Below are 72089 nucleotides of genomic sequence, written 5' to 3' on the forward strand. Positions count from 1 at the left end.
AATATTAGAAAAAAATTTTAGAAAGTCTGTAGATAAATGATAAAATTCATATTTCAGATAGTTATCACAGTTAGTGACAACAATTAATTAAACAGAACTTTAAAACAAAAGCTTATTTTCTAGTGGACTGCTTTAGAGATAGTCCTTTGTTCTTTAGTGAAGTTGTACAGGTTCTGATATTTTTCTCCTTTTCTGAGTGTTCAGAGCAAACATTTCATATTTAATTTGCTGTAAAATAATAAGACAATGTAGCTGTAGGTTTTGAATCTACCTGTAACGATTACAGTGACTGAACTGTACATTTTGTGACATTTGCCTGTACTTTTCCAGCAAATTTATATATAATTTCATTTGGTGTAGGCTAATCAGATCTAATATATACAGAAATAAATCTCTGGGTGTAAAGGGCCTCTGAAATATCCAGTGAATAAGTATCATCTATTTATGTTTCATTTGGAGGTTTCATGGCTGAAATCAACATTTAAGTTGAAAATGGGTACAAAGTTCTTAATGACCAAATAGGGAGTTTTTAGATGTTTATTCAAATTCACATACTACTGGAAACCATTTGCTAGAGTACAAATTGAGCCTCAACAAGATCATATTTTTCTCAGGCTTTTATGTAAGCGATATATAACTAAAGTCCATTGTATTAGTTATTAATGATCTAATTGCTGTGAATTAGGGTTTAGCTTTTTGAATGTGCATGCCTACTTTTTAATTATGAAAATTACCTGGTAAATGTCCTTCATTTATCTATTTATGAGATCATGTTTGGAGGAAGGTGCTTCTACATAAAAATTACGATCATACTACATGGCATATTTTGTGTGCTCCAGTATATGAAAATTTGAAATGTGGCTGGGCTATATTCAGTTTTTAGATAAATAGGTAATATTTCTTGCTATGCTTAAAGGTAATGTTGTTTACGTTATCAAGAAAGAAGTGCTACAAAGAAACAAAAACAAGTGCTTCGTGGCATTGGGACACAAGTAGACACACTTGAAAGAAGAAAAGGCCACAAGAGTGAAACTGATTTCAATAGCCTGCGCCAAGCTACTTGTAGAAAGCACTACTGAAAGGAACTGATACAAGGATCCAGTGGAAAGAAGCAGAATTAAGAACATACACGCGTTCCCTGAGTTAGTGGGATGCACACACGTGTATTTCGCCATATATACCAGGAAAAACATCTGGGTTTTTTTCCTAGCAAAAAAGACTGACTGTTTCTTCAAAAGAAAGGGACTGGGCTGCAGATTACTCAGTGAATGTTGAACACACCTTCAAAAGTTGTCTTACAATAAGTTTTAAAAGCCTGAACTTCAGAAGAGGGTAGCTGTTGTTTCTGCGTTGGACCCTCAGTGCACTTGTAGAGGGGAGAATCATGAAATAATATGCTGTTAATGTTGAGTTAGGAAAAAAAAAAAAAACCAAAACAGAATCTTTGCCCAGAACTGGCCTAAATCGCCTCTCCCTTTTCATCCTTTCCCACATCTCGGCCTGCAGTACTTTCTTTCCAATGAGTTTCTCCACTGAGGTGACTAAAAACATCTGGTTCTAAAGTATTCCCTGCCTTTGAGCACTTAGAGCTGGCACTGCAGAACCTCACCAGTGCTCAAACGGTGTTCTGTACGTAGCAAAACACTGCAAAAGCAAGCTCTATGACTGCATTCTACCACTGACCTTTCCTCTTGTGTGCACTGCTGTGAGAGTTCATGAAAAGTAAGTATCATAATACTCTAACCAGTACTCAGAGCTCTAATAGAGGTCCTTCTTTAATAAAGCTAGTATCTTTTTGGCAAATAATGGGATGAAATAGCCATCACTTAGTGCTACTTAAACTGGTTTTTACTTTTTGAACATAGAATCATAGAATGGTTTGGGTTGGGAGGGACCTTAAAGATCGTCTAGTTCCAGCCCGCCTGCCATGGTCAGGGACACCTTCCGCTAGACCAGGTTGCTCAACAGAAACTCTTTGAGTTACTTGAATTTGTTCTCAGCTTCTTTTAATCAAGCCTCTTTCTATTTGAAGACCACCTATGGAATTTCTTAACATAAACCCCAAAATTTTGAAAGAATATGTATTGTAGGGGAAGAATGGCTTATAACGCAGGAAGGAAGTAATGCAGGGATGGCTATACTGTCTCTTACAGTGCTCAACAATGGATGCGGAATGAAAGCAAGGAAGTAACACGGCTAGCATGATCTTTGCCCAAATACACCATCAGTCAGCAATACAGGGTCTTTTAGGGCCAGAGGACAAGAAGGTCTGGACCTTTTAATGGTTCCTTGTTTTCTGAGGATTTGATTGCTTTTTTAATCCATTTAAAGTTTTGGCTTCTACAGCATCCTGTAGCAATGGGTTCCACAATCTTAATACGTGTATTTTGTGAAGTACTTCCTTCTGTTAATTTTAAGCTTACTGCCTAATAAGTTCATCAGATGGTCTCAATCAGTGGATTGAGAGCAGCCCTGAGGAGAAGGACTTGGGGGTGTTGGTGGATGTAAAAGTATGAGCTGTCAGCGTGTGCCAACTGAATCCTGGGCTGCATCAAAAGCAGCGTGGCCAGCAGGTCGAGGGAGGTGACTCTCCCCCTCTACTCCACTCTGGTGAGACCCCACCTGCAGTACTGCGTTCAGCTCTGGGGCTCCCAACACAAGAAGGCATGGACCTGCTTGAGCGCGTCCAGAGAGGGGCCACAAAGATGCCCAGAGGGCTGGAGCACCTCTCCTGTGAAGACGGGCTGAGAGAGTTGGGGTTGTTCAGCCTGCAGAAGAGAAGGCTGCGGGGGAGACCTTATTGCGGCCTTCCAGTACTTAAAGGGGGCCTACAGGAAAGCTGGAGAGGGACTTTTTACAAGGGCATGTAGTGATATGACAAGGGGTGATGGGTTTAAACTGAAAGAGGGCAGATTTAGGTTAGATATAAGGAAGAAATGCTTCACTGTGAGGGTGGCGAGGCACTGGAACAGGTTGCCCAGAGGAGCTGTGGATGCCCCGTCCATGGAAGTGTTCAGGGCCAGGTTGGATGGGGCTTTGAGCAACCTGGTCTAGTGGAAGGTGTCCCTGCCCATGGCAGGGGGTTGGAACCGGATCTTTAAGGTCTCTTCCAACCCAAACCATTCTATGATTCTAGTATTGTAAGTTCCCTGTTTCTTGTTTCCCATTTGCCTTTTCCTATTGTTTTATAGACCCTGCTCATCCCCTCATCATACTCAGTCTTGTCTTTTTAATTTCCTCAGACAGAAGCCATGCCACACATTGCTATTCTCAAAATGTTAGTAGCAGACTATAGTAGCACAACAATTCTACTGTAATCTTTAGAGATCAGGTGCCTAGAACCCCATACAATGTCTTAAATATTCATGTACTAGGGATTTATATAGTGGCATTTTACTTTTCAGTTCCTTTCTTAATATCATTGCAATACTCTACGTGCCTTGTTTCGGCCACCACAAAACACTGACTTGACATTTACAGAAAATTTTGCATTTTATGTCCCTGGTTTTATAGTTCCATGTAAATCAGCTTTTCTTAATTACATCCATATTCATTTCCTATGAAGGCACAAGTACGCTGCTAATGTACTTTCTCTATACTACTTTCTTAGGAATCTCTGTCTGCAAGCGCTCAATCATTTGGCAAGAACGGGAGTTTTAATTCCTTCCTGGCTTATATCAGTATATATCATCGATACGTTTGGTTGGGCATGTTTAATGAAGAGGGGGAAGAAGGTAACTCACATTTTGCACCAGTAATAATCACCTTCCCCTGAACAGTAAACTGATTATCTCCACTGGCAGACAGACAAGGCTCTGGGAAGATCTCTTGTTCCGTTATTGTGGGCTAGAGATTCAATGTGATGCATGAAAACTCTTACACAGCAGGCTCAGTGGTTCAAATGCATTAGAACAGCCAAAGTGTGTGCTAAACTTCAAGCATGCAGTCCCAACAGACTTGAAGAAGAATGGGTGGTGCAGTTTTGCATGGCATATCATTGGGATGATCCTTGACCTAAGTTTGGTGCTTGCACTCTGGTTTGAGAGTACTTCTGAACGCACGTCCCCGGTGCATTAAAGGGACCTTAAAGAGCTCTGCTGAGTGACTTAAGCAGCCCTGTATTAGTGTGAAGTTTTTAATCAGACAATGTGGAGCCCCTGCTGTGAGATGAAACACATAACTGGGGGCTACTAAAATTGATGCCACCTCTTGCCCAAGGACTTAGCACCTGATCAACTGTACTACATGGCAGCTGGCCTGTGAGCAGCTGTGGTCTCCTCATGCCCCGAACACCCTCGATAGCCCTGCCCGAGGGATCTGCAATACAGGTTCATACCCTGAGGGATGGATTTTGTCACTCTTATTCATACGAAGGTCTAGGTGTGTAATTCACAAGGTCAAGCAGTTCAACCCCTCTGACCTAGATCATTATGATTCTGAGGCTGGGCCAACCACTTCAGACAACCAAGGCCTGGTTAACGTAGCCACCTGAATGTGAAACCAGTATGAAAATGAGATCCCTAGCTTATCTGGTTTGGGTCTTTTGGGTGAGGATTTGTCTGAGCTGAGGATGGAGGGAGTCGGCTTCAGTTTTGGTTTTGTTTTTTTTTTAAATCTGAGGCTTTAACCTGAGCCTGCAATGAAGATGTACCTAGTTGCCAATATAAACACTATAATAAAACGTATTTTCCAGTGGACTGTGTAGAAAACCAAGTGCAAGGTTGCACAACCTTCTGCATATCAACTGTGAAAAATGATGACTAATCAATAATATTTATTTAAGGGTCTACTGAGATTCCAAGTATAAGTATGGATTGAAATCTTGGCACAAATGACAGATTGCCTCCCGAGTTCAATACATTGATGACTTCAGCAACAGCTTTCCAATGGTTAGCATTCCAGGGTTGTGGGCAAATTTTAACATTAGGATCAGTATGAACAGGGTATACATAGATGAGAGGATTGCTTATCAAACTTTATCATTGTTTTACAATGTATTACCTCCAAGGTGCCATGCTGTAGAAGATATGAATAAAGAAGGTAATCACAAAACTTCTGTAAAGCACAGAAACTTTTTAAGCATCATTTCCTCATCGGTTCCTGCCACATTTTACCTTCTTTCTTCAGACATGGTGGCCATTTATAACTTCTTACAGAGTGTGATTGTTACTGTTGAGGGGGAAATATATTGGGACTGGAGAGAAGGAAACCAAATTCCAACTTTTAATTTCAAATTAGATCTGAAAACTCAGCCCTTGAGAGAGGTCTTTCAACAAAGCAGCAGTGGGCAAAGATAATAGCATGGAAGGTTATCCCTGCAAGGTTAGTTGCACTGACTGTTCAACAGCAATTGGTACAACGGTGCATCATAATAAAAAAAGAACAAAACCAACCTTGTGTTTGGCTCACAAACTTCTTTCCTGTTTTGACTTTTTGCAAACATGTCACACCCCTAGGAGGTGAACCCAGACAAAACCACAGCTGAGAACTTGATGTTTCCTGGGAAGCTGAGGATGGTTATCTAGGTCCTAAAATGCTGTGCTTGCAGGAAGGGGAAGATCTGAGCACTAAATGATACTTCTACTTTTGTTCCAGAACAGGAAAGATCTTGACTGAGCTCCTACAGTCAGTGCTTGAGAATGCTTTGGGGTCTTCTGTCCCACTACTTCTGTGCAACTACTGGGGGGATACCCAGGAAGAAAATAACCAGATTTACTTACTCCATGGTGAATTTCATGTCATGACTGCAAGGTGTTTGGAGAGCTCTCATTTCTAGTCCAGTTTGCCATTCTGCTTGCTCTTGCCAAGAAGGTGTATGGCAGTACTTTTGATGGGTGGATCCTGTCAAAATAGTTATATTACTTATTGTACAATGCAGGGGAAGTAAAAAAGACAAGCTGCTTGAAAGTGATAGATTATTGAAATACTGAAGTTAGGTCATTTTTCAATTTTAATCAATGTCTTTCATTAAGTAAATTCTATCTGAATGCAGTGTTTCTGAAAGCATTGACAACATATAAGACGTCAATCCTATATCCACAGAAAGAACGTCGTTTGTCATGGCAGTACAGCATCACGTCCAAAAGATGTGATACTTGACTGACCAGCTCCCAAGTGAAATTTAAGTGTTGCTTATGGCAGATAAATTTCTTATGGATCTGACTAAGGGATCAACATTTCAAGTCATCCCAACCAACTAAGCAAACCTATCCTAAGCGGCTCTAATCACAGACCTGCTCAATATGAATATCTTCTTAAAAAACAGGGAGAAAAGAAGGAGAGTACTCTGTGTCGAGGGATAGTTCTTCCCTACTTTTTCGTCTTGATACAGACTAAATTTGGTTGCTTCCTGGTGACTTTTCCCAAAGTCATCTTCATGGAAGAAGGTTAGAGAATGCTGACAGATGATGAAGTGTCTAAACAGCATAGGAGCTAGATGGCTTAATGGGTCTTAAAGATCATTGTGAGACCAGTGATCTTAATGCTGCTGAGGATTAATTTACTGGTATTTATTATATAATTAATTATGTTAGGTGCTTAAAGCCATTGATAGTTGCCTTAATTATTTTGCATTTGAATAAAAGCCAAACATAGTACTGCTGCTAAACTAGCACAATTATGAGTGTGGGCACAATTTTGACCTGAATCAGTAGCGCAACGCATGTTCAATTATACCTATTCAGCTTGGGAATGCTAATTGTCTCCCCTCTGGTGTTAAATCTTTAGTCTCTTACAATGCTATGATTTTACTGATTTTTCTAGTGGCCATAGTCAATTGTGAGAAACAATACCCACTTCTGTAGCATAAAAAGTATATTAAGAGCATTATCAACTTTTGTTTCATTTTGTTCACCTCACTCTGTACACACAGGAGAAAAATGAGCTCAAGACTCCTTCTCTCCTTCTTGCCCGCTGCTTGAGTTTTACCTTTAAAAATCAATCTTTTCATACAAACTTTGTATTATTCTCATCTTTCTTTTCTAACTCACTGTTGACAGCTGTCATACTGTGCAAACCATCGCGAAAACTCTCACTGAACTAAATGAGAACAAGATCTTGTCCATCATTTGAGGACTGCTTTCTATGTACACCGTCTCATCCTTCCGCACAATTTTTTCAGCCCCGTCATTGCAGACTTTACCCCAAAGCAGGCAATGGCTCTCATTTGCTCAAATTCCTGCTGCTACATTATCCTTCCCTCCTGTTGTTCTCTCCCTTGCCTTAACAAAGGCTGCCTGCATCACCCATCTTATGCACCGAGTGGATATTTCTGCCTTCCGATGCTCTTCTTTCTATCCATCCATATCTAATCTAATTCCCTCTCACACCAAATTCGTTTCTGAACTGTGAAGCACAAATTGTTTTCCATACTCTTTTTGGCCCTAATTCTGGACTGGGTACCACCATCGTGGCTGGAAATGCTGTTTCCAGCTGGAAATTCCTTGATATTGTTGATATTGAGGAAGTGGTTAGAGGACTCCCTGACTGCAGCTGCTCTGGCTGCCAGCCTAGCCTGGAGGCTTGTTCTGATAAGTATCAAGAAACTACAGCGAGATACAAAATTACTCTGATACTTACACTCTCACCCAGCGTTCGGGACATGGAAGACGTCCAACAGCCTACTCCTCCTGCCTGGATTTCAACTATTTCTGCTTGTGCTACTGTATCCTTTGCACGTATCTTCATGTTGTGTTCATTCCCTTAAGTATCTTTCAAATATAATTTCTATTTCCAATTGCATTATCATGTTCCATTAAACTCAGTTCCTCTAACCTTCAGACACTTCTCACTATGTTTTCTCAAATTCAACCCTTAGATTACAAGGTCTGTGGGTCTGTTTTTTCCAGTGCTGTTGTATTTTTATACATTTTTTTTTCCGTTGCTGTTGCATTTTCTTAGAAATTTCTTTACTATGTGTCATAAATCCATGCCAGAGCCCTAAAGTATGGTGGTGACAGATACAGTCAGTGAAATGGGACAATCCTCGCCAACCTTGCCCATCTTCCAGGTGTAACCAAATGACCCCCGAACATCCTGCAGCCTCAAATCTAAATCAGTGCTTGCTAACTTCTGCTTCTCTTTTCTGTTACTAGAATTCATTTTCTCAGTGAAGTATTCTTCTATACAACCAAAAGCATGATATGGACGTACAACTCTCAGTAGGGGAGGCAGCTGCAGTAGTTATCATTCTTCACTCCAAACCTTTTAGAGTTGTTTATTGTCATGGTTTGTTTTGTTGTTTCAGAAAGAAGGAAAGTTTGCGTAACAATACTGTATTAAACGTGCTGCAAACATTTCTCCCTTTCTTCTAAAATTTAAATTAATTTTAAGAAGAAAACAGAAGTCTGACCAGTAAGGGACAAGTCGGGTAAGTAAAACTGTGTTATAATGCACTACTAGTAAGTGATGGCTAAAAAGTGGTCAGTGGTAAAGCATAAATAAAAAAGTCTTGAAAAAGGAAGGTCCTAAAGTTTGTTTGGGGTTGTGTGTTTTAGTCGATAGCAATCGAACTGGCTTACGTGGCCATGAAGTTAGTCGATAGCTTCTGAATATGGTACTGACTTAACGTTTCAGAAACGTTTTCCGACATACTTTCTTAATTGCGCCACCGAAGAAAAAAACAATATCTACTCTTGGAAGGCAAACTGAAGTTATTCTACAAAAACCAAACCAGCTTTCCTTAGTTGAGACATATTTCACATACATATATCGCAGGGGAACTTTTAAATACCTCAGTTCTAGAAGCCCTTTTAAAGATAAAGCACAAGCTTTGTTTTCACAGATAAGTTTTGTGTATTCCCATTCTGTTGCAAAAGAAAGACTCTTTCTGTGTCTTACTGATTCTTATGACCACTAACGTGAAGGTACCAGGAAAGTACCCGGTGAAATAAAGGTGTGATTTCAGACGGCGACAAATAGCGTACTTCTAAATTCTGCCAAACTAGGAAGTCTTAAAGCAAGCTAACAAATACGATAAAATGTCATTAAATTCTTCACAAAAGCTATTTATGTCAATTGTGATAAACACAGTGGTGTACACGCTTTCAGGATATCAGTCACTGGAAAATGTAGGAGATCCTTGAGTTTTATGAAGCCTCAGTAATTTATGACAACTGTTCTACGCTTTTGTACTTCAGGCAATGATTCGAAACAACGGACTTTTCTTTCTAGTATTGTAAGGCTTAACGACAATGGGTGTCACTCTGAACCAGAAAGGTTCTGAATGCTGAGGATGGAAGGAATTGCACTTTACTACATCCGTCAAGCGTCTGCGTATTTTTGAAGCAACAAAAGCCATCATTCCCTTTCACTTGCAGAATTTTTTTTTACTGTGCTGTAGAATGGGGCCTCCTCGCTCGCTGAAGAGATCTTGAGCGCGTCCATCTCGATCCGGAAGGAAGAACGGCGTGTGGAGTCTTGTCAGGATCCAGATGCTACCGCTCCGAACCGACGCTTCTGAAGTCGATGATGCGTCGTACGCGTGTGAACGCGCGCGCACAAAGCTCACCGGGAGCGGGGCAGGCGTCCCCCTTTGGGTGCTCGCCTGCGGGTAAATTAAGCCAAAATACGACAAAGGCGGATTTCCGCGAGCGGGAGGTGTAAATCAGACGGGCGCTCTCTCACCGCACCCAGCCCCCCGCCCAGCCCTGCGAGGCCGCACGCAGGGCTCTGCACCGCGCGGCCGCCGCGACGCGCTCCAGCGGCCCTCGCCAGTTCGAAGCCGCCCTCCCTGCGGCCGAGCGCGGCCGGCGGCGCGCCCCGGGGCCCGCTGTCCTGCAGAGGGGCGCGGCGGGTCCGCACGGCCACGCCCGGGCCCGGGCCGCTCCCAGGCGCCCGCCCGACGGCTGCGGCGGGGCCGCCCCGAGGCCGGCGCGGCGGAGAAGGCGGCCCCGGCCCCCCGGCCCCGGCCCCCCGGCCCCGCCGGCGGCGCTGTCCATGGTGTGGGCGGGGCGGGGCGGGGCGCGGTCCCCGGGGGCCGCCGCGCGCGGGGTGGCCCCGCCCCGCCCCGGGGGCGGGCTGCGGCCGGGCGGCGGCGGCGGCGGCGGCGGCGGCGCGGGGCGGGGCGGGGCGGGCGCGCCCTGAGGCGCCGCCGGGGCCGCCGCTCGCCGCGGCACGAGACCGTGTGCTCACGGCCGCGCGGTCACGTGGGCGCACCGCGGTCACGTGGGCGCGTGGCTCGCCAGGCGCGTGCCCCCGCCCCGGCGGCGGAGGCCCCTCAGGACAGGATGTAGTCCCGGCCGGGGGCGGCGGAGGGATAACCGGGCGGCGTCAGCTCCCTCTCCGGACCCAGCCGCAGGGCGCGGCGCCTCCTAGCGGGGCCGGGGTAGATCCCGCCGCCGCCGCCGCCGCCGGCGGCTCCCGCCGCCTCTCTCGCGAGAGCCGCCCCCCTCCCGCCGCCGCCGCTCGGCGGGGTTATGTAACCCGCCCGCCCGCCGCCGGCGGGGCGCGGCCCGCGGGGCGGGATGGGGGCCAGGCCAGCGGGATTCCGGCGGGGCTCGGGCCCCCTCCCCCCCGGGGCGCGGCCCCCTCCCCTCCCGCCGGACAATGAGTCCCGTATGCTAATGAGAGTCTCGCGTCACTTCCGCTCTTTCTCGGCCGCCATCTTGGCCAGGGCAGGTTCTGGGCAGGAGGGACCCGGCTGTATTGTCTGCAGGGCGCCCAGGGAGCCCCCCCCCCCCTTCCCGGAGCCCCACACCCCCCGCCCCGGGGACCGAGCCCAGTGAAGCCGCCGCCGCCGCCCCCGCCCCCCGGGACCCGCTCACCATAGGCCACCCCCCGCACACTGCCCCCCCGCCATCCAGCCCCCTTTGTCTCCCCCGCGCCGCCGCCGGCTCCGCTGCGCCCGCCCGCCCAGGGACCCGGGCGGCGCCAGGGAGGCAGCTCCGCGCACCCCCACCCCCAGCCAGCGGTGCCGGGGGAGCGCCCGCCCTCGCTGCTGAGGAGAGCCCCAGTCAGGTAGGTGTGTGCGCGAGTCCGCGGTCCGACCCGGGCGGGGGCAGCCCCCGCCCGCCCCCTCCCTCCTCCCTCCCTCCCTCCCTCCGCCCGCCGGTGCCGCGGCCCCCGGCAGCCCCGTCCCCCACCCCGGCGGCGGGGCGGGAGAGCCCCGCGCCCTGCCCGCTGCCGCCCTGCCCGCCGCGGCCGGGGGGGGGGCTGCGGAGTTGGCGGGCGGGCCCCCTCCCCCGGCCGCACACATGTTGAAGAGACTTCGCCGCCTCACGGAGGCCGGTTCCGCTCCGGCCGGCGGCGGGGACCGCTGCGCCGCCGGCTTCTGCCCGCGGCCCCGCGCGGGAGATGCGGTCCCGGCCGCCTCCCTTCCCCCTCCCGCTCGGGGGGGACCCCGCACGGACGCGTCCCGGGAGCGGCCGCGATGGCGAGGGCTGCGCCGGCGGCGAGGCGAGGTGAGCGGCGTGAGGAGGCGCCGAACGGGGCCGGCGCTGCCGCCGGGCGCGGGTCCCCGCTGGCGGCGCTGGGCGCTGGGGCGAGCTCGGGGAGCGGCGCCGGCTGCCGGGCGATGAATGGGCAGCGGCCTCCCTCCGGCGGCCGGGGCGGCTCTGCCTGCGGGGACAGGCGCGATCCGCGGCCGGCATCCCGCGCCGAGCACCGGCTGCAGGGTGCAGCGACGCTGGCTCGCCCGGCCCTCCTTTCCCTGCCCCGGGCTGCAGTCACCCGCGCCCGCTCCTCAGACAAAGGCGGGGACATCAAACCCTAAAGCCCCGCTCTGCCGCCGGGAGCCGCGGCCCCGTGTCACGCACCCCCTTGGCTCGGCGGCTGCAGCCCGGGGGCGGAGGAGGCGGGGTGGGGGGGAGAGGCGAGATTTCCAAAACAAGCGCCACGGCGTACGCCATGCTGGTGGTGCCCCCACGCCCCCCTTCCCGTTAAATCGGTGCCGTCGCTCCCGGTTTGCGGCCGTGGAAGGAAAACACCGGCCCCCACCCAAAATGCACCGCAGCCCAGCCGGCGGCGCGCAGCGGAGTGCGGGAGGCAGCCAGCAGGGGGCGCCCTCCCCGCGGCGGGCAGGGCTGCGGCGGGGGCGGGCGGGGGCGCGGCCGCAGCGCGACGGCGGGACCGGCCCCGCCACCGGACACGGGCACGGCCCGCTCACGGCCTCCTGGCTGCCGCCCCGCAGCCGGGCCCGCCCGGTGGGGGCCGCGGGCCGCGGCCGTGGCGGTGGGAGGGCGGTGCTGGGGCGGGCGGCGTGGCGAGGCCTGTACGCCAGGCCCTGCGGCGGGCGTTAGCCATGGTGTCAAAACTTGGTTGTGCCGTGTGGTGCCGTTTGCTTGATAAACTTGCATGGCTTTTTTTCACACGTTCCGAGCGCATGGCTGCAGCGGCAAAACTTGCAGCGGAGGCGTTGCTAAAGCATCGAGTGCTTTGTCTGGGGCCGCAGGCGAGAGCCCAGGTAGCTGGGCACTGACGTTTTGAGACCCTGCTTATTGGATGTATTTAAGCCATTTGGTAGGTGTGAAAGAGGTTTTCGTTCATTTTAGAGAAATTCCCTTTTTTTTTTTAAAGATTGTTTTCACTAGCTATTTGTTTTTACCGCTATTTTCTATTTCTGTCTGGAGGTACAAGGTGCATGTGAGCTAACGGAGACAGATGACTCCTACCTGTCAGGGTAGCATGGACCAACCTTAGGCGGCTCCTGCGTAGCACAGCCTGCATGTGCTGCAGGCCACCAGCGCCGTTTCCTCTCGCAGGCTCTCAGCTACTTGGAAAAACTTTCACCTGGGGACTCTGGTAACTGTAATAATTACAAGTTGCCATCCTTCTAGGTGAGAAAGATGGATCATCCTGTTTAAAAAACAGAAAAGCTTTTTTTTTTTTCTTTTAATAACAGCAAACCAAAGCTTGGTTCCTTTTTAGATGTGCATTTGCAGATGTTGGGCAGTAATTTGATATCAGCAGATCAACATCTACCATGGTATGTGTTGAAATCTTAAAACATCAAAAAGAGACAACAGAAGAGAAACATACTACTGTTAATAAAATTGCACTTGAGGCTGATGGGTTGTAACATGATTGTTACCTTTCCTGAAGATCATTACAGCAAAGACTTAAATAAACTTCAGTCAAAATAGAGATGTGCTTTTTGACACACAACAAATAACTTGTTCTCCTCCTGAAGTAGTACTAAGCTAAATGTTATTGTACTTTTTTTTTTTTAATAGTAAGCTGCCCTTTAATGAAATGAATATTTTTTCTTAATTAACTTTTAAAAATTACTTTTTGGTATCTAATAGAAATGAGATGCTTCCAGCGTTTGGGAACACTCTCTAAGATCATTGCAAACTGATATATTTTTAGTGCCCCATTATTAAAAAAAAAAAAAAATTTTTTTTAACTTGGAGTGATGGTCCATCAGACAGGTTTATAGAAAGCATCTCTTTAGGTTACTACTCCTTACTCTTGGAAATATATTGTGTGGAACTGCTAGAGCTTACAAGTTGTTAAGAGCTTGTCACATCACTTGTGTTAAGTTTTAGGAGGGAGATGGTGTTTGAATATGCAAAGGATGGGGAAGGTGAAAGGTGGCTGCCTTTGCCTGTAGGTAAGACAGACAAGTGGTGAACAGTGTCTGCTGCTCAGAATGCTTAGGAATGAAAAACCTTCACAGGAGAGGAACTTCTTGACTGTTTTGGAAAGTTCATGCCCTACAGCATTAAGCATTAGCTGCACAACAAAATGGCTAGGAAGACTGTATGTGCTCTTCAGGATGAGATGAATAACTTAATTTTTTTTCTGTATACGTAGGATAGAAGTTGCCAGTTGTCAGAAGATGCCCATTAGCATTTTCAGAATTGGTATGTGTCACTTACAGTGGTATATTACAACAGCATTTTAATTAAGCTTTAATAGTATAAAGTAGCATTTGTTAGGTACTTACCGACCTGAACTGTACAGTTACTGAATTCGGTATGAAGTTCTAGATGAATGCACGTACAGATTTTCTGTGGAAGGTAAGTTGCGCTTCTGACACTGCGGAGTGAATAATAGATGATTATTCCCAACCCACCTTTACCACTCCATAATAATAGTAAATATTGAAAGTAAACATTAAAATTTAAAGTAGCGTTCCTGGCATACAAAACCATATCGGGATCTTATCAGTAGTCAAAAGTTACACAGTCCAAATGGGTATTTTATAACTTTTTATTAAGATGGCAGCTGATTGGATTGATGTAAAGAAAGAAATTGGAACAAATGATTTTGTGGGAGCAAAGACAGTGCTCATGGGATAATGTATTTATTTTGAGGTGGCTACAAATAAGATTTAGTGGCTTGATAGGAAATTTATTGGGGTGGGGTTTTTTGGGGGTGGTTTGGTTTTGGGTTTGTTTGGGGGCTTTTTTTGTTTCCCCAGAAAGGGGAAGTTATATTTGCTCTGCTACTTGAAGTTGGTTTGAGAGACAAAATTTTATACATCAGGAATGAACAAAACAGTATCAGATACAACGAGGATCATAGGCTGAAGTCTGTAGGACATGGCTGCCAGGAGAGAGGCAGTGAACAGCTATAGGGCTGCGACTGATCAGCTGATTGGTGTGGTCCGCAGGTGTCATTCCATCTGCTTTATCTGCATGGGCAAAGATGGGCTACAAAGATGGGGTATTTTTCAAATTATTAGTTCAGCTGAGTTTGTATATTAATAATGCTATGTTTGCTGGGATTTTTTTTTTAAGATGCATGTAAGATGCTTGTTTAAAAAAAGGTAACAGCTGACTATGTTGGCCTGCATCTGAGCAAGCATTACAGTATTTTTTATTATGTTAAGATTGCTCTATGTTTAGATTTTATATATATAGATTTATAGAGTATGTTTTTTATTAATGTAACTGTAACAGTATAATTGTTAATATGGAGGTAGTCCTGGTCATATAAATAAATATGTTGATACAAGTGTGTGTTTCCTAACAATAGTATAAGCTATGGAGATGAGAATAAAAGGTACTGGTTTAAGGATAATGTAAATGTCTGTATATGCATTGGAAGAAAAAGAACTCCTGATTGTTAATTTAATTTAAAAAAAACCAAACAAACTATAACCTTCTGTATATGTAGGAGGTTTGTTTTGACTCACCTGACGCATTTGGGGAAGAATGCCCTTGCTTTCCTAGTCAGGATGGCCAAATTCACCTGCTCATTGTGAGTTTTCAGGAAACACTTAGATCTGGTATAAAAACCAAGTACATGTTCTAGATCTGAATAAAGACATTTTTAGAGAGGGTGTAACTCTTGTCTACCTGAGGGCCATATGCCTCAAGAAAAAACCCTACATTGTTCAGAGCTTCACTACAGCTAGCTGATGTTGAAAGGCAAACATGAGGCTCAAATTTAGTGTCTCGCTCTTATTTCACAGTAGTGCTTTTGAATGCGTATGGCAGTTGATGGTTTTGAATAAGAGTGGAATAAATACCATTTTTTCTGCAGTGAGTCACTTTCAGTTACCACCGTTTATATCCTTACTTCTTTTTTAAGGTGGCATGAAAGCCAATTTGAATGAAAAGTGATACCGGTTGTTGGGTCCTAAAGCTGTGTATTTGACTCTGAACGCATCACACCTGCAGGTTCTTGGCTATCCAGATCATGTAGCAGAATGTTTCATTTAAAATTGCTTCTCAAGTTGTATCTAGAACAATTTACAAGAAATAGAAACTAAGTAACTGTGCAAACAGCCTGAAGTAAGACACTTCAGCTCATCCAGTCATTCAAATGTAGGAAAAGGGCATGCTCTCAAGTCTGGCCCCACTGTTTGATGGTTCTTCCCTACCCGCAGCTCCTCTCCTCTCTTTCAGGCCTCAGCCTGCAGGCCTTCTTTCTTTCACCCCTTTTTACCTCTTCTGCGTATTGCTTTCTGATGCGACTCTGGATCTGATAGTTCTTTGCTTGTGCTGCAGCTGGGCCAAAGAAGTTGTTAGTGGTGCAGATTCATAGCAGCAACAGTAAGGGGGCAAAATGTCTCTTGAAACCTCAGTAGGCAAAATAGTTGTCTTAAAATGCTTTTTCCCCCCTAAAAAGTTAAACTTAAGTTTGTGATCTTTTTTGTTTGTTTGTTTTGTTTCCCCATTCCTGCTGCTGCTGCTATGAAGCCTTTTGAATATCGAAGGTTCCTGAGTCAGACTGAAGACAGCAGTAGCTGAGGTGGATTAACGCTGGAATGTAGTCAGGGATTGGAACACTTGGGAGCTATGCTTAGACAGAAAGGGAAAGAGGTAAGAAACGTGAAGTGGTAAGACTGATTTTAAGCTCTTGTTTACAGACTTCACCCAATCATGTAATGCCAGTATTTGTGCATAGCGTGTGTGAAAGTGGTAAGGCAAAGGAAAAATCAATTAGCATCAGCCTACTTTACCAATTGTTTTTACACTTTAAATACTCAGATGCTAGCCAGTTGGCGAGATCCCTTCAACATCTAATATATCTACTATCTGAGAAAGCATGTATTGGCAGGGTTTTGGATGAGCTTGTAAAAGTATTTGTATGCTCTCTTTTGTTTCGTTGATTTGTTCTGCCACTTATACCAGCATGCAAACGATGCATTTTACTAGTTAGGACACACTAAGGGATGCAGTTTCACTGTTGGTTTAAATACATCTGTGTCTGTGCTGCCACTGGAAGGGGTGGTACGAGCCACGCTTCCTGCCACCTTACTTGTACCAGTCCTAGCACTTCTGTCTGGGGGAGCGAAGGAACTGCTCTGCCTGGAAAACTCCTTTTCAGTTGGATCAGGTCTCTGCTCTGGCTGCTGACACAGCGGTGATGTCAGGAAAACGCGACACAGAGAAGACAGGACTACCATTTTCACTTGCAGTCTAATCCCACTGCAGTTTCACAATCAGTGTAATCCAATCATAAACTGTGTGTGATTACACGCTTTACTCTTGCACATTTTACAGAGACTTCTGTGCCGCTTTGTTTAATTATCCAAATGTTTTTGTGAGCTTTGGATTGAAAATTTCAAGAGGATGCTTGATTTAATTTAAATAGTAACTGCTAATTCATGAAACATGCTTATATTTCCAAAATAATTTTTATTCTGGGATTGTTCATGCTTAGCTACAATCTAGATGAGGATTGTTTTGGAATTGTAGAGCATATTCATGCAGCCTTTTTTCCTGGTCACTGCAGTGTAGACATCGTGGTGTAAGCAAATAATATCCTTCGTGCTTCAATGATCTGCAGTCTCGATTTCAAATTTCAGAAAGATGTGAAGGCTTTATTACATTTCAAACTGAAATTTTTAAGAATAGCCCTAAACAAGGGAGTCTATCATATTGAGTATGTATATTACATATTGATTTCACTGCACATATGTGGATGCGTATAAACGTTTATCTTTTGAGATCTTGAACAGTCACAAAAGATATTATTTAAGATGGCAGTGGGTGTGTAAGCCTACTTCTCAAGCTGCTAATGCCTCTAATTTAAAATTTCCTATACGCTGAAGTATAGCATGCCCTAGAGAATGGATGCAATTTAAAACTGCTTTTCAGAATGCAGTAGGGATTGCCAGAATTGATGTGTGTTTTATCATGTGTGTTCAAAAGATCCTTCTTTAGAAAACATTCAAATGTAGCTAACAGCATCCTATGACATACTTCAGCCTATGTCATCAAAATAAGAAAACCTAACAGAAATTCCCAGCAGAGGGTAGGGTAGCAGATTATTCATCAAGAATAGAAAATAAAGAGTTGTGGTTCCCAGAGCAATAGAAATTTGGTCATTTTCTATTTTATATTGGGGCATAGAAATTACACAGTGTACAGAACTTTTACTACTAAACAAAAGTTGATAAGGAAATAGTTAATTTCCTTTCAGTTTTGCAGTTAGTGTACACACCCACCAGATGGAGCTTCTGGCACCAGTGGAAAATTCCAGAAATCGAGCAAGAATAAGAAGTGTGTGAATGACTTAGAAGATTCCTGTCCGCTGGACTGCAGAAGACTTTTTTTTTTAACCTTTAAATAAAAAATGAATGGAGAGTGAGACATATCAGCCGTACTGTTTCCTTTCACTAGAACTGTCTTTCATAGAAGGTTTTCCTCCGATGGGAAGTTGGAATTCTTAGTGCAAGAGTCCCCAAGCTGAAGCCAGACAGTAAGCTCCAAAAAAAAAAAGAAAAAAGAGTTAAAACAGAGTTTCATAAGCCCTTGCTGAAAATTGCATATAACTGCTGAAACAGCATGTTAAGGTTTTTAGCCTAAGACTTTCCTACAGAGGATTTTCAGTGGGGGTTTTTCAGTACCACAGTTTAGATGGACTTCTCTCCTCTCCTGAAGGAATATTTACACAGGATGTCCAGAGAAGTGGTGTGAAATGGTCCTTTTTGTTTGACACACAACTTGAAATTTTTTGGAGGTAGCCCATTTAATCTCTGAAGTGATTTAAAAATATTTTTTAAATTCTTTTTTTGACAAAGGGACTCTTAAGAAATTTGACTGTGAGAGGGAGCTGGCGTGGTTCCATGTGCACAGCACTGCAGAAGTTTTACAATGCTTTGACCAGGTAGCAAAATACATTTGTTGATTTCCTTCACTTGCAATAATCTTAGTTTTAAAACAACATGTCAGGTTTTCCCAGAGGGTTTGATTTGGGTTTTCTGTTCGCTTTAGATCTATTCTAATGTGCCTAGTCCTGTTTTGGATATAGACTCAAGTTAAAGGACCTTGGATACAGACACAAGTTAAAGGGCTCGGGGGCTTCTGCTCGCTGATGTGCTAGCTTAAGCCTGAATTTAAGTGCTGGGTCTAACATGGCAGCTGCACACACAGTTACCTAGCTGGAGTTGAGAGGTGTGTGTTAGAAGTTAGCTGGAGACCATCACATTACATGGGCAGAAGCTTGGCGTTGCAGATGGTTGAGCTGATAAGGCTGAGGAGGTGCGCTCTGTTTAAAATGTTGCCATGAGAATAGCGCGCGTGCTGTTACAAAACAGCCTCCATCCTAGGATTATAGCGGACTTGAAAAATGAGCCCTTAGTTGTCTGGCATTTCAGATGTGCTGTTAAACTGCAAATCTCATTACCTTCACAGGAGATGTGGGTGCACAGCCCTCTGAAAACTAGGCCAGCAATGCTTAAATAAGGAGGAAAGAGGAGAGTCCAGCAGCAGAAGAAAGTGAAAATGCTTAATGTGAGACAGTGATTGAGGTGTTGGGAGTAGACGCTATATTCGCTCAGTGCAGGGAGGGGAGATATTTAATTGCAACTCTTACCTTTGCAAAGAACTTTTCGGTAGTTCTCAGTTCTTCCAACTTCTCTGTTCTCCCTGATGGTTCTGCTCCTGGTGTTTTTGATTTGCTTGTTCTTCCCTGAGATACCTTTCTGCTTCCTGACTCTCGCTCTTCTGTGCTCAGCTGTCCTGGAATTGTCCGGTCCCCGAGTCCCAGCCTCCACCTTGCTGCAGGGCCAGGCCATCATTGTCCTCATGTGCATGTAGAGTATTATACGCCATCATATTGTATGGCATCGTTTAACCTGCATACGTGAGGAGGCTGCTTTTCCATTGCTGTGGGAACCATAGGTTAATGGTCTTGCGTATTTTTCTTGTATTTTAAGAGATTTCACTCAATGTTGCACTAACAGCCGCCTTTGCAAATCTATTTCATGGCTGGCTTTTTAGAGCATGCTGTTAAATGCAGTTAGCTGGGCAAATCATTAAAAGAAGGCCTTATTTTAAATGCACGTGGAATAGGGAGATAAGAAGCACAGCATCAAGAAACAAACAGTCTTACTTAATTTCATCCAGGAACATAGAGCTGCTGTCAGCTCTGATATATGCTAGTATGTTACGCTGTTATATGTAAACCAAGAACTCCTTCAACTAGCTAAAATACTAGCAAAATAAGGGCTGAAATAAAAGAATTTTGGATTATATAAAGTCAGAAAAATGCCAGCTGCTTGGTGATTCTCGTCAGCAACACAATGCAGGGAAAAGATACTCAGTCTTCGGGAGGCCCCGTATGGGATGAAGCACTTCCCTGTGCTCAGTATGCACATCTTCAGACTGGTACACTAATTGTCTCCGATCGGCTCTCAAGGCTGATCGGTTCTCATCCAGAAGCATGCTTTCTGCAGTGAGGATTCGGTGGGAGAGAGGTAATTTGGACTTGATAGAGACACAGGGGCATAAATTCTACTTTCCAGTTAGAAAATAATCCAGTATGAAACAAAGTAACCCATCATCCTTACCTATTTGAAGATATGGCTAGTGCTCTTGTTAAAGCACATATGCAATATTCAGTTTTGCCTCTATGTGAAGTATTTTAAGAATTTTGTCTTTTTAAATTTCTTGGAACATTTAAATATCTTCTGTTGAAACCATACTTGCTGAAGAAAAGCAATCAGTACTTTAAGCTGTGGATGTTCTGTCTGAATAATCAACAGAGATTGAAATCTCATCATTTTAAACAGTAAAACCCCTTATTACTTGGAAAGTTAAATGACTCAACAAATTTTGCTTTTATAAACTTTAGATTTGGTTGTTCCAGACTTCGTGATACTAATGTTATGTCTTGTGTTTCCAGTCTGTTCAAGACTGAGTTTCTGTCCATGGGTGATGTGAGTTGAAGAGGGATCAGTCTTCCTACAGAAGCAAAATCATTTACATGCCATTACCCAAAATGGTTTACTTCGCATCTTCCTCCTAGCAGCATTGCAACTGAAAATTTTAATCTGAATACTTCCCAAATGAATGTATGTCCCTAGGGTTGTGGCTGACAGCTATGTCACCTGTTTGATCTCCCACAGTCCTGTAATTTAAAGTGGGACTGTGTTTGTATGGGAACCTTCTAGGAAAAACTAGCCGTACAAGGAAGTGCTGTTGGTATTTTACTAAGTGTACCTCATCTATACAGGGTGCAGCTATGCTGCTGGTGCTCGTAGCTCAGATGAGGTATAAACTGAGGTCCTAACCACTTCAGTCAAGAGGCTGTATGAAGTGTGAACAGGAGTGTTTGTCTCTGTATCCTGCTGGATTTCTGAATTGGGTAACTTAATTGAAATCTGAGCACCAAAATATTCCTCAGGTAGCATCACCCAGCGGAATCTGTTTAAGCCACAAACCTGCTAAAACTTCCTGCAGCACTGTTAACTTGCTGGAGTGCACTCTACAGTAGCTCCATGTCAGTAAAGGTACCGTAAATGTGGTTTATAATTAGCTTTGGAGTCCTTCGCAATGAAACGTACGTTATAAATGTAAGTTTGCCCTTATTACATTTCTTATCTCTTGTCTTTAACGCTTTGTTTTGTACAGCAGGATATGATCCTTCTTCTATGTCCGGGCTTTGGCCTCACACAGTAGGTGTAATATAATCGCTGAGGTGGGCGTTCTGGAAGGAGAATTATTTTTGGAGGCTTTTGCATGAAACTTGTCCAATGAGTCTGAGACGCCCAAGCACCATTAATTTTGGAGGTAAATGCCTCATAATATGTACTGAATAGATTGGGAAGAGTTAAGATTTCATTTGGCAAAGTACGGGCAAAAAATAGTTGAAAGGATAGTTCTGACTGTTTACTTCTGATGTTTGGACATTTTGATCTTAAAGGAACACCAACTTGAAGTCTAGAAAAATTGGGGGGGTGGAGGGATTTGAGCTTAATCAGTCTGGCAGCTTCACTGCATATTAATTCGTTTCCTGGTTTAAAAATTTTCACCCTCTTTTGGTTTATTAAAACCAACAGAGGCAAAAGGGAAAGATGATTTTGACTGCAAGAGAAATGACCAGACTGCCTGAAGTACTCTCTCATGCTGAAACAAACTGGGGAAAAACCTGTGACTTGTGATAAGGAAATTCAAAGATACATAATTTAAGTTGGATGTCCCTTTAAGTTATTCCTTGGAATCTGACATTTCTTATTTGAATCTCAATTAAAATGTTTAATTTTGGAAATTCAACTGAAATGTTTTTTTTATTAAGATATTTTCTATCATTTGTCTATCAGTTGGTTTATCAAAGTGGGCTGGGATATGCATAAAAGGAGGGGAGGGAGGCATATTGTAGTTAACAACAATGAAAAGATAAAGCTAAAGCGGGGGAAACAATGACAGAACAAAAACAACAAAAAAAAAAACAAATGAAAGAAAATATAACAGTCCCAAAAGAATTTTTTAAAAATGACCAATTTTCAATGTCAGTACTTGCCTTGGGTGGGGGGGGAGGGGGAGACAATCATTTGCATGAAATATGATTTACTTTAATATGCTATTGTTATTGGAATAAAATCAGGTTACTGATAAAATGATAAAGATAATGTACATTTAAAAAGTTAGTAAGTTAAGTTTGTAAGTAAGTAAGTTAAGTTTGCAACAACAGTAATGTAGTACTGGCACACAGCCGATAGAGAAATTAAAACTATTTTAAAGATTTACAGTGTCTGGGTTGCACTGATGATGTTGATCCTGGGTTGTCATTGCTTTCTGATTTTAATGATAACTGTTACTGAGAAATATTTAAAAACAGGCTGTCTAGCAGAGAGCTATCCTACACTATTTAATGAAGTAATTCTTAGCATAATCTGAATTTTATGCACTAACTTGTTACCAAACTGCATGCATTTTTGATTATGCTGTTTCACTCTGCTGCAGCCCTTCCCTTTTAGTATTATTATGGATATTAAGAAATTTGGGGTTGAATTATTGGAATGAAAACCATGGGATCATGATACATACCTAACAAAGGCAATGGACTAGAGTAGCGGGTTTAAGTGTGCGGGGGGTAATATTATGTAGGGAAAAGGAACAGCTTTTAGAATAAGGGTTTGAAACATTGCTTTTTCTGTAGGAAAAAGATGGAGTATTGCATGCTGGGAACAAGTGCTTTCCATAAGGTAGCTAAATTTTAAAAGTACATTTGTTTCATTTTGTTTTAGGCTTTGCTTAAGTATTCTAATCTAGTAATTTTGTCCTTTCTGCAGTTTTCATTTTGATTAGACCTCTGCAAAACTCTCTTCTAAACAAAAATTCAAAACCAAACAAAAACTCCCAAACCTGGGCCACAACTGCAGTTTGACATTTCAGAAATGTTGCTCAATGTGTACAGAGGAGTATTTAAAGGATATTAGCAATAGTATAAATTCTTTCTGTGGTCTGTTTTGTTTTTCATTATTTCAAAATTGCAGATATTAACACCAGTAAATTTAAAGATGTGAATGTGTTGGATGACTACAGAGAAATGACTAGAAGTAAAACAATTTGTTAAAAGGTAGTCTTCATTGACACCTCTTTAAAAACAAAACAAAAAGCAAAACAACAAAACCAAAAAGCCCCACTCATCGAGAATGCTGTCGGCAGAAACTCCAAGTAAATAGTCACATTCTTTTTTCCTTTGTTCTTGTGACTAGCAAGACATAACATACTTGGAGGAAGTTTGAGTAGATGAGTCAGGACTTATTTCATTAACTGCAGTTAAATGTTTTGGCCAGGTTTCCCAAGGAAACAAAGCTTATACAATTTTTCAGATTGTGGCTTCTCTCCTAATCCCCGCTCCCTCCTCCCAGCCAAGAGAAAAGTTGGCCGTTTTCAACCAAATTTGGTAGAGATGGAGGTCTGAAAAGATAAATAAGCACCTTTAAGTTTCATTAAATGTGGATCTCCAGTAAGAGAAGAAACTAAGGTTTGAACATTCCCGAGTTTCCTTCACAACTCTCCTACCAGCCTGTTCCTTCAACTGGATGTGGCAATGCCAAGTGGCTGCTAAAAACTCTGTGGGAAGAGTTGTAAGGGGCAGGGGAAAGAAATTATATTGCTTAGGCCTGGGATTTTAGGGGGTTGACTTTACATGTGCACCAGCTGCAGAGGTGCCAGTTAGGTGGTGTGCCTGGAGCTGAACATAGCAACTTGCCTGTCGTTATCTAATGTGGAGCTAGCAGAGGGTTATGAAGGAAAGAGAAGCAGTAAATTATCTTGGCTTAGTATTTGAAGTATTCAGCTCCAAATGAGAGTTGTTGGTGCCTGACTGAGTGCATGTATAGTGTATTATTCCATGGATACGATATTATTACAGGTACAGCAGCAGCTCATGATGCCCCGTAAAGCTTTTCTTTCCCAGAAAGAAAAGCAGGCTCGTGCCAGGGAAAGGGATATGTTAAAAAAGAGGAGGAGGCGACAAGACTATCTCAAAAGAAGCGTGGAGCCGCAGAAAAATGCAGAAACAATAAAATGGCACAGGGATGATGAGAAGAGGAGAGAAAATGAGCAAGTTAAGGACAAAGATATCAAGAAGCGGTGGAGACAGGATGAGAGAGAACGACGAAAGAATGTGGACGCTATGAATTGGCGCAGGGAAGATGAGAAGAGGGAAAATGAGCGAGGTAAGGACCAAGAAGGCCAAGAACCAGCAAAGAAAAGGATGAGGAGGAGAGGGGGAAAGAGCGACGAAAGGACGGACCTTTTGAAGCAGAGGGATGATGAGGGGGAGAGGGGAAAAGAGAGAGTAAGAACAGTTCCGTTTTATAAGCATGTGCAGAAATAACAAAGTATTAGTATCTCTTAGTTTCAAATTTATAGGAAATCTGTTTTAATGAACTATAGTTCTTACACACCTAATCATTTCAATAGGACAAGAGTGGTGTGAGTATAGATGTATACAAACTCAAAGTCACAATGGGATAGAAGAGGCTGGGTTTACACATTGCTTATGAAATTCTGTTTCGCACACATGCTCACACCTAATATTTTCTTCAACAGTACAGTTGATAACGCTGTGTTTCAGATCACCAAAAAGTTCAGGTTTTCTCAGTCTTTATAATATGAGTAAATGAGAGCATTGGGAAAGGAAGGGTCAACCAAACGTGCTCATAAGAGAAGGTGAAACTGATGTTCTATTCTTTTCTTTTTAATAATGTGCCCAAGAGATAGCTGTAACTGCATCCCCAGTTTTATTCTGAGGTAAATTATTTAACAAAAGTTGTATGGAAATGTAAATTTCACAGAATGCTTTTAAGAAGCAGTCAGTTCAAGATGCACATTTCTGTGTCATTAGATCTAAGACGTTGGCATCAAATCGGCTGGCATCACATTTGATTTAATAAATTCAGCCAACACCTTGGCATCAAATTTGAAAAACTGACAAACAGTAGATATTTACATTACAGTAGGAAGACTCCTTCTAAAGTTGCATTTTTATTAAATTTTATATAGCATTTTTCTATCTGGAGTTGCAAAATGTTGGGGTTTTTTTTGCAGTTGCCCTAAAACATTAGTTGTAGGCTTATGAACCAGCAATAGATTTATACCGGCTGAGAGTCTAGTCCTTTGGAAGTGCTTCTTGTCTGATTTAGAAATGTGAGCCCTTAGAGTAAAAGGGGTGGTGCCTTTGCACACATGATGGCAGTTTGCTCCCTGCCTTTCCAGCTGGGATGTTGCAGCCCTTCCTGGAAGACTGGGCTTCTTTGCCTGCAGGGCCTTCACAGTAAACACTGGGGAGAAGGGCCTCTCACACTTAATCTTAGGTGAAATAGTGCCTCTTCAAAACAGTACTAAAGAACTAGCTATCCAGGAATGAGAAACTGATTCAGTTGTCTGCATCTTTTGGATTTTCTGTATTTAATGTATATTTGTTTTAGGATTAAAGTTCTACACTTTTTTTTTAACTCCATAAAAGTGCTTTGGCACCCCTGTTTTGACTGATCAGTTATGATGAGGCAGCCTGGAAGGCCATAGCCATAATAACAAAGAGAAGAGTTGTGTAATTAATAAGACTACTAATTCCTGCGTGGCTGTGTACTGAATGTAGCTGAATAATTTTATTCCTCAACAAAACCAAAATGGTTAAGGTAATGAATATACATAAAGGTTGTCTTCTAAGTGCTGATCCTTTCATTCGAGCCAAAAAATAAACTTAGTGTGTAAGGGGTAGGGTGAGGGGTTGCTTATTATGAGTAACTTTATATATTTCATTGTGAGGGGAAAATGCTCTCAAAATGAGTTACCAGCTTTCCACCTCTGTGTTCCTGTGAGGTTTTCATTGTAGGCCTGGGAATCATCAGCTAGTAAAATAAATTGTATGTCAAGAAAATTGATAAGTGCGTGTGAAAAAAAAAAACAACCCAAAACTTCCAGGAGCCTCATTTTTATTTCTGTAACCTTTTTCTCTCTTCTTTGTTCCTAATTTTCACTCAATACTCACTAGGAAATTTTAATTTTGTAGTTTTTCTTTTCTTGGTTGACTGCTTCTTCTAACTGTTCTCAGCTCTGTGAACTTAGATAAACTTAGAACTATGTTCATAAAATTCCCAAAGGAAATAAATGGAATAGCCAGATAGCTACTTTCCAATTATTCCTCTAGTATCATTAGCGATGTTGACATCATACTTTTCTCATATGGAAAAAAAAAAAAGTAAAAATTTAAAAAATCAGGTATTCCACTGGCTTGGTTCCGCCAGTGGGCAGGTACTTCCGAAGAATCAGTGGCCATTGTAAAGAGCATTAGGATACCTAGCCTACTCCTGCAGGTTTGAGATGCCTGAATAAGAATTACACGCACTAGGGGCTAGGGTTTTTTTTTGTTTATAGCTTTTGGGGGTTCCATAGCTGTGTTTTAATTGCCATTTCACAGTGATGCTTTTCACAGACCTTGTCGAGTGAAGACATCTTCCTCAATGAAATGTTTAGGGTTGCCTACAATTCTCTGCTTGCTAGTCATGGAAGGCGAATTCCTAATGGTACAAACTGACACTGTGGTAGTAAGGAAATGGTGTAATTTTCAGTTAAGCATGAAGAGAAGAAAACCTAGAGTAGGTTTGCTAGAAGACCTAGACTGGTGATGTCTTGGTTCCTTTACACAGCAAGATTTTCCTCCAGATTATTTCTTTAGGACTTTAAACTATTTCTGGATGAAACCCACCATTTTACTAACAAGACTGTGACATTAGAAATATATTATACTTGCTGCTTGTTAGAGCTGTAACAATGCTCAAACGTGAAACAAGCATAGTAAGTACTTTGAATAATGTTGTCCAAAAATGAAAATAACATGATGAGGCAGATTTTGAATATTTGCTGAAGATTTTAGTTGATAGAAAAAGGCTGTCTTGTTCTGAAACTGATGCATCTTTCCCAGAATCAGAATAGCGTTGTTACCTTGTGGGTGCTTTGAAGCTGTGCAGTAGAAGATCCTCTGTTTCATTGTTCTAGATAACGTTGGCAGAGCTGAAACAGTCTAACATTGTTACCTGATGGTATCAAAGGTAGCAGGCTGCAAGGCAGCTCTCCTCATGAGGTCCAAAATACAAAAGACCCAGTGGAGAACTAAGTTTCTAGTTACACTAAAATGGAAAGAGTTTTGGGGGTCTAAAGACAGGTGGAAGCTTTCTCTTTTTTATCACCTCTGATAATTTGACTGATACAGTTTTTTTTGCTGGTTTTCTCTCTTGTGTTCCTTATCCTCTCTCTCCTGGGTGCATACCTTCCTGTAAGGTCATAGTTCTCAATTTGTGAATACAGTGTATTGTGTATGAGAGCAGCATGTCCCTCATAAGGGAGGACTGTTTGCACTGAGAAAAATATGTAGCATAAGAAAACGCTAACTGTTGCAATATAGAACTGTAAAACAGGCATGCAGTATTGTATTTTACATGAATTAATTTTCCAAATAATTGCACAGTAATCCTTTTTTAACTCATCTTTTGACTCGGTTTTCTAGGTGGTTCCAGTCCCTTGGTAACTGATGTGTTAAAGGGCTGAACTGCATGGCCGTGTTAACTTGAAGTGCTTGAAACTGGTACAGTGAGGATAGTTTATTTTTATTAAATGCTAAAAGTGGTTTAAAAATCACTTAGAGTAGCATAACAGGAGGATGTGTCAGACTTCACATTCTGGATGTTTTTAGAATAGTGACTACAATTGTTTTTCCATCTGCAATCTGAAGTGCTAGTAAGAGTAGCAAGTTGGAGCGAGGTAATTTTGAGTTGAAAGTCACTGCAAGTCTATCTAAATGCTAAAACCTGTGTTAAAAAAAAAAAGTGATATGTTGAGGAATTTGGAGTTTGTTGAAACTTCTCTGTGACTATGCGGTGGTTAATTTTTGGGCTAAACCTTGTTTTTCCTTTCTGCTTTTTCATCATGCCATAAAAATTAGAAGTCTTGATTTCCTGTGTCTTTGGAACTGTTAAATTCCTACAACTAAGCAGAAATTTTCTCAAGTAATGGGTTTGTCCCTCCTGTTCACTTGCATTATGTTTTTTCCTGAATATTGTTCACACTAGTGCTCCTGAGAGCATTTCAAGGTGCTACACACTTTTTTCACCTACGAGTATTTTCTTCTACCAGCTATGGCTAACGAGGTTAGAAAACTGAGTAGAGAGAAAAAACTCTTTGCTGTGAAGCAATACTAACCTTGAAGTGAGGTCCCTTTCTTACTGCATCAGTGAAGCCGAGTTCTTTGAAAACACTGAAGAAGCCTTTGATTTTAAACAAATGAGGCACAATGTTGTTGCCTCCATTGGCCTGCAGTTTTAGTTGCTTCCTAAAACTTGGACATAATTATTAATTTAAATCAATCTGCCTATATTATGTCCTGGCCCATTCTATTGAGTGAACAGAACTGCTGGTTCCTGTAGAATTCTCAAACTTCAGAAGTCTTTGTACTCATTTCATGCCTTAATTTTGAGTTTGTAAGATGCACATATCAGAACTGCACTTCAGATTAAATCCTTCCTTCCTGGGACTCTTACAGCCTGTTAAAAGCCAAAGACAGTGCTTCAGTTCTCCCAAGCACAATGCCGTGTACACACTTTGAGTTCTGTGAAGTCTCAACTGTTGTTCCTCTACTTACCTTGCAAATACTCCTTGCTTTTTCACAAAACCTTCCCTCCTGCTCCCCCTTCAGATTTTTGGATGAAGATTTGAGAGTTCTTCATTCAGGCCTTTTTGTTAACATATGTGCGCTAGCTAGGAAACTTGTCTTAGCTTTATGTTCATGCTTTGCATAGTGGCTGATACCCATAGCAGTGAAATAGTACTGCATGAAGTTTGTCTAAAACGGGTCTTTGCATTTCCAAAACGAGACTGTGAAATGAAAACTGAAGTACAGTGTTTCTAATTCAGTAATGATATTTTGCTCTTTTATAGCTTGTCTGTTCTCCTTACATTTGCCTACTGAGTTATTCTAGGAATCAGTACCTGGCTGTAGACTAGACCTTTTTCTTAGGTACTGCATAAATACAGAGCAAAAGAAGGTTCCAAATTATTTCTTGCACAGTTAGTCTGCTTGTTTTACCATTATTTTGTGACTGGTGCAGTCTGACATTCTGTGTGCAAGCACACTAAACATGAATGAGATCATCTTATTAAATCAGTCTAATTTTTCAGAATTTCTTGTAACTAGGTTAGTAATCCATTTTCTTAGGTACCTGAAGACATTGTTGCTCTTGGGTTTATGTAATCACTTCAGTGTAGATTGATGTGTAATTCAACTTACAAAAAAGGCCTTCCCAGTGTATTTGCAGGTGGGACCCAAGTCTGGAAGTAGGAAACAGAAAGGCAGACACAAACTTAATTCTTACTGTGTTTGTTGAATCATGAATTTGAAAATAAGTGGTTGATTTAGAGGCAGATCTTATTATTTCTGTTACTTAATGAGGATAAAAAAATGCTCAGGTTTCTCTGTAGAAATATTTTTGTTGAACATATATGTGATTGTCTTATTTTTCTGTGAATGTGTGTACAGATGCACATTCCCTTACAAAGAAAAGTTCTATGATGTGCTAAATATCTAGGACTTGTGCAGGAATGAATAGGATAGAGTAGAACCATACAGGAAAATAACAAAAATCAGTTATGCCTTGGCTACTATAAAACAGAATATATGAAAATACAGGATGTCTCGCTAACTAGAATCCTGGGCTGGAATTGTCATTGATTGAGTGGTATCATCTCAGGATAAATTAATTCCTCCTTCATTTAAAAAAAAAAAAGCTGCTGAGCTCCTCTTGAAAGCTACTTTGAGAGCTCAGAGAGAAGTTCTGGTTTGAGCCTATAATATTAGATAAGTAGCAGTTCCTTAACTGTCAGGAATTGGTAACTGATAGATGTGTAAAGCTTGAGCTGCTTGTGCCTTTTATTTGTCTTCACTGAAGTGCAGAGTATTTAAGACTGTTCACTTTTGGCATTTCAGTAGAAAAGCAGGAGAAACAGCATTCAAGTAAACTATTTTACAGAAGGATCAGTTGATCTGTGACCCTTTATTATGGCCATCCTTCCCTGGGGGGATGTTGCATGTAGCAGTAGCTGCAGTGCCAGATTAAAGCACTAGTGGGTTTTGTCAGTAGTAGATGCTGCATTCCGTAGTATTGTGTTCTGTTAAAATAATGACTTGGATCTAAGCTTCAGAGCAGGAAGCAGCAGCCCTGACAGTGAAGGAGAGGTGTTCCAGGTGTCCTCCCTTAAACATCACTTTTGGTCAGGTCAAGGATACCTAATTTCAAGAATAGCATTAATGTCTAAATGGCGATTTGAGACGCTTAATCACAACTGTTTTAATGTCCACATTCAAGGATGAGCCAGCAGTGTGTTGTGTATATTGCAACTGCAATTTGAGTTTCTTGCTGTAAATAGAAATGGAGATGCTCAATGCTCTTTTTGTAGTCACAAACTGGTAAAAATACCAGACTGTATCTGGCTCTCCACTAATTATGATTAAATGGTGAAGAAACATCCTAAAAAAAATGAACTGTATTTGCTTAAGGATGAGGTTTTTGTTAAGATTAGGTGAGTTGGATTCAGCTCTCAAGCAGAATTTGCGAACTAAAGTTGATCTTCGGTTTTCAGATGTGAAGATCTAATTATATCCTCTATTATGATGTGTTGTGATAGGAAGATCTTGATAATTTCTTATCTTTAAGACTTGACTGTGAGGCAGGCAAAAGGGCAGTGGTAAGAAGATGGTGCAGATAGAACAGAGATCTTGTTTTCAGGCAGTCCTAAATAATTTGCTTGCTTTATCACTTGAGTTTATATATATATCATGGTATATTTGGCATGTCTAGGTATATTAGACATAGTAATTAAGAGAAAGCATTTGATTCTTTTGGTGAAGAAATTGTTAGTAGTGTTTTGTGCTAAAATAAACTATTTGTTAATAAGCATTATTTTGAGACTTGTGGCTGACTTTCAAGTTTAGAAGTGATTATTGCCTAAAGACAAACTTTGTACTGACTCTTGCTTTGTCATGAGAAAAAAAAAAAAAAAGGTTTCTTTACAAGCAAAATGAGTGGGGACTTTGGTTTTAAACAAAACAGCACAGCCTGCTAGAAGGTTTAAAATTTAATGTTTGATATTAAGAACTTGGGTTATTCTGGCATAAAATTACTAGGACATTATCACCTTGGATTTGAAGTTCACTTGAAAATATTCATTCAAATCCTGAACATGCTTGACTATGTTGCTTCATATAATTTTTGTTGAAAAAATCGAGCATACAGGTAGCTATGAAGAAGCTACTGAAAGCATTACTGAACCAATGCAATACAGTGAGAGCAATGCTTATTCAGTTGCCTTTAGAGAAAAGCAATTAGTGGAGCCATGATTAATTTCTTGGCTACATTAATATTTTTCACTCTGGCTCTATGAACTGCAGCAGCAAGAACTTTTAACAAATGGATGTTCTTGACTTTAAAAAAAAAAAAAAAATTATTCTGTGCTTTGAAAGCAAACTTGTGTTATGTTATTGTAGCTTAGTGTTCAGAGCCGTACTTCCCAATTCTGTTTAGGGAAGAGAGGGAATAGAATGTTATGGAAGCATATTTTCTTTCCACTTTGTGATCTGTGTTTAAGGGTATAACTCCACTCTGTGCACTATGTGGTATTTTTTGTTTTCCTATTAATGCAGTTCTAGTATCACACAAGTCAGATCTGATTTAACTCATGAAAAAGTGATGGTGGGCTCACCATTGAAAGCTATTTTGTAGTGACTGGCCTGAGGAGAAGAAAGTGCAGGCTGGAGTTGCTTTTTCCACCTGGAAATATTAAGCTTTGCTTACTACTTCAACTACAGATCAAAAATAGAGAAAATGCTACTGCTTGGGAATTGCAAATAGGACACAACCTTACTAAACCATTTGCATTAATCAATAGACTAATTAGGAGTGGAAATTCTTAGGCAACAGCATTGTTCCCATTAGTCTTTACCATCTTTTAAACTAATTTGTTACTAATACTTCACAAAATTGGCACTGCTGATCCTCAGCCCTGTTGTTAAATATTTTCAGTTACTATTCATGTCTTTAAAATGGGCCGGGCTCAACTTTAAGCTATGTTAGATGTTGTTTTTACAATTGAAGCAAAATTGCAACCTTCAAATAATATTTTTAGTCAAGGAGATTTTTAGTTCGATTTGCTGAAGTAACTAAACTAATTATAATATTGCCCTGAAATATGTAAATGTACTCTTTGTGGTCTTTGTTTTTTTAATACAACAATGTCTGAATACAAATTCCTGTTTGCAAGGTAAATATCCATTACAAAAGCTTTTCCACCATTTATGTGCTTATACTTTGTCATAAATGGTATTATTTTTATTTTACTTCATCCAAAAGCATGTTAAGTAATAGTACAAATAACAGGATATAGCCTCTGCCCAGAGGTGCTTACACAGTAAAACTGATACCGCAGTATGGGCAAGGACGGGTAGAAAAGCAGGGCAGAACTTGGCACAGTCTGTAGTTACTTAATCAAAGCCTAATACACAGCACAGTTATAAAAACTTACGTATGTTGAAAGTGTTTTCTTAAACTTTTCTTCAATGTGTGTCTTTAGAAATAGCTCTTAATATAAGAAAGAGGAAAGGATAAAGGAACTGTAAGCTTGAATGCAGGTTTTGATAAAATAACTGATTTGCCTGAGTCAGTTTTCAAAGTAACAAGAAGTTAGAAACTCAGATTCAAACCTTATTTCCTAGGCCTTTATGAGGATTAAAAATAATTCACTGGGCAGGAGCGAGTAGTGTTCTGAAAGGATGACATGAATCACTCTAATTACTTCAATGATCACATTCACTCTTGCATAGAGAGGGAGAGTGTCTTAGGCCTGGATATTGTTTATAATTGCAGATATTTGATTATGAAAGAGTACAGATGAGAATGGATACAGCATAAAAAAAGAGCAGTTCATGATTTCCCATACAAAGTCATTAGAGGCTTTAGAGTGAATAACTGGGAAGAGAGAGGAGTTTACTGCTCTGATCTATTTAATCCTTGCCTTCTCTGAGGTGGCAAAGAATGCCTGCAGAAGTGCTCTTCATAGCTTGATCAGCGTTCGTATCACGAGACTTGTAAGTGAATCTACCTATAAGGTATTTCACTAGAATGCTACCGCTTCATATTTTAAAGTGGGTTTGAATTTCCCTAAAATGAAGGGTGCCAGATAAGATATAGAACATAGCTACTTTTCATATGAACTTAATTCTAAATTTTTTCCAATTCTCATCCTTTTCTCTGAGACTAGAGTTAGCTGAAATACCTCTACAGTCACATAAATTAATAATTTGCATTTCGAGTTTTGCATGTGAAGAAATCAAGATGGTTTTGATTACACTACATTCTCTTAACAAGTGTTACTTGGAGGAAATTAATACAGAACATTGAAATACAGAACACTGAAATATTTTTTTTCTGGCCTACGTTGTTTGAAAATTACTGTCATTACTCACTTTGCATGATGTGTCTAAGTAACTTCATTATTGCAAATACTGTAACTGAGTAATTTGGAATCCCTGAGATTTACAGACAAAGTCTAAATGTTTTTGGGTGGAGGGTTTTTTTTTTCCCCCTTTGGTTTCCTAGTTTTCATATAAGGGTGTTAAAATGACGCTATATTTGCTTCTGGTAATCTGTGACAGTGGCCAGCCTGATACAAGTACCAAAATCCTTAATGATCAGAGTGGCTTTGGTACTTCTGAAAGTTTTCCTGTAGATCTTTAAAGAAACTCAGGCTTGTTTCCACTTAGTTTCTAATTTATAGTTCTGATATGAATCCTAAATGTCTTGATACCTTTCTGCTCTTACCCAGGAGCGATTTCTGAATTCATTGAAGAGACTAGAGCCGAGCAACATGTGCTAGCAGCACTACTTGTAGATTGTGGAACTGATTGAAGTGGTTTGTATTAGCACTGTTACATGCAGGACTTGTCAGTTTTGTTTATTTTTGAAACTAAACAGTGTTGGTGGGAATCATGGAATAGTAAGTTGTTAGTGACTGTCTTAAAGCATTACCCGGTAAAAGTTGGTAGGATATGAAAATAAAAAGGGTAGTGTGTAAACAGACAACTAATACTTTAAGGAACGTGCATGATGGTGCATATAGAAGGGTTGGTTTTGATCAGAGAGACGCTCTTGTAGCCACAACCCATATCCTTTGTACTTTGAGGAAATTTCTTAGTAAGCTCTTTGTAGCTTAGCAATTGCCCTTGATCTCATGATGAAAGGGGAGAATTTTTGTGTAACTCAGATATTTAATGGCTGCAAACTTCTGTTAACTCTGCATTCTAGGCTTCTGCTTGAAAGTGTTAAAAAATACTTTCAAGCTTCTAACAAAAAGAAAGTCCACTTCTAGTTGATGTAGGTAGTCGTTGGCCCTACAGTGAATTAATTTGTTGATACAAGTCAAACCTTTTATTGTTCAAACAAAGCAACATTTCTGAATTCGCTCACGGAAATACTAATGATCAAAAATGCAGCTTTTATCTTCTGGGGTGATACTCTTTATGTAAAAGGCATGGTACCATTAAAACCTAGGGAACAAGGTAACAACTCTGACACTTTCTTGCTATTTAAGAAGCTTCCTCCCCTTTTCTTTGAGAAAAAACTACCTTTTTATTGCTGGCTCCACCCCCTCTCACTTCCAAAATAACTGTACGTTGTCAGGGACTTCCACGTTTCTGCCATTTTGCACCTTCTTAAAGTGCAGATGACTTGATGATGATGGTTCTGTAGCTGAGCAAGCGCTTCCTGTAAGGATAGCAGCATGCAGACTGAGAACTCCTGCATACACAAAATAAGACTAGTTATTAGCGTTTGGAAGAATTCTTAGTGGTAATGGTTGAATCTGGGAATCCACATATCTTAAAATTTTAGACTTTATTTTAGCTGGATAGCCCCAGTCATTAACAGTTTAATTGGAATTAGCTATCTCTGTGTGAGGAACTGAAAGGGAGGGTTGTCTTGTAGGCTGAAAATATCCAGCTACACTTAGAGGTGTTAAGCCATCTCCTGTACTTTTTCCAGTGATTTATATCTCTGAAGGGCTCTAACCAAGATTTCAGGTCCCATCCTAATAAAAGAAGAATGCTAAACAGCTTGTCAGCCATTTAAAGCTATAAATACAGTAAATGGAAGAAACAGTATTAATTTCTTCTCCTACCTACAGTTGAATGCAAGAAGCATTTCTCACTGAAGAGATACTATTAAATCTGTTACAAGACTGACACAAACCTTGAAGTTCAACTTACCAATTTTCAAATCAGTTAGGATGCCTATCTATGCACAAAAGATAGATCGAGTTTTTTAAGTATTTCAGCATAGGGTGTAAACTTCATGTAAATACAAACACTTTAAAAAAAGAATTATGTCCAGATGCAGCTGATTACTTCTGCAATAGTTGTTACATCAGTTTGTTGGTTTTTTTAAGTGCTCTCTTAAGTTTGTCAATATTCTAGCTTTATGGCCAGCCTAATTTAAGAACAAATCAGACAGAAAATGTGGTAGTTTCTTAGTTAATGGTACAGCTCTGATACTGAGTTATGTGGGTAGAATGAGACAGAAAATTACTAATAATTGAAAGTGCAACACTCTGTCAGACAAAACACATTTGACTTAAACCTTTTCTCTTACTTTCTTTTTCAATAGAAACTATGTTCCAACTTCCTGTCAACAACCTTGGCAGTTTAAGAAAGGCCCGGAAAACTGTGAAAAAAATACTTAGTGACATTGGTTTGGAATACTGTAAAGAACATATAGAAGTAAGTATGATACCTCCCAAGTGTTGTAGTTAAGAGTTAAAATGCTCCGAAGTTAGTGGGACTGTGAGGTCTTTGGTGTATGACATGTTTTTTTTTTTTTAGACCTTTTTCACAAAATGTTAAATTTTTACTGTGAATTTTGAAGGAATCCCGTATATCCTGTTCCCACACCATACTGCTCTGTTCTCATCAGCTTCTGAGAATGATTCTGGGATTCCATTTGAGCCTTGTTGCTCAGGTGTTTGCTACCCCTGTATTGCTTTTTAAGTTCTACACAAAGTAGGACTTCATTAATAACTTGAGCTAAAAATGTACCTGCAAACACTTCTTAGAAAGTTTAGTGGAGACAAGATACACTTCAGGCTATATGTGACTGACTGGACATACATTGAAGGTAGGTTGTCATTTGTTTTTGTTGGATTCTTAAAAATAGCATTTGCTAACTGACCATTTAGGAATGAAGCAAGAACTAGGTGCGGTATAGGATGTTCTTGGGGGACAGAAGATGGTTCTGAGGTTTTCATGAAGTGTTTGTCAGTGCTAACAGCAGGTCAAGGTAAAGAATCACTTCTGTACCTGTGTTAGTTCCTAGAAGGGAAGGGTGTTTGTGCTACTCTTCTGGACAAACTTCATAACTATCGTCTCAAAAGTGCAGCTTTCTCTCCTGAACACTAACTTCGGTACTGTCAACTCACACACTTTAACTCTTTAGAGTACTCAGCAAATTATGACCTGTTTGCTTTGGCTCTTCTGTTAGTGTCTCTTTAAAGAGTATTTAAGTGAGATGTTTAAGAGAAAGAAATGCCAGTCCTTCCTGCTTGGAAAATTTTTGGAGCAAGTATGATTTTTAAGGGTAAAATTCTGAACTGGGACAATATTACTTTCAGTATTCATTTCAGTGGAAATACTATTTTTGAGTCCTTATGTGCTGCTGACTTATATACCAAAGATGAAATGCCAGAGTATTTCATAAGATTTTTTTTTTTCTTTAAATAGGAATTGGGCTACTTGGACGTATTGTACATGTAGTCAAACTTTTAAAACTTTTATCTGGATTCTTGTGTGAAATTAAAGTAATTAAAAAAAAACAAAAAACAACCAAACCCAACACCACCACGCCCCCCCCCCCCCCCCCCCCCAAAAAAAAAACAGCCAACCAAAAAAACCCAAAATGCCAAACAAACATCAAAGTTATGGTAAAGCATCTGTATGATCTTAAATGTTTAGCACGAGCTCAGGAATACTTTTCTCCATGACTGCTTTTGAAAAGGGGGCAGGTATGTGATTACAGCCTTGGGTTAATTAGGAGGATGATTATTGAAAATAGTTCTTCAGGTGTTTTATGATATAGAGACTGTTCACAACTCTTCACCTCCAAAGAGGTGCATCTTAAATACCCGTGCTTCCTTGAATGAATAATATCTACTATTTGCCAGCAGCACTTGAGAGGACTGCATGGATGCTTACAAGAGTTGCTTCAGGGAGCAGGTGGTCTTTGGTTTTGATTCTCTGTACTCTCTTCCCATCTTCCCCTTCTCCAGGATTTTAAGCAGTTTGAACCTAATGACTTTTATTTGAAAAACACTACATGGGAAGATGTAGGATTGTGGGACCCATCGCTTACAAAAAATCAGGTTGGTAATAGTTTATGTTGACACATCTGATTCTGAAGATGGTTTATACTAAAGGGCATTTCACAAACACGCGAAGAGCTTTTCCTGCAGTTTTACCCATTGATCTTCATTTGTCGTCAGTTTAAGGGACAGCAAAAAGCTGGGGGTTTTGTTTGTTTGTTTTAAAGTAATAATCCTGCTCTTTAGCTTAGTGGTATGGATAGCCAAATACTGGAGAATTGATTGGTCGAGAAATCTTACTCGCCCTTTGACAACTGTGTATTAGGACCCCGTCTGTTTTCAAGCTTAGCACAATTTCATCATCGTTCCAGTCAAAAGATCAACAATTTTATACAGTTCGTGATAAGTTTTTTACCTTTCCTTAAATGTTTCATTATCTGTTTTCATCATTTCAGAAAAAGTTTAAATGAACACATCTAACTGCTGCTCTCCCCACTACTGTTGTAGCTCTGTTAGCTGTCTGCCACATCTGAAGATTCTTATAATCTGACTGTGTCTGAGATTTGGTTTAGGCATATATAGTTCTATACAGCAGAATGAAGTGACAGTGGAAGTCTTACTTTCTAGATGTTTCTGAGCCAGTAATAAAGGAAATGTGAATTGAGCTAGAAGTGGAGGGAGGAAATAATACTCGATTCCGATTAAACACATTTAAGGCAAGTCATGTGCAGTGCAGTAGCCTCTACCGATGGTACAATATAGAGTGATACCAGCACTGACAGAACAGCGAGAAGGTGAGAAATCTCTCTACAAAATAAGCCCTCTTTTAGCATCTGAAAGATCAGGTATTGCTCTTACAGGAAATGGGAACCTGTATTCTGATGGATTCCTAGTGGAGTGTTAATCTAAAAATGTCCCTTTATTATTGTGTTCCATACAATATATTGATGTTGTCCTTTTTCCTAGCTAATGCCAGAATAAAAATTGTAATTTAAAAGGAGACAGATTTTGTTTAGTTTGTTTTGTTGTATCTTGTCTCCAGCCTACCAGATGTCTGAGGCTTCAGAAGGTGGACAGAAGCATATATTCCTACTTATTTATGCAGAGGGAGAGTACAACTCTCCAGCTACTTCAGATGATCTATGTGTAGCTTGATGCACAAGACTTGTTTTGACACTCATGATGAATGTTTGTAACTATTTGAATTTCATGTCTTATCTCATCTGAAATGCCAGATTGCTTGTGGCTATCTCTAATGCCGATGTAACTTTAGTTTCTGTTACAACAGTTGACAAGTTGCATTGGCAACATGTTAAATATAACAAAGATAAAGGGTGCATGGAAACTGCAAGTGTAGAATTTTCAAATACTTTTTTTTTTTTCCCTGATTCAAGATTGTTTTAAAAGTCAGGTTTGTGCTTTGATCAGAAGGAAAAGGCTTGGTGGCTTTAAGGGCTTGTGCAGCATTAGTATATGACTTGGTAAGCTTAAATCCATTTGTTCACCAAAAATAAGTTTTGAAGAGCATCTTTTATATTAAAGTTTGTAAGGGATTAAGACACTGAAATAGCTAAAGTTATATATCCTTATACCTATAAATGTTTGGCAGATTTTGATGGTAAGTAACTCATCTTCTGGATACAGTCTCATTCGACTCAAAGAGTCATGCTTGCCTTTTCCCCCTGGTGATGAGCTTATGGTGAACTTCTGCATGCAGCTCAGCTGCAGGGAATGAGGCTTTTTGACTGGTGGAGAAAGGTGCTTATGATTTAGCCTTGCATGCTGAGTTTATGGTTAAACTCTCAAGGGACCTCTAAATGGGCACTCGCCACATCACATGTATGTTCAGATGATAAACTTTTTAGGGCCTGATCTGCAGGCCAAAAATTGGAGAGAAGAAATTAATCGAAAGTTTTGAGACTGTTGCAGTGGGTCTTGAGACTATTATTTAGAAACGTCATTGTTTAGAGAAGATCATGGATGATGTTGTTCTAAAAACTGCTTTTCGGTATTTAGTTTCTGCTTTGTTCTTTGTTTTAAGGACTATCGGACAAAGCCCTTTTGCTGCAGTGCATGTCCATTTTCCTCGAAGTTCTTTTCAGCATACAAAAGCCACTTCCGGAATGTTCATAGTGAAGACTTTGAAAATAGGATTCTTCTTAATTGTCCTTACTGTACTTTCAATGCGGACAAAAAGACTTTGGAAACGCACATTAAAATATTTCATGCTCCAAATGCCAATACACCAAGTGGAGGCATCAGCACTTTTAAAGATAAAAACAAACATGATAGCCTTAAACCTAAGCAGGCTGACAGTGTAGAACAAGCTGTTTATTACTGTAAGAAGTGCACTTACCGAGATCCTCTGTATGAAATAGTTAGAAAGCACATTTACAGGGAACATTTTCAGCATGTTGCTGCTCCTTACGTAGCGAAGGGAGGTGAAAAGTCACTCAATGGTGCGGTTCCGTTAAGTTCCAGTACCCGGGAGGAGGGTAGTATTCACTGCAAAAGATGCCTTTTTATGCCGAAATCATACGAAGCTTTAGTACAGCATGTTATCGAAGACCACGAACGTATAGGATATCAGGTAACAGCAATGATAGGTCACACTAATGTGGTGGTTCCAAGATCTAAACCTTTGATGCTAATAGCTCCAAAACCACAAGATAAGAAGCCTATGGGACTCCCTCAGAGGATGGGTCCCCTTTCCCCTGGAAGCGTTCGATCTCTTTCGTCACAACAGATGATGAACAGACTCACTATACCAAAGCCTACATTAAATTCCGCAGGAGTGAATATGATGTCAAATGTTCACCTACAACAAAACAATTATGGAGTCAAATCAGTACCACCAAGTTACGTTGGTCAGCCAGGGGGAAGGCTAAACTTAAGTGGTAATGCACCGGTTTCTATTCCACAACAATCGCAAACAATGAAACAGTTTTCAGCGAGTGGAAATGGAAGGCCTTACACCCTTGGAGGGGAACAGAGATCACAGGCCTCGGCAAGATACTCTCTTCAGTCTGCCAATTCATCTTCTCTTCCCTCAGCTCAGTTGAAACAGACGTCGTTGTCTCAGTCGCAGGCCGCTTCAAGAGTATTAGGTCAGTCTGGCTCAAAATCTCCTGTAGCTGCTACAGGTCCTTCCGCTGTCAATACATCATCCACACAGAAGTGGAAAATCTGTACAATCTGTAATGAGCTGTTTCCTGAAAATGTGTATAGCGTCCACTTTGAAAAGGAGCACAAGGCTGAAAAGGTGCCTGCGGTAGCTAACTATATAATGAAAATACACAATTTCACTAGCAAATGTCTATACTGTAATCGCTATTTACCCACTGATACGTTGCTTAATCATATGTTAATACATGGTTTGTCTTGTCCGTATTGCCGTTCAACCTTTAATGATGTTGAAAAGATGGCTGCTCATATGCGAATGGTTCATGTTGATGAAGAAATGGGACCTAAAACTGATTCCACTCTAACCTTTGATTTGACATTGCAGCAGGGCAGTCACACGAATATACATCTTCTTGTAACCACCTACAACCTGAGAGATGCTCCTGCTGAATCTGTAGCTTATCATGCTCAAAATACTCCCCCAGTTCCTCCAAAACCACAGCCGAAAACCCAGGAGAAGTCTGATGTACCTGTAAAAAGTTCTCCACAAGCAGCAGTTCCCTACAAGAAAGATGTGGGGAAAACTCTCTGTCCTCTGTGCTTTTCAATCCTAAAAGGACCCATCTCTGATGCGCTTGCACATCACCTACGGGAGAGGCATCAAGTAATTCAGACAGTTCATCCGGTTGAGAAAAAGCTAACCTACAAATGCATTCATTGCCTTGGTGTATATACGAGTAACATGACTGCCTCAACTATAACGCTGCACCTTGTCCACTGCAGAGGTGTTGGGAAGACTCAGAATGGCCAGGACAAAGGTACTTCGTCATCTCGGCTGAGTCAGTCCCCGGCTGTGGCACCTGTAAAGCGTACTTACGAGCACATGGAATTCTCGCTAATGAAGAAAAGGAAAATGGACGATGATGACTCCCCCTCTGCCTTTGAGGAGAAGCCTGAAGAACCTGTAGTTCTAGCATTGGACCCCAAGGGTCATGAAGATGATTCCTATGAAGCCAGGAAAACGTTTCTTACAAAATATTTTAATAAGCAACCATATCCCACTAGAAGAGAGATTGAAAAGCTGGCTGCCAGTTTGTGGCTATGGAAATCTGATATTGCATCTCATTTTAGTAACAAAAGGAAGAAATGTGTTAGAGATTGCGAAAAATACAAGCCTGGTGTGCTGCTTGGTTTCAATATGAAAGAGTTAAACAAGGTTAAGCACGAAATGGATTTTGATGCTGAATGGCTGTTTGAAAACCATGATGAAAAGAATTCCAGAGTCAATGTTAGTAAGACTGTTGATAAAAAAATAAACTTAGAAAAAGACAATGAAAGTTCCTCAGACAGCTATGAAAATACAGAAGAGGAATACAATGAAAGCGGTAGTCCGTTTGGTCAGCGTATTTCTGACGTTGGTGGGAAAACCTCTTCTGATAGCATAGTGGAGAATCCAGAGGACAGCATATCCAAGGAAATCATTGAAGAAGATACCTTACAGTCTCCAGAGAAGTCTGATCAAAAACAAGAGGAAAGCTCTAAATACGAAGAGATTATTTCTGCTGAAGAACCAGCAAAACTGGTAGGTGATGTTTCGGATAGCGAAGGCGATCAGGATGATGCTGTTGAATGGAAAGATGGAGCTTCACAGTCTGAAAGTGGGCCTGGTTCTCAGCAGGTTTCTGATTTCGAAGATAATACATCGGAAGTAAAACCAGAAGTGTGGACAGATGAATCCTCCCAAAGTGAAGATGCTGGTAGCAGTAAACCGACTGTTGAGACAAAAGGGGGTGGATCCGAAAGCGATGAAGAACAGTCAAAGTGGAAGAATCGTTCCTATGGAAAAGTAGAAGAGTTTTGGTCCAAGGACCAGTCGCAATGGAAAAATGCATCAGAGATTGAGGAGAGCTTGTCAAATCAGCAGATGGAATGGCAGAATAGCACAATTGACAGTGAGGACGGAGATCAGTTTGACAGCGTGACTGATGGAGTAGCAGAACCAATGCATAGCAGCTTAACTGGTGTGGAGCTGAGTAGCCAGCAAGCATAAGCTGCTCGACTCAGAAGTGTCAGTAATACGATCCAGTCTACAACTGTCAAAACGCGTTCATTTCAGTAGGACTGCTAAGCTTCAATTCTAACTGGTACTGCCTTTCGAGTGCTAGGTCATGGCGTGCGGTGGTTGCGGCTACTGTTGTTCCAGTGGTTATTTAAGGATGCTGTTGGCTAATCTTGCTTGAGAATACCTGCTGGGATGAGCACAGTAACTTAATGTGAAAACGGAGAAGCTGGTGGCTCCAGAATGCACACAGAGAAAAGCAGAGGTTTATTTTATCTGCATTTTCAACATTTATTTCACTCTTGTACATGTTCAGTTGTATGTCTTTTTAAACATTACCCTTTTTCACATGGTAGTGTAGGGCCAACCATACAAGCTACCAGTTCAACGTGTATAGTAGACTATGGGGAAATTGATTTTTTTCATGTATCATTCTGAATAGTTGAAATGTATATTTGTACAGTCTTTTAGACCTATTCAAGTGAAGCTTATGAAATTGTTCTTGTGTACCCATCATAGATTTGTTTCTCTTTTTTAGTGTTGCCCTGCTGTGTAATAAATGCTGTATCTAGTTTACCTAGCAAAAGCTTGAAACTGCTATAGTATGAATTTTGACAAACTTAGTTTTTGCACATAACCTTGTACAATCTCAAAACAGAGGCCAGCAACATAAAAAAATATATCTGGACTCTATTGTATTATAGAATTTTCTTGTTCTGAATATCCTTGACATTACAACTGATGACAAACGTATTTCAGAGCCATTTTCTGAAATCTTTTAAGCTAAAAAAGAAAAATCACATGCAAGAAACAAATTTGCAGCTACTAATTTTGACACCTTTTAGATCTGTATAAAAGTGTATTGTGTTGAAGCAGCACACTGAAACAAGTGCTGTGTTTTGAATATTTAGTTTTATCTTTAGTTAACACCAACAAGGTGTTGTATTCATTTATACCATCTAATATATGACACACTGTTGTAGTATGTATAATTTTGTGATCTTTATTTCCCTTTGTATTCTTCATTTAAGCATCTAAATAAATTGCTGTATTGTGCTTAATGTAAATATTTGCTTTATTACATGCAAGTGCTACATTCCTATTTGGTAAATCCCCCTTGCTACATTCATTCCTTTTTTTTCTTTTTCCTTCCCCAAAGTGCTCCACAGCTCTGCTGGGGCATGGCTGTGTAGTACTTTCTTACTGAATAGACAGATCTCCTTCAAGGATATTGAAAATCCTACAGAACTAACTCTGGCTGAATTTGTCTTTACTATTTAGCATTCTAGAACACTAATTTATAAATAGGATTGTAGTGATTTGCTTGTTCTGCATCCTGGAGAAACAAGGTCTATGAATTACTTGCATTTTTCATCCCTTTGTACTTATATGAATGGAGATCACTTTCACATATTAAAAAGTTATCTAGAACTATGTCTCTCTCTGAAGTACTACGTATTGAGGGTAAATGATAGTGAAAGTATTGGAATGCTTATCATTTAAACATGAAGGAGTGTGCCGTGCAAGCTACAGACTTGTTTTGGCTTTGAAGAAAAAGTAATTTGAATACAAAAAAAAAAAAAAAAAAAACAAAACCAGTTTGTTAACATGTGTGATTGGATTTTGGTCAAACCAGTCCTGTGTTTTGGCACGTGTGCAGTGCAACAGACAGCTGCATAACCAAAACCTCATCAAGATAATAATTTACTGAAGGGAATTAATTGCGATGAGAACAAAACTGTTCTTAATTAGAGCGATGAGTTTGATTTGGGCATATGGCTAATAAATATCAGAGTACCTACTTTTTGATACTTTACAAGAACTAAATTGACTTGTGAAATTTTCATTAATGTTGTAAAGGAGGAAATAGTTCTGTGCTCTTCAACATTTCAAACAGCAAAACCATTTCCAGGCACTTAAAGTCCTAGAAAAGGTTATTCCTTGCTAAGAAAACTTGGTTATGTTCCTTTCTCCCTCTGTAGGCTGCTCTATTTCACAGGAGGCTGCTGTCTGAAAACTTAAGACATTTCAGAATTTGTGTCATTTCATCTAGGCCTTAAAGGATTTTTCAAATACTTTTTAAAAAAAAAATCTAAAAAAAAAACCCCCAAAAACGAACAATTTAATGGTAGTACAACCACCTTTATCTGTTAAGTAATGAAATAAAAAAAATGGGTATCATCTTATGAATCTGCATCATATTTGTCTCAATATTAGGCAAGGTTAATTTAATATTAGTGAACTCTGTTAAAGTTTCCAAATTCTGAGCTCCTGTCTGTAGTCAGGGAATAGTAAGACTATGAAAGGTGAACTCCAGAAATGCTTCATTTGCCAGAAAATTCCATCATAGGAAATACCATTTTATATAGTGATGAAATTAAAGGTCTTGCACAAAAATAGTCTGTCTTACCAGGAATACCAAGAAGGATTGGGGGCAGCTGTTTTCAGTTTTGGTATAAACTCTCTGGTATTTCAAACAAGTTACTCCTCAAATCTGGACTTTAGCCTAGGCAAGAATTCCTTTCTAGATTTGAGGCTGACCACACATTTTTGAGGAAGTCACAAAGCAGAAGAGGTAAATGGCCCAATGAAACTGGAGGAACCTTAAACCCAGTTTGTGTAATCTTATCACACCGTTATAATTGTATGAGATGGAAGTTATCCAATTTTTATCTACATTACTGAAGTTCTGTAGCAGAACTCTAGAAACATGCCAGCTGTGCTTGCAGAGTAGCCAGCTCAAGCTGACACCTCAATTCTTCTGCTGTCTTCAGTGGGAGACCTTGAAAACACCAGGCTTCAGCCAGCACAACAGAGCAGAAAAGACAATTAAGACTCTTCCCTAAAGAACTTGTTTCAGCCAGTTTACCTGAATTGCAGCAAAGCGAAGTGTGTTTTCCATCTTAAATACGCTAACTGAAATCTAAAGGTTGTAACAGTTGAGAATGAAGCAGGAGGTTATTAGCATACACATTGTTTCTAGACACAAGACAGGTTTGCACAACAAAAACTCTTTCAGAGCTGGTGTGACCTGTAATTTGACTTTTGATGATACCCGAGAGTAGCAAGGACAGTTGGAGATTGTTAAGGGTAGTTGCATTTTATATCACACTTTATTTCTATGGGTGTTCTTCTGGGCTTGTAATAACTGTTACTGTGAAGCATCGTTCCTTGCACTGACCTGCAGCTGAGATGACGTGGTTCAACAAGTACACTTCTTTTAGTACACTCCTCCCCTTCCATCCCCTCACTCCTTGGAGCATAGTTACAGCCAGTAAGCTTTCCTCCAAACTAAACAGTTATTTTCCAGCAGGGACAGACTGACAGACAGCTTTTGCTAAATGCCTAGTTTTCTGTCCAGTGCATCAGACACTAAAGACACACTTAATCTCAGCATTTTCCTTTGGGTACTGTGACTTAACCCTTCATCTACACTAGGATTTCTACTCAGTCAAACCTTTTAAATGATGTTGCAGACATATCTGCATTGAAGTTTTATTTCAGAAGCTCTTAATCTTACTGAAAGTTCAAGTGACATTTAATGCTGCCAGCGTCTGTTCAGCAGTAACATTTCTGTAGCAAGAACTTGCCAATTAATATTTGACCCTTTGACATGTATTTTCAAGACAGAAACCTGAATATTCACCCAGTATTTTTCTAGGAAAATTCTATCATTCTTGGCACCAAGAAATTAGTAGATTCCAAATATCCACTAACAGAGTTACAGTAAACAGTTTACCATTTTGTAGTACATCTATTTCATACACTGCTATGGTATTAAAACAAGTTTATTTCAATTTTTATCAGAACCAAAAGATTTCAGGAATATGTTGTGTGTACTGTCTCTTCATTTCTGTTAATAAAGCAGCTGATACTTGGATAAACAGGTTGGTATAACTAAGAGTATTTTGTTCCTTTCATAACTAATTTGCCTCTGTAATACCAGCTCATTCGTAGTAATAATCCATTACAATAACCTGCATTGCAGGGGCAGAGACATTGACTAGGTCTGTCTTCTGTTCCTTTATATTTTAATTCAACTTCATCTTTCATCATCAGTCCCACTAATAAATATGAAAAGGTTGAGTTCATTTATTTCTGCACCAGAAAAGCATTGGTCTCCATGGTTACTCAAAGCCATGTAGCTTTACTTTCACCATAAGCTTTTTTTTCCCACCTCTTTACAGAATTTGCATTGGGTCCTCCATCTTGAGTTTTTCCACAGGTATTTTTAAAACGAGCATTTATTTTTATTTCTCCATATTGTACTGTATGCAAAGCCAATCATCTTGAAAGTATATAACCTTCTCTTCCTAATGTTCCTTATTCAGAGAACTGAGTGGGTTTTGTTTACCTAGATGTATTTTTGCAGTCAAAAAAAAACCCAAACCAACCCAAAAAGCTACAGGTGCAGAGATGAACTATGCTACTCCTTGTCCTGGCTAAATAGCATCTGCGTTACAAAATTGCACATCCAAAGGTCCATAACAGAAAGTTTATTTATACCATTCAAGTTATATTACAGAACAGCTTTTAAAACCCTATTCCGAGTTTGAAATAGAGTGCTGGAAGCTTCAGCCACGTGCAGTTTATTGAATTTTAAAATTTTGACACTGACTTCACGTTCTCTTGTAAAATCTGAACATCTGTGCATTTGTGAAGCTGGCAGTATTAGCACATTATTCGACAGTTTTAACATGCTATACTAGAGCACTCTTCAACATTCTGATCATTTTAAGTATAAAAATGTGAAGCTAAACAAAGTGAGGTTTTGTACATTTTCTTCATTGATATAGGAAGCTTATCAAGTAAGTGCAAACTACTGTGATCAAATCTTAGAATAAATGTTCCAGCCTCCATATAGCTACAATATGATCAGAAATTTTTAGCTTCCCTTAGAGATGCTAGCCAAAAATCTGAAATGTAACAGTTGCTTCTTCCTAATGTCATGAAGTATGAACTGTAAGAATAAACTCACGCAGCCTTTCTTAAAAACCTTTTGGTAGTCAAAAATTAATTATTTTGATACTTAGTACCTACATAGTTCATAGGAAAAAAGTCTTCAGTTCGGTAGAGTTTTGGCAGGTCAGCGTGCTCCTGGTAGAGGATGGCTCTGAAACAAGAACAGGACAGAAATTAATCTTATTGTTAAAGCACAGGAAATAATACTTTAAGGAGTCAACCATGTGAAAGACATGGGGGGCGGGAAGGAATCAGCATCTCAGAACTGAAGTTACTTTCCCATACAAGATAATTGGCTCTGTAAACAATGCTGAAAATGTGAAGTTGTTTACTTTCACACCTCATTCTACAGACTTTGCAATCATCTTAGCTGGATTAATATTGAACAGATGAAAATAGAGTAGAACACAGGGGAAATTAGTTTTAAAGCACAGAAAAATGCAAATGAATTAGTAACACTGGAAAATACTGACTACAGAAGAAATATAGAAAGGGATTTGGCTTTGCTTCTAGGGTTTTTAAGAAATCAAATAACTGATTAATCCTGAATTGAGGAGATAAAATAATATTTCTGTAGTGCAACGATTCGAACCTCTAGCTAAAATCACAGTCTCAATGGAAAATGAAGAGCCTATCCCACCCATGAAGTAACAGTCTTCAGGCTCTAAACTTAACGTATTTCCAGAGAATAGTTTACTATTTAGATGTAATTCTCACATTTATTTATAGTTAATTCTCATTCGTGTGTTTCAAGCTGTGCATCTGGTTACAAACATTTCCTGATAGTAGCCATTCTGCTAATTCCAACTAATTCTTTGGAATAGATCTTGGCTCTCCATATACATCTAGGCACAATTTAAGAAGTAAATATTCATTTACACTACAACCGAGGTACTGGCTACCGAAGCTGCGTTGCTGTGCTGCCATTCACTGTCAGAACAGGCAGGATGAATGGGGGTTCTGCTGACAAACGCTTGATTTGCACATCTCGGAGATCAATACTGTGTTCTCAGAGCCCTTGCTACCTATGGGGATGGAGAGACTGCCATGGGGGAGAGACATTTAGTGACAATCATCCACAGATGCATGTGGTTTTGAAGTTTTTATGTGCAGACCCAAACAAAAGGAGACAGGCTCCTTTTAATGGGTAGAATACTAGAATTTTTAATATAAAATGTAAGTTTTTTCATCTAAGATTGAAAATCAACAGTCACAACCACTGAGTAAGACACAATGAAGCAGCTGAATAGATCATGTAAGAACTACTAGTGACGAGGTTCACCTCTGCAAAACAGAAAGGAGAAAAAACCCTAACCAAAGAAGCTGTAGAAATAGCCAGCTGTAACAATTCACAGAGGAATACTGACATTGTCTCTATGTTCCATAAAATAAAGGTGGAGAGAAAGAAAAGTTAAAAATCACTCTAATTTGCAAAGTCAAATAACCTGTCCTTCATTTCTATGGCAATATTGCCAGTGGTCATACCAGGGAAAAACAAGGCAGGAATAGTGTTATGAATGAGAGTAATTAAACTGAGTGACAATCTGTTTGCAGAAAGCCCTGATCAGAGCAATCAAACTTAACTAAGGACATGAGCCTCTCTAACTAACTTTAAAAGTAGGCTCAGGATTTCCCATAGCTCATGAAACCACTGTCCCACTCTGATTTGTAGCTGGTTATTTTAGAACTGCTTATTTTTAGCACTTACTATCCAGAAGTTCTCCAAATGGATGATGCCATGGTTGCAATGAGAATTTACTTTTTTTTTTTTTTTTTTTTTTTTGAGATCCCTGCAATAGTAATCTGATGCTTTGATGAATAAGACCTTATTACTTATATAGTACTACAGGTATTACGATTCATAGATATACTTAGTCCCTTCTGACCTGCACGTATTACATGTTTTCTATATACCCTCTTGACACAGGTCATTCTTTTGCTTTATTTCCTGTAACTGTGCCATAAATACTTACAAAAAGTGACTCCTCCTGTTTTACATCTACCTACACCAAAACTTTCATCAAGGAACACTCTTGGTACCAGCTTACGTTAAAGGAACTACTTTGATCTTCATTATCTTAAAGGATAGCTGCCGAAGCAATAGTAAATGAGAGGCAAAGATACCAATCCATATGACTTGACAGTATTTTACGAGGAAAGGGTCTGAGAAAAGCTTGCTTTCACAATGGTATAAATGCCACACAGGGTTAAAAGAGAAGGGCATGAGGAATCTGTGCTGTGCACATCACACAGACTGAAGATGAAATAATTCCTTTGTGGTCAGGCTGCTGTGAAACTTAAAGGAAAAGTGATACGGTTGGCTGCCAAGGGGCGGGGGGACAGGAGGGAGAAAACGTCTTGAAATTCCAAAGCCTACTGAAGTCATCAAAAGAGAAAGGTTTAAGGAGTAGCAAATACTTTTCACGTCTAGATCACTTGATTCGTGTCTGTCACAATCTAATAAAGGCCAGATTATGGCCCTTAGAAGGTAGGTGCTCTCATTAGGATGGCATCCATACCATACCATACGACCACGAGTGACTGTGGCTACTGACTGTAGCTTGCTGAAGGCCAAGTGCCCATAAAACTAAACTGTGTCTGTGCCTAATCGAGGCTATAAAGGCCTTGGGCAAGGTTCTGTCATTTCACTGGTGTCTGTAAGCACCTATGGCACCTATTCAGTGCAAATACATAAATCCTTATTTCTCCTCTTAACTTGTCCCTTAGGTTGAGGCAGCGGAGCACAGTGTAGCAAGCTTACACCGTACCTGAAAAACACCAGCTGAAAACAGATCTCTGTTGAGATGCCCTATACCCCTGTATTCTTTGAACCAAACTTGGAAACTATTTATTAAAGATCCAACAGTGAGTGAATAAACTGAGGAAATAAAGACTAAAGGAATTATAGAGGAATTTAGCATTTGGAAGGAAGTATAACAGGTTTACCCCAAGCTAGATCAAATAGTAGAAATGAAAGGATTAAAACATTTGAGAGAGCTTTTGAAAAATACAGTACGCAAAACAATTCTGCACTTGCAGGCAAATAAAAGAAATGGCATGTAGAATCATGCCTGAAAGATTAAAACTTCTGGTGGCAGCTTTAGAGACTTCAGTCAGTCGCATTTTAACAGGCAGCCAAGTTATCCAGGGAGACAAGTTGTATGACATGATATCTAAGGCATTAAAAGCACCCCTTGAGAAATGCAGTTTGAAGGTCCTTAAAGCCAGGTCCCCAGCTGATAAAGCTAAATACACGAGAGCAGCAAGAAAATGACCCATTAAGAGCACGGTGGTTACTCTGACAACTGCAACCCAGCATCAGAACAGCAAAGCTGGGTCAAAAGGTGATCACTTACAAGTTGTATCACATCCAGGAAACAGCTTAATTCACAGACAGTGAGATTCTACCTTCTGTTGAAGAAAAATGCTGGGCTGAATGTGCCTGCTTGCTTAGTTTCATTTTCATAGCCAGATTTAAGTCACCCTGCACAACGTTACATTTAAGGCAAGAATTGCTGATGTGGACACAGAAAGTTGTTTCTCTTCTATCCAAGTATCTACAAGACCAGAAATCCACTTTGGTACTGCTTTTATAATGCAGATGTGAGGGCATCTACCCCTCGGGGACCCGTGAGCCCAAGCCAGCTAGACAACTCATCCGTCCGTCCCTGGCTATTCTCTTTCCCAACAGCCTCCGAACAGATCAGGAATTCACCTGCTTACATGTATAATAAATACACTCTGGGAAGCAGCTGGGCACACGCGGTAGGCACGGTCTCTTTGCGGTGCAGGGGCACTGGTACAGCCACCAAGCGCCCCAGCAGAATGGTTTGGCATCATTATAGGGATTTCTGACCCTATTCCAAACAATATGTTTATCCAGGCTATTTGCAGCGTGCCTGACCATTACAGCTAAAACATTGAGCTATTTTCACAGACAGAGAAAATAGCAGATTACCTGAGAAAAGGAGGAGGGATATTATTTCACGTAGGAAAAAAGAAGTTAACTTTCCACATACTGCATCTCTGGAACTTAGCTGGTAACTTGAACCTTCATTCTTATTCTGACAGCAATCATTCCAGATCCACCACAAAAAAAAAAGCCTCCTTTAAGGCTACCAAATTTAAAGCCTTGGTAGTTCAACTTAGATGTATTTACAATAACTGTAATGGGGTAGTTATCCCTCTGAACTGAGTTTCTGATCAATTCTGCCGCTTCAAAACAGAGAAAGGACCAATAATAAAATATTTCATCCATGCTGCTGGACTGCGGTGCCGACTTTGCCTTAAGTACTATTCATGTTACCAGAGCTCCTGAATCCTTTTCTTTCACATCCGCTGCCTACCACCTGAAGCAGCACTAATATACCTTTCCCCTGACACCAATAAACATATTTGCTCCTGTTAGTTTACAGTGAAAGATGGCAAAGCTTTCTGGAGTGGATCAGCACTGCTGCAGATATCCAAAGAAAACAAAGCAGCTCAAGGAGCACTTCTCTACAGAAATCTGCAACAACAATTTGAGCTCTGCTATGAAAGATAGAAGGGGATTCTTGGCTATCTAGCAATAATTATTTTTCAGATTTGGTCTGTCTCACAGGTATTAAAATCAATACCTGAGATTGTAGAAATCAAAACAGGGCAAAAACTGCAACCTGTTTCTTTGGCAGCTCCAAAACCGAGCAAACATTCTCACTTTTTTCCAATAAAATTTCAAAGATGATAATTTGGATTCCTCTCGATCTTAATTTCTAATATAATTTTATATAACAATGTTAAAATAATTTTCATTTCATAGAATCAGAGAATGATGGAATGGCTTGGGTTGGAAGAGACCTTAAAGATCCGGTTCCAACCCCCCTCCATGGGCAGGGACACCTTCCACTAGACCAGGTTGCTCAAAGCCCCATCCAACCTGGCCCTGAACACTTCCATGGACGGGGCATCCACAGCTCCTCTGGGCAACCTGTTCCAGTGCCTCGCCACCCTCACAGTGAAGCATTTCTTCCTTATAGCTAACCTAAATCTACCCTCTTTCAGTTTAAACCCATCACCCCTTGTCCTATCACTACATGCCCTTGTAAAAAGTCCCTCCCCATCCTTCCTGTAGGCCCCCTTCAGGTACTGGAAGGCTGCTGCAAGGTCTCCCCGCAGCCTTCTCTTCTCCAGGCTGAACAACCCCAACTCTCTCAGCCTGTCTGCATAAGAAAGGTGCAGATTCAACATTCAACATTAAAAACTTACTTCTTAAAAACCTATCAACTTTGACTTTTCCAACCAGCCTACTTTTGATTGCTGCCGGCCCATCCAGCACAGTGCTAGAAAACTCTTGAGACACACTTTTGGAAAAAGTATGAATTAAAGAACCAAAATGTTCTTCACACATCAGCTCTGATGCTGAGCACAACAAATCTTCACCCACATGTTCTCTGTTAAACACTTGCTATGTACCAAGAAAGTAATTTAATAAGGATGTTTTTAAAAGAGAACAAGGGGTCTGATGTCCACTACAGCCACATCAGAGACCTCTTTTGCTTAGGCTGGCTTCCATGGTAATTCTTATCTCCCATTTGTGGGGCTACTAATCCCGCTGTGCCAAGACAAACGAAACTCAGCTCTTCTATAGCATGTGCTGAGTAAACATGCCACTGAAGATTTAACATAGCACGTCATCTACACAAACGGGAAGAAACCAGCACTGTAAAACCACTGTTAAGACTTACCCTTTGCTAACTAATATAACTTCTCAGAAGCTTCTTAGAGTTTCTCAAAGTTGTTTAACCAGCATCAAGGAATCACCTTTTAATTAGCAACTTTGAAATAGACAGAAGATTGAAGATTAATCCTAACAATAGCACTACAAACTAGGCAAACACTACTGCACCTCGGGAAACCAAGGCAGAAAGGCTGTGTGATGTGTCCCAACAGACTGCAAGTCATGGCAGAGTCCGTATTTAAATCAGGACTGACAAGGGAATTCTAGCAGAGCCTGCAGCACTGGTTTAAAACTTCACCGCCTACAGCTGTTCTCCCCATTCCTCCCCCAGAGGTTATTTTTCTCTCAGTCAGCAGAAGGAGGTGTGTCGCTACATCAGAGTCATCGTAGTTCAGTCTGGCACGCTACCTTAAATCACTGACGAAGGTAGGTTTGTTGTAAGGTGCCAAAACTATTAATTGCAAAAGCCAGAACACAGGTCTAAGTTCTTTTCAGAACAGCAATAGCTCCTGTCCTAAGGCAAACATAGTAATGTCAAACCACTCAAATTTTCGGAACACAAGCTTCAGAGACCAGTTTTTGCTTATGTCCCACAGTATATATATTTTACCCAATATGACTTGCAAGAATTGGATTCCATTCTCTACTTCACATGCACAGAATCTTTACTATCTCAGCAAGGTAAAGAAGTCTATCTATCATTCTTTAAGCCCAGAATGTGATTAGATGAGGAGCACAAGCTACAGAATTTTCTTCCTGAGAAAATACAAAAGTCTTTTCTGATTCTGGTACCTGCACCTGACATGAGCTGGAGTCAGCCGAGCTGGACATCTGACTTCACTTGCAGCACTCACAAAAATTTCCAGTTACAACCTCTGCAAATTCACTCTTTACAGAACTCTATTTGAAGACCACATTACCTTCTCCTTTTCCTTCAAGTCTGTGGGATTACTGTGAAGGCTTTCCAGATGCTCATTGACTCTTGCATCAGTTTTCTTATCTCTGATTGACTGACAGATTGGGGGGGGAGGGAAGTTCTTCCTATGGTGGTCCGTTACTAGTCTTCTAATTAGAGGACAATATAAACTTTGAGGCATACTGTTTCCAAACATAAGGCAATCATATCACTTTCTAGTATTATTTATGGTCTCAAAAGCACAGTAAACAGTTCACAGACTGACTGGGTGGGTTTCATTCTTAAACAGCTTATGAAACAGGAAATTTACTGATTAGAATTAAGGGCATTCCCTCACCTGTTTGCTTTGTAACTCAGAAGGCACATGCCTTATGCTTCTTAGCACGATCGTATTATCATCTCAAGCATAAATCATAAGCTGCTTCTTCCTGTTGTTCTAAACATTCTGTGTAAGCACTTCAGAGCAAGGCCAATTCCATGCAAGCTCCAGAAAGCATCATACATACCCTTTTGGGTGAAATTAGTCATTAACGACAACCTTTCACTTATGACTTATGACTAGAATATCTTCAAGGGAAGGATAAATCAGGCTTCCCTTTGTGAAGTACAGTACCATGAAAACATGTAAAAACAGTCAAACAGCTATTTTTATTCCATAAATAGTAATGAGACAAAGTAAAAAAAATTTAGAAACAGCAGAGGAGAAAAACAACCCCCACAATGTCCCCCTTTTTTTTCCCCCCTCAATCTCTTCAGCAAAGATCTATTCAACAGCTGCAATAACGATCACTGCACAAATCAATAATCTTGCCGAAGACACGGGAAAGTACAGTTTATTAGCTGTTCAGTAAGGAGACAGAAACACAAGGATGCAGAGGCTCTTCTCCTGCCAAAAGAGTGTGGGATGTGGAAGAGATGTGACAGCTTTGAAGAATCTCACTGCAAAATGTGTTCTCTCTAAGTGTATAGTCCAAGATTTTGTGCTTAGGCATGTAATCCACCAGGCTTTCTTCTCTTCAGTGATGGATCTAGTTTCTCACAAATATAATCATTTTCCTGATATACTGTTGCCAGAAGGAGCATGTCCTTTAAAAAGGAAAGTCTGAATTTGTTTTGTTGTTGCCATTCGTGGTTGGTCTGACAGCCTGTGCCTATGAAGCTTCCTAAGGCAGGCTGCCCTGGCTTCAGCACTCTCAGTCTCTCAATTTCTTTCTGAACAAGCAGCAGTAATATATTTGGGGCTGCTCCTCATGTGTTAATCTTCAGGAAAGCCAAATGGGAGTAGGAGTGAAAGAAGGAATGAGACAAACTAAGATAAATAATAACAATAATCTTAGCATTTCTACCTGCAGGAGCATAAAGGACAGAAACTGGCCATTCGACCTTTGCGATATCCTTCTAACACAAGTATTCTCATTTTACTAGTAAGATAACTCTACACATTCTTTGCTGTGGTTTTTACTGCAAGGTCTGCTCCCAAAATTCCCAGGTCCCTGTCTAGCGCCATAACCTAAGGAAGTGCATAAGACAGGGGCAGATCCAAATAGGGACTATTACAGTAAACTGGTAAAAAAAACCCAGAAAAAAACCCAACAAAACCCATGGGACCAGATGGATGCATTTGAGAACACTAAAGTTGCTGGTTCACATCATTGTGAGGCTGCTGTCAGTCATCTTAAAGGTCAGGGCAACCAGAGGAGGTTCTTGATGACTGGAAAAAAGCCAAATGTTATGCTTATCTTAAGGAAGGCCAAGGAGTAAGATATGGGGATCTACAGGACGTTCAGCCTAACCTTAGTCCCAAAGAAAATATGGAGCAAATCCTTTTGGAATCCATTTCCAGCACTTCAAAGAAAAGAAGGTGATTGAAAAGAGTCAGCAGAGATCTAAGAAGGGCAAACAATGGTTACCCAACCTAATTAACAGCTGGCTAGAAAGCAGCTTTGCAGAAGAAGTACTGGTCCTCAGAGACAAGTTGAACGTGAATCAGCAGAGTGCTCTGGCAGTGATCAAAGCTAACAGCATACTGGTATCAGTACGAGCACAACCAACAGACTGAGGGATGTGATCACTTCCCTCTATTTTGGCATGAGACTGAATCTGGAGTACTGCATCTGGTTTTGGGCTCCCCGGTTCATGAAGGATTTACTGGACTGACATACTTGGAGCAAGTCCAGCAGAGGACAACCAAGGTGCTCGGGGACTGGAGCGCACACATTATGATGAGAGGTTGAGTCAGATGGTTTCTTCAGCCTGAAGAGAAGTGCAATTTAGTTGATGTCTTCAATTATCTAATGAGTGAAGACAGAGGTACTTATAGAGAAAACAGAGGTGGACTGCACTCAGAAATTTATAGCGAAAAAACCTACAGGCAATGTATATAAGTTGCAGAAAGAGAAATGCCAATCAGACATAAGGAAAAAAATCTACACGATGACACGGTCAAGGACTGGAACAGGTACCCACAGAGGCTGTAAAATCTCCCTTCTTAGAGACGTTCAGAACTTGACTGGACAAGGCCCTGGGCAAGCCTTCGGTTGCCCCTGCTTTCAGCAGGGAGTTGGACCTGCTGACCTCCAAAAGTTCTAACTTCCATTATTCAGTGATTCTAACTGAGGCACAGAGGCAATAAATTACTTGAACTCTACCTGTGGTCTATAATCATGTACCCATAGCTTTAAACTCAGCATTTCTGGGCTATTTATTCCATCCCCGAACTGCTAGGGAATCCCCACATGATATTAGGGTTAGGTAGGTTTTCTGCCTTCTTGCACAAGTTAAATTACAAATTTACAAAATGCAGTGCTGCACTCACATTATCCAGTGGCACTCCAAGCAAAATGTGCAAAGTCCAAGTCTGCTGCTATGTCTGTTACTCATATCCAACACTCAAAATGAATTTATTCATTACTCAGTAATGTATCACTTGCTGACAGTCTCAGTCCCGTTCCCAGGGGACTGCAAGTTATATCCACAAACCTTCAAAGCAGGTGTTAGATAGCTTTTTCCACAAAGGTGCTAAAGTGAATGGCTAGGGAGTCTCAACTAGGCATCTCATCCTGGCTTTCAGTCTTTCTGAAACAAGTTAAGGCATAAACAGCAGACTCCAAGGCTGTTACTCCTAGACTTTTATGAGCACTTTTTTCTTCTTTTTTTTTTTTTTTTTTTTTATTAATGCAGTGTCTGAGTCAAGCACGTACAATACCAGAATAGTAATAGCCTCAAATTCTAGGTCCCTTTGCAAATCAATTCATACCAACACATTTTCTCATCTAAGACATTTAAACATTTGGAGCCTCTTGCACATGGAACAGCAGCTGAGGTCCCCAAGGAACAACTCAAACTGCTTTCACTTTCTAGAATAATACCACAGACAAAAGTAAACAAAAATAATACCATCCATCTCAAGCATGAGACAGCATTATATTCAGGAAGGAGTTTGTAATTAAAATGAGAATCAGATAAGGCTAATAAAAAAATAGATTGACCAAATAAACATGACAAAGCACAAGGAGTTCACACTCCTTTCCTTAATTTTGTAAATGATTTACTCTAAGTCAATGGTAGTAGCCAAGTTAAGGAAAGAGGCTGCTTCCCAAGCTGCTTCACTGCTTCAATAGTATCATAATACAAAACAACCTTCCAGCTCTTTGTCTGAGACTATGAACAAGCAATCAGGTAGTATGGATGCGAGACACAACTGAGCTCAAGCTCATACTAGAAAGGCATATGGCTGTAGTCTGAGTGACTCTAAACAAGAGCCTCTACAGTTTCTGTACTTTGGTTTTATTATCTGTAAAATGGGGGCAATGAAGCAGCATGAAACTTCATACATAAACTCACCAATTTTATTACACTAGGTCCAGCAGAACTGAAGGAATGGATGAGGCTGTCAGAACATCCCATTGCAATTCATGACTGCTGTCTCCCCTTCATCCGTTGTGCATCTCACTAAAGAACTTAGCTTCATCCTCTTGGAAACTTCTTAAGCATATTGGAAGGCTGCTATTATGTCCCGGTAAGTTTTCTCTTCTTCAGGCTGAACAAACTCAGCTGTCTCAGCCTCTCTTCATTCATGTCCAGCCCAAGCATCTTGATGACCATCCCCTGAGCTCAGTCACATTTATCAACACCTTTCTTTTACTGCAGCCCCCAAAACTAGATGTGGTATTCCAGATAAAGTCTAAGGAATGCCCAGTTAAAAAGAATAATCACTTCCCTCAATCTTACTGGTCATGTTTTCGTTGATACTGCCCAACCATCTGTTGGCCTTCATTGATGGCACACTGCTAACTCATGCTTAGCCTGTTGTCTAAAAAGACCCCTGGGTCTTTTTCAGTAGAGCTGCTCTTCACCCAGCCAATCCCCAGCTTGTACCATAGCAGGGTGTTAGTCCATCCCAGGTGTGGGATTTAGTGCTTGTGCTTGTTGAATTTAATAAGATGCATATGAGCACATCCCTCTGGCCAGCTGATGTCCTCAGAAAGGCAGCCCTGTCCTGGAGCACACCCCTTAGTTCACTGTGGTCCACAAATTTGAGGAAGGTGCATTCTGTCTCCTACTCCAGGTCATTGATAAAGATATTAGGCAAATGTCTAACAAACTACACCTGTAACTGGCCTCCAGGTAGAGTACAAACCATTAACAACTACTCTCTGAGTCTAATGGTCTAATCAGTTTTTTCACCCATCTAGTAGTCTACCCATCTAGATCATAACATCCCAATTTGGATACAAGGATGCTGTGGGTGTCCGTATCAAAAGACTTCCTAAAGACAAGGTACAGGATGTCAACTGCTCTCCCCTTATCCACAGTTACTTCATAGTTATATCATTCCTGATGACTTCACAGTTAGAACAAACTCAACATTCCTACTACAGAAACGGTGCCAGAAAAAGTATTAAAGGTATTAAAACAGACAGGTCCTAGTCCTACTATGTTTCCATGTAAGGCAATGGGAATTGAAAGCACACAGCACCTTGGACAATCCAGCAGATACTAGAAATGTGGCGAATCTGGAAGCGTTAGATTTAGCCTGGCAAAATATATGCTAGCTCTAATGCTATTCTAAGACACTCAGACGAACAGAGAGACTGACCCACCAACAAGTCATAGGAGATGGGAAGTTACACTCAGTTTCCAAGAGTAATACAGCAGGAAACAAAGATCAATGAGGTTTGGCTTATATGTCAACCTCTAGTCAGTGGCTGTGATGCTGTTCTACAGCAGTACAAGAAGAAATCTGTCCACAAATACAAGAATAGCCAGCGTGCTTACACTGTCAAATCAAAGCTCAGTAACCTGTCTCCAGCTGAGACCAAACAGCTGATGCTTAGAGTATAAAAACAGGGCAAGTATGCAGTGTCCTGCCTTGAATACTCTCCTAACCTATAGGAATTTGCAGCATAGGCGTTCCTAGAAATAGGAAGGTAACTTTGCTAAATTACTTTGTCTCATCGAATTTAACATACATAAATCTTCTTTTATTTACAACTGCAACAGTGAGTTCCAAACTGCTTTGATATATTGCATGAAAAAAACTCCTTTAGTTCATTTTGAGTCCATTCTACTTACTGTCTCATGCAATTTTAGATCTCAAAGAACTCTAGTGCATTCTTCTTCAGTGTGGAAAAGAAGACTCAAATCATAGCCTGCTTAGCTGTTTCCCAAAGGGATGTGGTTCCAAATTCCTGTTCTAGATGCCTTTTCTAGTTCTGCTGCAATAGGACCAGAACTTCAGTCAGTATTAAAGATGAAACCACAGATCTAGAGTGGCACAAGAAGGTTTTTATTTTCTTTCTTTGCACTTTTGCTAATAATTCCTAACATTCAGTTTTCTTTCTTGCATGCTAGTGACCTGTGTGCTGAAAGTTTTCATGAGGCCATCTGTGATTACTTCATGATATCTTTCTTCTGTGAAAAACGCTAGTTCAGAGACCAATACCATACACCTAAGACTCACTCGCATCACCCCCATTTGCATTACCTTATTGACATTTAATTTTGCCTACAAGTTTTTCCACTCAGTCTCTCAATGTTGCAAGGTCTGTCTACAGCTCTCTGCAGTTGGCATTCACTTCTGTGATCTGAAAGTAACTGTCAACAAGCTTCTCCATCTCATTGTATGCCTCATTTTCTAAATCATTTGTAAACACTGAACAGCATCCTAGAGATAGAGCTAGCATCTGAAAGACTTCTTTCCAAGTCTTTTGCTCAGGAACAGATAAAATCTTTGGGATCCCAACAGGATGAAGGAGTCAGCACTGCACTTGCAGGCTTTGCAGGCCCATGGTGGAACATCTGTAAATAGCGACTTTTTGCAACCTGACATGAGCACAGGCACAGTGCTTAAGTGGGAGGAGAAACAGCCCAAAATAAAAATAAAAGTAATAATAGTCCCACCACTGATACAAGCCTCCATTTCTTTTTTCTATGAAAATAAATACAATTGCATCTTAGTAACAACTGATACCAAAAATTGTTGTTATGGTCTGTAAATTATTGTAATACCTTGGTTTTACAACCCCATATGGTCCTGCTACAGGGGGCACTCTAGAAATGAAAGAGTTAAGCAGGAATAGTGGGGGGGTCGCATGGATTAACCGGACTTTTGTGGAAGAGACACTATCAGCAAACGGTTCTCCTTCAATAGGTGAAGTTGTGTCAACTAACAGAGAATAAAACAGTCTGCCTGTGACCACGGCGCAGACCAGAGCGCGGGTGCTGCGTGAGGGCTGGAGAACCGGCGAGGGGAGCCCAGCCCAGCCCAGCCCAGCCCAGCCCAACCCAACCCAACCCAACCCAACCCAACCCAACCCAGCCGGGCCGAGCCGCCGGGCCAACTCCAGCAGAGCCCAGCCCAGCTGCCAGGGTGACTCTGGCTGGCACAGACGCACGCACGCATTTTCTGCAGACTGTCTTGCATTTTTGTTCTTGGCAAATCAGAGCAACTTGGGAAATATTTGCAGGTCTGGCTACCTAAGCAGGAGCAGCTTAACAGGGAGCACGCAACAATCGCCCAAGATTGGCTCGCAGCATCACTGCTGCTGGAGGAAGAAAATCGTTTCCGTAATAACTGTTTTGCAGCATACCAGCTACTCTTTCTATAGCACTTCGCCACCCAGCTGAATTACAAAAAGCAAGGGCAAACATGCTATTTTCATACCTTTTTTTTCCCCGAGCCATATTGACACATGGACTCTGCGACAAAATGAATGCTACTGAAGCCCCAAAATATCTGCACTGAATATAAATATATTATGAAATAGCTTTTAAACTCTGCCCTAAAGCACTTTCTGATTGGCTGCCAATGATGTCACACACCCATAAAGCCCAATAAAACGCATGGGTTAACAAGGCTCATTTCAGGGTACGAACTCCATGCAGCAGGAGCGCAGACCACTCCTGCACAGGCAGGGGGTTGCCCGTAGCATCTCGCAGGTAGTTAAAATCCTGCGACCTCAGGCCTCCGTATCAAGAAAGCTGCACTGCTGTCTGTGCTTGCAGGCTGATCTGAACCATGCTTAGCTAAGCACTGTTTACTTGGGAGAGGAGCCTTCCTAAAGGATACAGCAAATCACTGGCCGTTTTTAGGTATTAAAGATACGCTCGTGTATTCAGAGCGGTTAGTTTCGTCTTATCTGGCAGTTACGATCTTGCATTTCAAGTCAAAGGGGAACTAAGTATGGTACCCTTTCCAAACAGGAACTTGACCTTCAGTCCTGTTTGAATAAATTGTTATTAAAGTGAGTAACAGATTTTACAAAAGCCCTAACAAAACTAAAATCTACGGTTTTAGAAAATTCAAAAACTAATGCCAGAAACATCAACCAAGCCTTTAAAACATACTATTTTGGCACCAACTGCTCAAATAGTAAAATACGTTAACTCTTTCTGTGCATTCATGCTTAGAGGTTGCCTGACAAGGAATACTGGTTTGCAGGTTTAGGTAGTTTTGACAAACGGAGCATTCTATGCAGAGAGAAATTTGCTGTGTAAAATACTAAGTGTCTATGATGCTCAATTACCAGGAACCAATACTTGTTTCTTACTATGAATACAATTCTTGGGGCTGGCTTAGTTTCAAGTGTTATTAGGTAGATGTGGTGTTGTAGTAAGGAGTCTTACGCATGAACTGAAAATATACTGAATTTGATCACCCTATTCTAGGCAGTTGTGCTGCCAAATGTGGGCTAATTTATATATAGCAGCACATTTAATAGTTTGCACTCATGCTTCCAAAGCAAGCATGGAAGCAGACCACATAGAAATCTGAAAATGTTTCCTGATTTGCAACATAAAACTTCATTTGTTTTTCAAATCCTTGTCTAAGGTTTAGGAACATTCAATAAAATGAAACTGCAAACTACACAGTTCAAATATGGAGCTGCTATAAGGTATGGTATCCCTGCAGTGCTCAAAGCAGTATTGCAATATCAGAGAAAAGGCTGTGTATTGCTATCTACTATTGTTCCTTCTGCCTCTCTTTTCAGTTACATATTAATGGCAAAAAATGCTAAAATCAGTCAAAGGAAAAAAACCCCACAAGCTCAGTGTCTAGAAACCTCATGCTTTCCTCGATTACTCCTAAAGGATCCCTTTACTGCTGAACCTCAGCACATACCATCAAATATTTCAAGTGGAACAAATTCATTAACTTGCAAACACTACTTAACTAACTGAAAGCCAGTGACAGAAACCTAGAGCACTGTTAAATCAACTTCAAGCAGGCACTGCATTTAATGTGTTAATACTTGCCATCTGCTCATGATGCATTTTTTACCACAAGAAAAAAATGTGACTGCTGAGTAAAGACACTTCAAAAAAAGAAATAGGAGAAACCTGGCCTCACTTAGCCATAAACTATGGGTTTGGTGGGGGGTTTTTGTGTTGTTTTGGTTTTGGTTTTTTTACACACGCACACACACTCACTCTGTCTCTCTACTAAAACCAGAAGAACCTATGTAAAATAGTCTTTTTAGCTGTTGCTGCCTTATAACTGCTGCACTAGGAAATCTTAAAGAAAAAAGAAAGTGCCTGTGCATGTTTGGTACTCCAAACAGCAAGAAATTTGCCTCAGGGAGAAACACTTTGTAAAAGAGGTGGGGGAAGGGTAATATGCTGGTAGACAGAGCACGTAAGGGACCCAACGCATGAGCGTGTGCGCGTGTGCCTGCGTGTGCGCATTAGTGTTGGAGGCTCTGGAAAAAACTGCTAGTCGCTACGGCTCCTAGAGGCTCCAGCACAGCAAAGCACCTTTCCTGCAACACAACCATTACATCATGCACAAAACTGCCTGCCAGCCACAGAAAATGGCCCAGCCAGGAAGGGATGGATACCAGCAGATGGAATGTTTCTCCACTTTGCAAAACACGCAATTTTTAAACTAATTTTTTTTCAAAAATTAGCTTTAAAAAAAAAAAGTCCTAACTTCTTACCACCTTGAAAACTAAAGGTGATCAACATTTTGCCCCAAAAGTTGGGCCTGTGACTTAGGGGATGCCAAGGCATGATGGTAAGCTCTGTTTTAGTTTTGGCCAAAATGGTATTTCATTTGATATTCAGTGTGCTTCTAGTAATAATCCTAAAGGGTGCTCACACATTTCAGTAATGCAAGTGAAAAGGAATTTGCGATGGCACCAGGTCACCAAGGGATAAATATTTCTGTTTATGTGCCATGAAGTTCTGCTTAGCTGTTGCCAAGAAAAAAAAAGGAAAAAAAAAAAAAAAAAAAAAATCGCCAGATCCGCATTTGTGCCTTTTAACAAGTGTCATGTTTTAAATGGGTGCTTATAAAGAAAGCATCTGATGGACCACTTTGGTGCATGACATCTACCATTAGGGTGCCAGATACACTGAGCAGCAGGTCCTGATCTAGATGGGCAAATTCAAAAGCAAGTTTCTTTCCAGAAGCTGTCAGGGAGAGAAGGACATGTGGTGATGGTGCGTGGGGTGGAAACCTATCCACTGGACGCTGCACAAAACCTTTTCACAAAAGTCACTGCACAGTAACTGTGCAGGAACACTGGCTCCAATATATGCCCCAGTTGTAATGATAAAGTCAGTGCATGAAACTTGAAATTGTGACTTCTGGCTAAAGACCTATCTCATCCATTTCCTATTACTAGTCCGTAGAACTATTTTACCTTCATAAAACTACAGCATAGTGTAATTTCTCTGGATGTCACCTTTCTTTGGATGTACTGCCAATGTTACCTACCATGATTTGATTTTGGTAAAACTTTATTAGCTGCTGGGTCCTATTCCTGATGACTGGAAATAGCACCAAAAAAAACCCCAAAACAAAAAACCACCAAACCACAAACCCAAAAACCCCCAAACCAAAAACCCAAAGAAAAAAAACCCTGTTGTTGTAAACAAACGTCAGCCTGTGTGACATACAGCTGAAAAATGGACACTAACAGGATACATTCAGGCCACAAATACTTGAACACAAGGCATTCTTTATAGTGAAAAAACCCTCATCTGGTCCCAGATCCTTCATACTTAAAACTCATGCCTTTCTATTTCCACCCCAGACCTTTCACCAGATCTTTCCTCTCCACAAAGGAGCCCAGGTGTTTCTCAAATTCACTTAGCATTTCCAACACTTCACTCATTCTCACATTAATGAAACCCATGCGTTTAAGTATTACTGTCTTCAGTTCCTTCATTACTGCTCTTTGCCTGAGATTTGAATTAATTTTGTGAGTAGCTTTCTCTGTACTAAAAAAAGTTGCACAGATTTTCTTAACATCTTTCATAATTTTGAAGACTACTGTGAAATTGCTTATTTACTTGAGACATTTTTGATGCTAGGAAACAAAGGTGTTCGTCTCTCCTGTTACAACATTCAAGTTCCTACTTTCAAAAGTATATTGGACCAAGATTACCCCTTTTACAGCTACCCGTTTAAGAGCTACTTCAAGAATTAATGTGGCAGACTGCATACATTAAACTGAAAGCTCAAAGAGAGAACAGCTTGCATTAAGACAGCTGCAGTGATTTTCAACCCTAGTTGGCTTCTCTGCCTCTTCTCTAGCGTCCCTCCGCACTGCAAAAGCAACCGCTAAGCTGCCCCAGTTAATAGCCCAGCATATGAAAGAAAATGAAATTTTAGTTTCACTTTATTTCAACATGCCAACAAAAGATCCAGCCACTGTTATCTTCATCACAAGAGCTTGGCACCCACTTCACCTATTTGACTTGTAGTAGTTCCTGTTTCTCATTATTGCCCTGTAATACAGGTATTTACTCTAAATGCATTTAACAGTTACACATGCTCCTAGGTAACATGCAACTCTTTAGAAAAAGGTCCCCAACAAAATCCGAGTGGAGGAAGTACAAATAACCAAGACAAGAACAGTCATCGGGAAAATGAGTCACAGAGAAGGCCAGTAGAATCCCCCGGAGACTGCCATATGTAACAGTCTCACACAGAAAAGGCAGAGGCACTGGAAATGAGTTGATAAAATACTTTTTAAAAAGTGGTGGGTGTCCAAGCAGGAACATCTATGTGGCAGCACAAGGAGATGAAGGAAAGAGTAGAGGAAGGGGGGAGTTAATTGGACATATGTGTGAAGCTGGGGGAGGGCAGACAGGAAGGCAGTAATAAACTCCATAAGCAGACGGTGCCACAGGGCTAGAACAAGCTCCGGCTTTACTCGGAGCAAGGAAGCAGAATCCACATTTGTCCAAGTATGCCTGTGTAAAAATGGTAACACCTTCTAACTGACCTTGCTTACCCAGGGCATTCGGGAGGAGAGCAGGCAACTTAGTAACAGCAATGTGGCCTTCAGCGGCACTGTAGTCATTTGTTAAAAGGGAGAGGAGAAAAAATTTCTCCAGTATCTGACTCTTCACTTTACCTCTCACCTCATACACAAATTATCTCAAGTACGTTAGTGAAAGCTGAGATTCAGACTAATTTCGCAAACACCACCATTTCGTAGATCACTTTGCGTATGAGTTGATAGCTACACACATACTTATGGTTAACTTTACTTGAAAGTATTTATACAGGACCAAGATCTTTATTTCCCAGCCTTCATATTTCATTCATCTTAATCTATAAATGTACTTCCAGAAAAACTCAACCTGATTTACAGTAAGAGTGATCTATATGAGCGTAGCTCCTGTTTGAGCATCGCTTCAAGATACTGTGAAAATCCACAAGCTACAACGTGTTCCATATTATAAAAGCCAAATCCAAATAAAAATGCCTTTCCAAAATTCCCTCATGCCACCTTCATCCAAATTTTAACATAGAAATTACTCTGTGTGGAATATCTGGAGTGAGGAGTTTTCTATTTAAACCTTTTACTAGCTCACAGTATCTTCTTGGGTCTTGTACCAGTTTATCCAGTTATAAAGTGGATTCTTTATTCACCTGTTCTTTTTCAACCCTTTAAAAAAGGGCTTCATGTGGAAACCTGAAGTGTTACGATAGTTCAGCAAACAAGTTTCATGCAGACAGAGTCTTCTACTCAGGGTTCTGTGGACACTTCAATGTAGTGCCAGACCATACTGTAGATGTATGGTACAACCATAATAAAGTAATTTTTTTTCTGTATGCCTCCAATTCCCATCAGCAAGATGGTGCATATGTTTCCTTTTGCCCATTTGTCTGGTGTGTTTACCCAGAAAGCAGCTTGCGCCTGGAACTACTGTCAAGCATGTGCTTCAAGATTTAGCACCCCAATCTCAGTTAAGCCATCTAGCCCCCATTATAAATTATTACTTTTTTTTTTAACTAAAATGTTTGTAAACAGAAAATAATTTTAAAGGTTAACTTTTTTTTGTGCAGAATTAAAAATAGGAACAAAATAAACACAGAAGTTTTTGCTTTTGTCACACTGAGACCACAATTTCTACAGACATTCCTCTGATGGGACACCATGACAAAAGTATATATTACATGGTTACAGAAAATAAGTGGAGGAGCATACCATACTCTGGAGACAATAATCCACAGAAATATGGTAAAACAAAATTCCCAACAAGCTCACCACAACTATGGCTGGCAAGAACATAATTTCTCAATGTATTACAATCCATTTGAAATGTTTAACCCTACCATCATCTAATCTGCAGTATGTTTCTGCATCTCAGCTAGAATTCAAAATGAAGCTGGTAGAGCATAAACTGAGAAAAATAGTATAACCAAAGAAACCCTGAAACAGGGAAAACAGTCATCCTTTTTTAGCAAGAGAATTCTAATATTTTGGAACATGTGGTTAATTTCTCTTAACACCAGATGTATAAATGGCACACCTGTAACAAAGAAACTGGGATGTTGTGAGAAGAATCCAGACAAGTAATTCTGCTAAGAAAGGGACTCAACAGCACCTTTCGCAACGTGCTGCTCTGCTGGCCCTAGGGCATTCATGCTAGAGACACAGCAGCCAAGTTTTAGCTTTCATTATTTTATTGCTTTTGGTTTTTTAAGAATCGATGGCGGCACAGCACAGGTTTATGAATAGGAACCCTGAACCACTGGGACCATGAACTGTATTTTACATGCATCGTTTTGAAACGATGAGTGCACACAACTCTGTTTAACAATGAATATAATGGCACAGAGCCTCATATGGAAGACAGAAATGCAAGTACAAACAGAAAATCTGATACAACTGAAGACATCCTATATTGGCCCAGAAGACAGGCCAGTGCAGAGCTGCAATGTATAACATGCAAATGTTTAAATCACTAGTGTGAGCAGTAGCCACCGCTTGCTGCATTCCTTACAGGAGCAGCTGAAAGGAACACAAGAAAAGGGGAGGGTGAAGAGACATTTACCGCTTATTCCACTGGCACCAGCTACAATCTTTTCTGTAACTAATTCACTTTAACTCTGCACAGGGCAATGTTATGTAAAACATTTCTGAAGGAAGATTTTTTCCTTGCCTTTCAAGAGCAAGCATCAAAGCCTAGTAAACCATGTACTGCAGAATATATTTAAAGCTGAACAATACTAACCAATAGAGTCACTGAAACCGAACTCTGGAGGAGGAGCTCTTTACATGCAGAGGCTGGGTTTCTATTTTCTGGCACAGATTATACCAGCTTACAGAAAGGCAGTATTCTACAAATCTTTATATATGTAGCCAGAAGCTTTTGTCAGTGAGATGCAATTATAGCTTAAAAACAATTTCTATGATAGAAAAGAAATGAGAGCACTAATGAAGGTGGCTTTCTGACAAATCAAGTTTTTCCTAACTGTTTTTATTCATTCATTTGATCTCCATACTGGAATTTTGCAACAGGAATTGGCTCGGTCTCTTTCAAAACATAAAGGGCCTAATCCCTTCCCATTAGAGAACAGGAAGTCAGAAGCCAATCTTAGCACTGATTAAAAAAAAGAATCTGGATTGTTATTTTAACTTCTTTGTTGCACATAAATTAGAGATTTTTTTTTTCCACTACCATTTCAGCATGACGGCTGGATTAAAAGCTGATGTCTCCCCTAAGTGGCACCTGTTTAGTACAAGGGACCCTTTCCACCGACTGCTCTCTACAGAGCAGCAATTACACTACAGTTTCTCTCCGTCACTATGTAACTCAGAACACGTGCTGCACAAATCTTTATTTATGTGCCACTGTGCTGTCCTGCTTTGGACAGTCTAACGATGACATTTCTAGCATAAAGACTTTTTACGCCTGCTCTAAGTGCATTTAAACAAAATTGGTCCAAGTGGGAACAGGCAGTATTTTGTATTTTGACTTCTGTTCATGCACACTTAAAAACTGCATACTCTTAAGGCCAACAGTGTTGTATGTGTGCCTGCTGGATCCCAGCAGCCCAAACTCTCACTTCTCTCCCTGCCTTCCCTAACGTTCTCAACACACAGGTGTGTGCACGCGTGTATTTCTGCTCCTGCGTGCAGTCTTCAAGCCCCAAGCACTCTCATCTGCTCCTCCAAACCAGTGGCACTGCCTAATGTCCAAGGACCGCGTTGCAGCCTCCCTCAAGCTCTTCTGCTATACACCAGACTCAGCAAACTGATGAGAAACTCTTGCTTAACTTCAAGAATTGTGCAGGCTCCCTCAAAAAGCAGGCGAATGAGGGCTAAAGCCACAGGTAGCTGAAGTCTTGACTTCTGGGCCTACTGCATCCCCTCACTCGAATCTTCCCATTTTTAAGTGTTATCTTTCTCAACACAGAACCAGTGTGACCTTTCTGGGGCTCCCAAACCAGTTAATGAATCAGTCCAAACCAGAATGGAACTGGATGAACTTCAAGCATAGCTGCAGGCAAAATAAGCTGAACACGCCCCCAGAGTTAAATTATTTTTAAAAATATTTTAAAATTTTAATTAATTTAAACATTAAATATTTAAGTACATCAGATTTTTTTATTTTCCCCAATATTAAAAAAGTGGCTGGTAGTATTCAGCACTTGAAAATTAATGAGTTTTAAATATGAACATAGTACACCCCCAGTTTTGAAATACTCCGCTCTATTTTCTCTCTTCTTCCCTTCTTTCTCTTTCCCATCTGGTATGTTTTAGTAATAATTTAACAAATATTTTTCTTCAAGGCTGTCAGAAAAAGCTCATGGCATTTTGGAAACCCTAAACATTATCTTGTGAGGTAAATTAGGACACAAAGAAGTAGCATGACATATATGTGATCACACATTGTCAGTGGCAAAGACAGTTACAGAAATCCCAATATGTGCTGCTTTGGAGTCTTCAAGAAAAGAAATTGGTAATATATAGGAAATAGTGAAGCTAAAACTGACATCAAGTTACATTTGAAGGATGATCTGCAAAAGTTAAAAAAGGCAAGGTCTCAATATAGGAAAGCTTTCTTATTCCAGTGATTTATTTTTGTTAAGATTTGTTTATGAAAACTCAAACCCAGCTAGCTGTCTTCTACATTAAGCAAAACCTTAACTCTACATAGTTCCTTGGACCTTCTGAGCTTTCTTCTCTCAGAGAATGATCAACCTATGGAGACTGCAGCCAGAAGTCTATGTCCACTTCCATACCTCACACTGGTAACCACTGAAAATAACTGTTAAGTATGGATCTCTCTCCTAGATACTTTAGTCAGTGTAACTCATCAATAACTTTTGCTCATTACTGAGCTCAGATGAACTAATGAAGTAACACACAGAATGCTTCATATCCCATTATCAGTTTCCCAGTTTGATTTGTCCGAATCTACCCCAGGTATCAGGAAAAAACATTAGTCAGCACCTTAGCCAAGACAAGACAGCAAACCCCACCTCAGATAAGCAGCTACAATATTAGTAGACAGAAAAAGACAATAAAAAGCCTCCAGGGGGGGGGGGGGGGGGGGAATCTAACAAACGTGCACCTTTTTCTTCATACCATTGGCATGAGATTTTTTTGGAGGTTATTTTATAAGCCTTTCCCTGCAACTACACAAGGGTTAAAAATTACCTAAAATAAATATTTGTCAAGGTTCTCAGCCAATGACATTGAAAGAAAATTTATCACTTGAAGAAAATGCCAGATAAATGCATGACAAAACAGTAAGAGTTGCTGACATTCGGTTTTCTTCCATTGGAAAAAGATACTAGTGGGTTTTTTAAACCCCACATGCTGAAGTTTTCTAAAATAGATTTCCTGTCCTTTCTCTAAGATTGCTGAACCCCATTCAGCCAGGGCACAGATAACATCTTCGGATAAAAGATTTGAAATCACAGTTTCTCCCACACAAAGTTCAAGCTTTACAGAAGAAAAGCTTTTCTTCCACAGAGCCGCAAACTTCACAGAAGAAAGTTATTTCCTCTGTTCTGTTCCCTCAGGAGGTGTTATATTCTTATAACCTGTCAGACTTACCCAGTCATATTTGTAATTTATATTTAGTATAAGGTCATTTCTTTTCAGACCACCTCTGGATATTCCTAACACAAAAAGTGAATTCTGATTACTCACTTTTCTCGCACAGATTAGACACCTTTCCCAGTGTTACTGTGCACTGGAAGTCTATATGAAACAACTTTCTGAATACCCAAAAAACAAAGCCAAAAATAAAAAAGACAAACATTACAGGATTTTGCTGTACTTTGAAATGCAATTGCAAAACAATGAGAATTAGATTTCCCTTACATTTAAAATAGTATGCATGTTTAATTAGAAGAGGAAAAAACTTAGCTGAAATACATATACACGGACACACTCTACTCGGAGAGAGGGGAACTATCAAACTTTTTTACCCAGTCTGATCAATGCTGTGGAGAAAAGATACACGAGTTGGATACTATCATTTCAGAACAAGTTAAATGCACCTACAAAATTGGTCAGGACAGTCCTAATTTTCAAATGGCAAAAGAAGCCAAAGGGGCATCTCTGCAATGATATCCTACATAACAGGGGAAAAGGGATGGACAACTAGAAAGAAGCAGATTTGGAGAGAGTACAGAAAGTTGGAGGGTTGGCAGGGATCGTATTAGGTTTCGGGCAACAGTCAAACCAAAAGGAAAGTTGCTGTAGAAATTCAAACTCCATTTATGTCCTTAAACAATTCAATCCTTTCCTGCACACTTCTACTAAAGTGAACAATCCCTTACCAGCACAGAGCATTGTCATTCAGAGCCAGAATTTACACTGAGAACCACAGTGTAAAAGTTATTAACAAGCAGCTGTACTGCATCATTCAAAGGTCCATGCAGCCAAATAATCCCTCTTAAGTGGTGACCAGTTCAAGTGATTGCCTAGGGAAGGGTTTAAAGGGTAAATACACAAGCTTACTTCCCAGTCTTCAAAAATTTGTGGCTGAAGGACAGGTATTTTGTTTAATATCCATTGCTGGATTTTT

At 40.7% G+C, this 72089-nt stretch overlaps 1 protein-coding gene across 10 annotated transcripts; it reads left to right on the plus strand.

Annotated features, from left to right (window-relative positions):
• Positions 1-10906: 10906 nt before the first annotated feature.
• On the plus strand, positions 10907-43777 carry ADNP (activity dependent neuroprotector homeobox). 10 transcript variants are annotated; one of them, XM_075720936.1, is made up of 9 exons: positions 10907-10956; positions 13753-13802; positions 16089-16211; positions 21252-21410; positions 22780-22825; positions 24001-24307; positions 35837-35949; positions 37491-37583; positions 39565-43777. In XM_075720936.1, the coding sequence occupies exons 5-9, from the start codon at positions 22787-22789 to the stop codon at positions 42694-42696; spliced, it is 3684 nt and encodes a 1227-aa protein (XP_075577051.1). In that variant the 5' UTR covers positions 10907-10956; positions 13753-13802; positions 16089-16211; positions 21252-21410; positions 22780-22786; the 3' UTR covers positions 42697-43777. The 10 variants fall into 10 exon arrangements, with proteins under 10 accessions (XP_075577051.1, XP_075577054.1, XP_075577052.1 ...); XM_075720935.1 differs by lacking the exon at positions 10907-10956 and adding an exon at positions 12468-12922; XM_075720939.1 differs by lacking the exon at positions 13753-13802.
• Positions 43778-72089: the final 28312 nt, after the last annotated feature.

The sequence above is a fragment of the Pelecanus crispus genome, chromosome 14 (genome assembly GCF_030463565.1).
Source record: "Pelecanus crispus isolate bPelCri1 chromosome 14, bPelCri1.pri, whole genome shotgun sequence".
Classification (NCBI taxonomy): domain Eukaryota; kingdom Metazoa; phylum Chordata; class Aves; order Pelecaniformes; family Pelecanidae; genus Pelecanus; species Pelecanus crispus.

Excerpts from the sequence above, each read along its gene's own strand:
- ADNP (XM_075720936.1), top strand. The coding sequence starts at position 22,787 with ATGGAGTATTGCATGCTGGGAACAAGTGCTTTCCATAAG. Across the intron at positions 35,950-37,490 it reads ACTGTAAAGAACATATAGAA|GATTTTAAGCAGTTTGAACC; the intron begins GTAAGTATGATA and ends CCCCTTCTCCAG. Across the intron at positions 37,584-39,564 it reads CATCGCTTACAAAAAATCAG|GACTATCGGACAAAGCCCTT; the intron begins GTTGGTAATAGT and ends CTTTGTTTTAAG.